The following is a 71545-nucleotide window of genomic DNA, read 5'->3' as shown; positions in this document are numbered from 1 at the left end:
AATATTTGTATATACTTCAGATATATATGAATATAAATCTAATATAATTACATGAAGCATACAAACACACCATGGTAGAGGAAAATTAATTAATGGCCCATTTATCCATAATTAATTAAAATATACATTTATTGATTACAATAAACAATTTTAAAGACAACAATTAGCAACAATTATACTTTACCCAATATCTTTCATACAAACCTTAGTCCAAAATTACAAAAATAAAATTAATAAAAAAAACCACACCCTAGATCTAGATCTACATGCACATAAAATATGCATAAAACTAACTAATTGTTCACTAAAATCAAGAAACATGGACCAAATAAGGGTATGATCTTGTTCCCCTCCCTAATTTACCCTAGTACATTTGAAACTTGGGTCTAATTTGCTTCATAAGTAGCTCAAGCACCGTAGAGAGAAAAAAACAAAACTTTAATTACTCACTAACCAACCATTAAAACTACAAAAAAGTGTGGAATAGCATTTTCTTACCTTCTACGACCTCTCCACCAAAGGATTTGAGATCAAAACCTTCCCCCCTAGTAAAGCAATTTTTGGGATGTGCCCAAAGCCTCCCCACCTTTCTTTCACGGGTTGGAGTGAGTGACCCGAGGAGGAAGAAGGTGTTGTAGTTGTTTTATATGTGGGTCATTTGTAGGGACGGCTGGTGATTGAGCCGCCCCTACAAATCGGAGTTATTTATACGGGGGCCATTTATAGGGGCGGCTGGTGATTGAGTCGCCCCTACAAATCGGAGCTATTTATACGGGGGCTATTTGTAGGGGCGGCTCAATCACCAACCGCCCCTACAAATAGAAACGCCGGGGGCGGCTGGTGAGTGAGCCGCCCCTACAAATCAGACCCATTTGTAGGGGCGGCTCGTATCACTAGCCGCCCCTGCTGTTCTATTTGTTGGGGCGGCTGGTGTCTGAGCACCCAAGCATGACACTGTAGGGACGGCTCTATCACCAGCCGCTCCTCTAAAAAATTCGACCCGTTGCTAAAAATCATTTTTTTCGTAGTGTGCCAGGGGCATCCGGGCATGGCCTTAACAGGAGAAAACAATGCTAATTACCCGGCAAACACTGAGCTCTGCAACTGCAAGTGCTACTAGTATTAGGGCCTGTTTAGATTCCAAAAAATTTTGCGTAGTATCCGTCACATCGAATCTTGCGGCACATGCATGGAATACTAAATGTAGACGAAAAAACTAATTGCACAGTTGGGTGAGAAATCGCGAGACGAAACTTTTGAACCTAATTAGTCCATAATTAGACACTAATTGTCAAATACAAACGAAAGTACTACAGTAGCCAAAATCCAAAAAAAAAAAATGGATCTAACCGTGGCCTTAGTGTGAGCACTGAGCACACTACAGCTAATCGATCTTTTTTATTCGTGGCGTGTGGAGGGGGAGATCCATGATCGAGCATGAGCTAGCTAGCTGGGGGCCGGGCTGGGCCGCTGGCCGGGGTGAAAAGACGAGAAGGCATCCGATTCCCATCGATCCGATCCGATCCGTTGGTTGGGGACTCGAGAAAGGAATGTCGGCCGGCCGCGGCCGGTCGGCAGGCACCACGCCTCCTACTGCCCTCACTCCCTGTCACGCTCACGTATCGTCCGGTCCGGTGTCAGTCCCCCCAACAGACAAAGACAGCGGGCGCGCGGCATCCCATGCCATGTCGTACAGCTTCAGATCAGCAGCGACGATCGAGCTCCACGCCGGCGACGCGCCCATGCATCTGTATTCACGCCCAAGGAATCCCTCATCTCTTTTGCTACTCCACATCTCACATCTACTACGCCCTTGTTTAGTTGGGTGAATTTGGATTTTGGGGCTACTGTAGCACGTTCGTTTTTATTTGACAAATAATGTTCAAACATGGACTAATTAGGCTCAAAACGTTCGTCTCGTAATTTCCCACCAAACTGTGCAATTAGTTTTTCTTTTCGTCTACATTTAATATTCCATGCACGGGCCGCAAACATTCGATGTGACAGGTACTGTAGCAACTTTTTGGAAGTTGGGCACCAACTAAACACGCGCTACATAGAAGTGCTGCTGCCCTGCTGGCTAGCAGTATGTATAGCTGATCAAGCTCGGAGACCAAAGAATTGTGCCCCTTCTTTTGAAGGATACGGCCGGTTTTTCTTTTTCCATTTTTTTAATTTTGCACCTCAACCACCATCCATGTCACCCGGCCCATGTTTGTTTCAAGGGATGCGCGCCACTGTAGCTTAGTAGTGCGGTGCAGTGATTAATACTGGACGTGTCCGATATTTGCAGGAGCAGTGCTGTTTTCTTTTGGGAGTTTGCTCGTTTGTGCTTTGATCTGTGTTCCGTTTGCTCTGTGGTGACCCGCTGTGTTCTGAGGGAGCATCCACCCTTCTCTAGGGTCGTGGTCATCAAGTCTTTCGTGTATGCTTTTTGAGGATTGATGTTGGGACAGTGGTCGAAGATTTCGAAAGAAATTTGAGGCTCCCATTCACCCCCCCCCCCTCTGGTCGCCGTTTCCGGTCCTTCAATTGGTATCAGAGCCGGTTAAGGATCATTCCACCTTAATCGGTCCGTGATCCACGAAGGCGACATGGAGCGTGGTTCTGGCAAACCACCGCACTTCGATGGGTCAAACTATCCTTATTGGAAGATCCGCATGTCTATGCATCTCCAGGGGATTGATTGGCTCGTCTGGGAAATTTGCGAGGATGCTACTTACGTTGTGCTCCCTACCGCGGCCCGTACCACCCAGGATCACAAGGATCAGCACAACGCAAATAGCAAAGCTCGCAGTGTGCTTTTCTCGAGTCTTTCGCTTTCTGAGTTCGAGCGTGTCTCCGATTGTACTACAGCTCGAGAGATCTGGGTGAGGCTTCAGAGCTATCACGAGGGGACCACACAGGTCAAGACCAGACTCTACGAGACGTACAAGCGCGAGTACGAGAACTTCTCTCAGCTTGATGGCGAGTCCATCGATGCCATGTTTTCCCGCTTTTAGACTATCGTCAACAAAATGAAAGCGAACAAGGCCAACCTACCTTATAGTGATCATGAGAGGGCGCTCAAGCTTCTCTATGCCCTTGATCGAAAGGTATGGGATGTGAAGGTGTCGGCGATCATCGAGTCCGCCAACTACGACACCCTCACTGTTGACGAGCTTTTCAGCAAGCTCAAGTCCACAGAGATCGACTACCAAACCCAAGCCAAGCTCAAGAATCCCTCTGCACCAACCATGGCTTTGGTCTCAGGTAGTGGTTCAAGTTCATTGACTAACCCTTCACAAGCTTCTTTCTCTTTGTCGTGCTTGATGTCAGTCACAGAGGAGCAGCTGGAGTCTCTTGGGGATGATGAGTTGGCACTCGTCATCAGTCGGTTCTCTCGGTTTCACAACAACCGTTTGAATCGCCGACGCGATGGTGGCCCGAAGGAGGGATGCTATGGATGTGGAGATCCGGACCACTTCGTCGCGCACTGCCCCAAGAAGAAGCCCTTCATCAACAAGTACGACTCCGGCAAGCGCAAGGATAAGCGCGACTACACCTCTGGCAAGCACAAGGCCAAGGGCAGTTTCGACAAGGAGGCGATCAAGAAGGCGTACCGCAGGAAGGCCAAAGCTCAAGAACGCGCCTTCCTCGCCTCCCTCAGCGACCTCGACGACGACTCCGACGATGATCACTCTTCTTGTCCCTCGACCGACGATGAGTCCGAGAAGAAGCGCGAGGACAAGCTCAACGGTCTCTGCTTTGTCGCCGGTGCAAACCGTGGTGGGTTTTGCACTATGGCGGTTGACGGTGGAGCAAAGCTCAAAAAGGACATCGACGTCAACGACGACGAAAACGAGGTACCACCCACACTTGACTCACTTATGCTTGAGCTTGATACTATGAATGATACATTAATGAGTCAAGATAAGTTGCTTAAGCGTGCTGCCCGCGAGAGAAAAGAGTTTAAGGACCAGCTAGAGGTTGCTTTGAAGGAGTTGGAGCTTGCCAAGAGTGGTGTAGTGGTGTTAGAGGAGGAGGAGTGCGATGAGTGCGCTATACACATGTCTAACCTCTCTGACTTGCAATCCAAGTATGCTGTTTTGCTTGATGAATGTGATGAGTTGAAGTCTCATTCTGGGTTGCTCGGTGCGTGCAAGTCCTGCTCAGGCTTGCAATCTGAGTTGGCAGAGAAGGTTGCCAAACTTGCTGAGTTTGAGAAGGCCAACTTAGATAGCATCACCACTACATGTGTTCGATGTGAAGCTTTGGTGTTGGAGCTTGAGTCCTGCAGGCACGACAAGATGGGAACCGAGGAAGAAAACACACAACTTCGGTCCATCTTGAGCTGGGTGTCGTGCAGTGAGCCCCAGTTGGGCATGATGGTGAGCCAGTTCAGGCGGGGAACTGACTCATCGGGAGTAGGCTTTGCTATAGGTGGGAAGGGTGAGCATGTCTATGGCAAGGTTGGTGAACATAGTGGTTTGAACCCAAGTGAGAAACCCACCAACACTCCCAAATTGATCAAGATCCCTCCACCAGAGTCTACCAAGCCTATGATCAAAGATGGTGTGTTTGAAGAACCACCAAAAGCTCCACCATCCAAGCAAGTTTGGGTTCCCAAACCGAACCACTTTCGGAACTCACTCGATACTCTACCCAACATCTCTAGTGCACCCCTTCCTAAAGCCAAAAAGCCTCAGAGAGTAAACCACATCCACAAGAGAGTGAGTCAACCACCATCCAAGAGAGAGGTGAGGTACCACTGTGACTATTGCCATAGAGATGGTCATTTGGCTGAGTTTTGCTTTAGGAGGAAGAGAGATGAGCGGCGTGAGTACGAGTTGAACAATCAGAACATGTACCGTCCTCCCCATGGCGTACATGTACCACCTGTTCAGAGGCACAGTGTTAGGCCTAGAGGTGCAATGCCTCAAGGTGCTAGGCCTCAGGTGGCGAGACCACGTGGTGGTCGTGCCCGGCGTGGCCCAAGTCATGATCTATATGACTCTGGACCTCGCGACGGTGGCTTTCAGTCCCACACTCCTAGCGGACCACGTTTTCCCCCACGTGGTGATCGCTTCTCTCCAATGGGACATGGCATGTATGGTGTTTTTCCTAACACTTTTCCAGGGCAAATGACTCAACACTGGTATTCTCCTCATTTCACTAACCCCAGTGTTGTGCCATTTGCTCACCCCCTGTCTTTCTATTGATGCAGAGCGGAGGCCTAGAGAACACGTGGCTTGTTGATTCCGGCTGTTCGCGCCACATGACCGGAAGTTCCAAATGGTTCTCCAGCCTCGACCCCATGCAATACAAGGAGTACATCACATTTGGGGACAATAGCAAAGGTAAGGTGCTGTCTCGTGGGACCATTCGGGTCAATGAGTCTTTTATCTTGAAGGACGTTGCTTTGGTTTCAAGCCTGCATTTTAATTTGCTCTCTGTTTCGCAACTCCTTCAAGATGGGTTTGAGGTGCGCTTTAAGACTGGACTTTCTCGTGTGCTCGATTCTCAGGGACATCTAGTGTGTCAGATCGTTCCTTTTGGCCGAGTTTTCAGAGCTGATTTCTCTCAGTCTTTCGGTTCTTCTCGCTGTTTGGTTGCCAGATCTTCTTCTGATTTGTGGAAGTGGCATAGGAGACTTGGTCACTTGAGCTTTGATCTCCTAGTGAGGTTGAGTTCTCTTGACATGATCCGAGGATTGCCCAAACTTAAGTTTGAGAAGGATCTGGTATGCCATCCCTGTCGCCACGGAAAGATGGTGGCTGCTTCCCATCCTCCAGTGACTCAGGTCATGACCACGAGACCTGGTGAGCTACTCCATATGGACACTGTTGGTCCGGCTCGGGTTCGGTCAGAGGGAGGGAAGTGGTACGTTCTAGTGATCGTGGATGATTTTTCTCGTTATTCTTGGGTGTTTTTCATGGAGGGCAAGGACGAAGCGTTTTCTCATGCTCGTGACTTGATCTTGAGGTTACAAACTGAGTTACCAAAGAATGCCATACGAGCTATCCGCAGTGACAATGGCACTGAGTTCAAAAACTCTCAGTTTGACACCTTTTGTGCTTCCTTGGGTCTTGAACATCAGTTTTCTTCGCCCTATGTCCCTCAGCAGAATGGTGTTGTTGAGCGCAAAAATCGGACTTTGGTTGAAATGGCCAGGACGATGCTCGATGAGCATAGGACTCCTAGGCGTTACTGGGCCGAAGCCATCAACACCGCCTGCCATGTTTCAAACCGCATTTTTCTTCGTGCTTTCTTAAAGAAGACATCCTACGAATTGCGGTTTGGGCGTCCACCCAAGGTGAGTCATTTTCGAGTCTTCGGTTGTAGGTGCTTCATTCTTAAGCAAGGTAATCTTGACAAGTTTGAATCTAGATCTTCGGACGGTATATTTCTCGGTTACGCTTCTCATTCACATGCGTACCGTGTGCTTAATCTTGAGACTAACCGTGTCGTGGAGACTTGTGAAGTCACCTTCGATGAAACCATGCCCTCTTCTATTTCGGTCTTTGAACGTGCAGGTGATGAAGAGATGGGTGATAGCATTTTTGTTGAGGATGACGATGACGTCGATTGGGATGATCCCAAGCCATCTCAACCGGCTGCCCCGATCGAGCCAGCTTCGACCACTTCGGCTCACGGCCCTGAGCCCTCCACCTCTACTTCATGGGGTCCGTGCGAGCCGCTTCCTCAATCGACTGAGGAGGCTCCAGCTGTGCATGAGGGGGAGGCGACTTCGTCTTTGGGTGCACCTCGACATATCCAGCGACGCCATCCTCCTCAGACCATGATCGGCGACATCGACGAAAGGGTAACGCGTTCCAAGTCTTATCATATTTCCCATTTCGCTCATTCTGCTTTCGTAGCTTCTTTTGAGCCTCGAGATATTGGACACGCACTATCTAATGCCGATTGGGTTAATGCTATGCACGAGGAGTTAGAGAACTTTGAGCGGAACCAAGTGTGGGTTTTAGTTCCACCTCCACCAGAGTGCCACCCCATAGGTACAAAGTGGGTTTACAAGAACAAGCAGAGTGAGGATGGGGTGGTGGTGAGAAACAAGGCGAGATTAGTGGCTCAGGGTTTTTGCCAAAAAGAGGGAATAGACTATGAAGAAACCTTTGCTCCTATTGCCCGTCTAGAAGCCATTAGGATTCTTTTAGCATATGCAGCTTCGAAAGGGTTCAAGCTGTATCAGATGGATGTAAAGAGTGCCTTCTTGAATGGGTACATAGAGGAAGAGGTTTATGTGAGGCAACCCCCTGGCTTTGAAAATCCAAAGTACCCCAACCATGTTTTTAAACTCCACAAAGCCTTGTATGGTTTGAAACAAGCCCCGAGAGCCTGGTATGAGCGTTTGAAAGCTTTCTTGCTTGATAAGGGTTTTAGGATGGGTTCCGTAGATAAGACTCTGTTCCTCCTCAAGCAAGGCACAGACATCCTTTTGGTTCAGATATACGTGGATGATATAATCTTTGGTGGCTCTTCTCATGCTCTTGTTGCCAAGTTTTCAGATACTATGAGCAGGGAATTTGAGATGAGCATGATGGGCGAATTGACTTTCTTCCTTGGGCTACAAATCAAGCAAACTCGTGAGGGGACGTTCGTGCACCAAGGCAAGTACACCAAGGACGTGCTCAAGAAATTTGATATGGGAGAGGCCAAGCCTCTTTCGACGCCCATGTCAACCACGACGGCCCTGGATGAGGACAAGGAGGGAGAAGCAGTGGACCAGAAGGAATACCGAAGCATGATCAGGGTCCCTGCTGTACCTAACGGCGACGAGACCGGACATCCAATTCGCAGTCTGCTTGTGCGCGCGTTTTCAGTCTTCTCCGCGCACGTCTCATCGTCAAGCCATCAAGCGGATCCTCAGGTACCTTCGTTTCACACCCGAGTTTGGTCTTTGGTTTTCAGCTTCCTCCTCCCTTTCTCTTTGTGGGTATTCTGATGCGGATTATGCTGGTTGTCGTGTTGAGAGGAAGTCCACTTCGGGGACTTGTCAGCTTCTTGGATCTTCTCTTGTGTCTTGGTCTTCTCGCAAGCAGTCTAGCGTTGCCCAATCCACCACAGAAGCTGAGTATGTTGCTGCTGCTGCTTGTTGTTCCCAGTTGCTTTGGATGATAGCTACTCTGAGAGACTTTGGGTTAGAGTTTAGGCGAGTGCCTTTGTATTGTGACAGCACCAGCGCCATAAGTGTAGCCAAAAACCCAGTCCTTCACTCAAAGACAAAGCACATAGAAGTTCGCTTTCACTTCTTGCGTGACCACTATGAGAAAGGTGATATTGATCTGCACCACATTAATACCCAAAACCAGCTCGCAGATATCTTCACCAAACCACTTGACCAAGCCCAGTTTGCTCGCTTGCGAGGGGAGCTTGGAGTTTGTTTCCCTTTTTAGAGGAGGGGAACTTTGGTTGTTGTATTCTAGTTTTGCTTTTCTTTGTAGTTTAGTCTTTGTTTTTGTTTTTATATCATACTTGCATATCATATCATCATGTATCATATTGCATCCTGAGCTTCATCCTTATAGTAGCTAGATTGACACTATGCTCTTGTTGGGGATGTTATGGATATACATGATGTGCTTTTGGCTTAGGCTCCTCTTGATCAATTGATGCATGTTATGAGCTAAGCTTATTTTCCAAACTGTGAACTTGATTAAAACTTGTTGAAACATGAAATGTGTTCACCACTACTTGTGGCACTAGCATGTGTAGAATGTGTTGAGATCTTTTTTCTTGCTTCATGTATATGCTTAGTTGCTACGGCTCATACTTTGAGTTACACACTTGCTTGAGAAACTTGAATTTGTGCTAAAACTTGAAAATCAAACTAAGTGAATTGAAAAGATCGGGATGGGTCTGTACTATCCTATGTCAGAGTATCGAGACAGCTCCAAATTGCACTTATTGGTGAACTTGAGCTCTGTAATGGATACCGAGATCATTGTCTTAAGCTTCTGATTGCTTTTGGCATAGGCTTGACATGGTCGCTAAGTCAGGTTTTGGTGGCACAGATAACCTCCCGCACACACTTGTCTGACAAACTTTGGTAATAAGCTGCATAACTCTGATAAATTTCAATTGGTGTCTAAAATTTGATCAAACCACAAGTTTGTCTCATGACATGATGTGTGAACTTTGTTTGGGGTAGTTCACTTTGCATACATGTGTAGCACAAGGTCGATCTCCTGTCTATTTTTGCTATGTGCTCCTTTGGTGGTGAACCCTCTTTTAAAATTGCTCAAACTTGATCAAAATTGCTTAAATGCCATATTTCGTCTCATTTGGTCACTTTGAGCATTTGCTAGCACTTGTATGTGTTGCTATATATACATGACAGCATCAACTAGAGCCTCTTTTCAATCTACTTACTATAATCTTGAAGCTTCTGCATTCGTGCATTTCTGCATTCATAGCATAATTTGAGGGGAAGATGCAATCTTTGGGCTCTAGCTTGATAAGTGCATGTGTCAACAAGGGGGAGAAGTTTCCACACTCACAATGTCACCTAAAGTTGAGCGATATGCATTCATTTGAGAGAGATTGCACTTGTTCAGGGGGAGTTGCATTTGAGGTGTTTTGCTAGATGTGTTGAGCTTTTGCCTCTTCTGGAGGGTCTAGCAGTTTTGCATTTGAGGTGTGTTGCTAGATGTGTTGAGCCTTTGCCTCTTCTGGAGGGTCTAGCAGTTTTTCGGTTTTTCGAGCTTTGCTAGTGGTGTTGAGCCCGTTGCCTCTTCTTGAGGGCTAGTTTTGTTTTACTTGGTTGCGTCGAGCCGTTGCCCATGTCTTTGGGGACCAAGTTTTGCTCACCTTCAAATGACCCAGTTTTTGGCTTTTCTTTGGCTTTTGGTCATTTGGGTGAGTTCTTTCTTTTCTCTTCTTCTTCTTTTTCTTTTGCTCAAGCTGTTCGTGTATTGGTGTTGACAATGCACTCATCAAGGGGGAGATTGCGAACACAAGGTTGACAAGTACCCTTGTGTGTTCGTTTTGTGATGAGTGATTGTCAATGTGATCCACGAAGTAGGTTGAGTGGTGACTAACCCTACCATGGCGAAAGCTATGTGTGCGACATGTCTTTTGGCTTGTGTTGTGCAGGTGTGGAGCTCGGATGTGGTGGTCGACGGACGAGGTGAAGGTCAAGGAGGACGTGCCGTGCCGACAGACCGGGAGCGGTGAAGGACGGACGTGAGGCTTGGACCGAGGGACCCAGAGGCCGGGTGACTAGCCATGGTGGCTGACACTTGGGACATCGACAAGTGCAAGAAGACATGGAGTGACGGTGTTGACCGGGTCAAGACGGCGGACGCGTGAGTCGAGCGAGGCTCAGGAGGACTTGTCGGGCCGGCCGATCGAGGACGGCAGGTGACACGCGTCGGATGGCGGGGGACGCGTATGGAGTACGCTACTCGCGGACGGTTTGATGGTTTGGGCCTCAAAACCATCGGATGGACGGTTTACGGGTTTGGGCCTCAAAACCCGGGCGGAGGTTCCGAGGAGGGACGGACGGCACGTGGCGGCATCGGGGAGTTCGCGTCGAGGCGAAGCTACCGGTGAGAAGGCGCGGTGGCCGTCGGATCAAGATTACACCGGGTTGGACAACAACGCCCTTGGGCTTAGCGGTTCAACTCATTTGTATCCAGGGGCAAAACTGGGAATGTGTAATAGCCCTGTTAAATAGGATGAGGGAGCCCCCATCTCCCTCACCTCCTCCAGTTTTCATTTTCTCCTTTAGGGTTTCTTCCTCTAGTTTGCTTCCATGTATGAGAGAGGTCCACAACTCAAATTGTGACTTGGTTTTGAAGGAATCGGTGGCCGTAACCACCGTATGTCCTCCGGGATTCATGATTTAGTTGTGTTCTTGATGTGATTTTGGTGTTCTTCACGAGCTCCTTTTGTCCCTTCTTGTTTCCCCTCTCGTTTCTTCGATTTGGGATGGTTTTGGTTCGTTCTTGTTGCCTTGGATCGATCAGTGACATGAGTAGAAGCTTTCCACCGAAGGAAATCCACTAATTCCTCACGAGATCGCAGATCCGGGCAATTTTAGTTCTTGACCTATTTCTTGGGGGTTTTCTTCAATTCCTTCGATTCACGGAGTTAGAGTTTGTCTCGGGCTATGATCTTTTAGAGGTTGCCTTTCTACTCGCTTGTGAACTCTTGTGCAAAATTTCAAGTCATTTGGAGTTGATTTGATCAAGTTATGGCTTGATTTAATTTTTCTCGAGAAACTGCTCGTTCATACCGGACGTGTCCGATATCATACCGGACGTGTCCGATATTTCTCACTTTGGAGTTTTGAGCTGAAATTTTGTGGAGACCTTCCCTTGGTGTCTAAAGAGCTATGGTTAAAATTTCATGATTTTTGGACACCGTTTGATCGGGGTTTTGGATTTTTCTCTTTTGGTCAGCTTGCTGCTGAAAATCCCGGACGTGTCCGATATCATACCGGACGTGTCCGGAAAATACCGGACGTGTCCGATATAATACCGGACGTGTCCGATATTTGCAGGAGCAGTGCTGTTTTCTTTTGGGAGTTTGCTCGTTTGGGCTTTGATCTGTGTTCCGTTTGCTCTGTGGTGACCCGCTGTGTTCTGAGGGAGCATCCACCCTTCTCTAGGGTCGTGGTCATCAAGTCTTTCGTGTATGCTTTTTGGGGATTGATGTTGGGACAGTGGTCGAAGATTTCGAAAGAAATTTGAGGCTCCCATTCACCCCCCCCTCTGGTCGCCGTTTCCGGTCCTTCACACACATCAGTGTGCAGTGCCAGATCAGTACCGTGTTCATCTCGTCACACATACGGCACAAACATAAGCAGGAGCTAGCAGTCACCTCCTGATCCGAACATGCATGCATGGATGGATCGCAAACGACGAGATCGTGCATATGCTGAGCACGCATGCTTGTGGTACAAGCAAGCAAGAAGATCGTTAGAATTCTTCTCTTCCGCTTCCCCAGCAATATCGCCTTGACGTCGATACCCACGGATGGATGTCCTCTCCTCTCCTCGCAGCAGGACGCACGCAAATGAATGCAAGTTAATTAAAGCTAGCAAGCGCGGGGACCGGGGGGGGGGGGGGGGGGGGGGGGGGGGGGGGGGGGGACGTACACCACTGTACACGAGACGACGCAACGTCGATGCGCTAACAAGCGCCGATCTGATGGATGCCCGCGCGGCGCGGTAGCCGACACCAACACGCCAAATTAACCTGACAGGCGACCGCACTCCAACCGCCGCGACGACGACCGGGACCGGCCGGTCGACGACAGAGACCGGGCCAGCCGTCGCCCATCGCCGCCGTCCGCACTCCCTCCTCAGCGCCGCGCCCGGTCTGGAGTCTGGACGAGCGCGCGCGGACGATAATAGGACCGGACGGGGGCTACATGCTATACACGACTGACTGACCGACCGATAGGTTAACCGTTGCGATCGTCGACGTCGTGTGGTCGTCCTCGATTGAAACCACCGACGCCGCGCGGTCGATGTCGCGAGCAGGTAGCCTTGGTTTGCTCCGCGGGAGACCGAGTCGCTGTCCTGCTTGATCTGCATAGCCGCTTGTTCAACGTACGAGGTACGACCCTGCTGTGCAGCTGCAGTCCTGCAGAGATATCATTATGTCCGTCCGCGCCTCCGCGATGATATATAGCCCGGCCGCCACGTACTAAACGTTTAAGTGGCTAACCTATCACAGCTGATTGCAGCATTAACACGGCACTGATAATGAACCATGCAGTTAAGAGATCGACTGGTCACTACTGCTAGCTCATTTCGCAGTCGCTTGAGAAGAGTCAGCCTAGCTTGCTAGCTAGCTGCCTTGGGTCGTCATCACGTAAGTAAGTATGCACGTTGCCTTGTGTCGATATGATCTTGCATGCGGTGGTTCGAGATGCGCGGTGTACAGTTAAGCTGAGCTACTACTACTGGTGTGGACCGTGGCCAAGCACGATGATATATGCCACCGAGCCGATCGAGCAGAGCCGGACGTCGCCGCCGCCTGCCACACCACACGCATCGCTGATTCAATCAGGCAGAACAGCAACCGGACGCCATTGAAATTGCAGTGACTACTGACTATATGCGCAGTGGCATCGATCATAGAAATTGTAGCCTTGCCTCTAGCTAGGACGACGGAGGTCGAGTGGACGACGAACGCAACACTGATGGGCTGACGACGTTTGGTGGTGCAATCATGCACGCACGTACGCACGCTGGCGCGCGAACGGGCTACCTACCGAGATGCCAGACAAATTAAGCAAGAAGGTCAACAATTTTCATCCGTAATTCCGCATTCGTCTGACTGTTCTTATAGCGCAGCATTCAACCGAGATGCCACTTTTGTTTGTGTTGGCTGCTGATTTTTTAAAAACTTTGCTAAATGCAGCTTGTTCTGTTGGAGACCTGAGCCTACGTCTACCTACCAAACCATCAGGACTTCCCCATTCTTCAGTATGCAGATGATACTCTCATCTTTCTGCATGGAGAAGTTGAGCAACTATTTTTTTTTTTTGAACTTGCTCAATCTGTTTGGTGAATCTACAGGTTTCAAAGTCAATTTTCACAAATCTTTTATGGTCCCAATCAATGTTCAAGAAGACAAAATTTCACCTCCTGGCTACCACTTTTGGTGCTCCAAGGGCTCCTTATACCTTTTACATATATGGGCCTTCCTTTGCGCTTGTGTTGTTGCTCTTGTAACTAGTTTACTTGTGTAGTTAACTAGTTGCTCTCCTAGCTTGTGTATCTAAGCAGCCTTGCTTAGTTTGTGTAACTAAGTAGTGGTAGGTCTCTAGTTTAGCTTGTGTGGCTTTGCAAGTTGAGTTGTGCTAGTGTAGTACTAGTGTTGCTTAGGCTTTGTGCGTTTTGCTCACTAGTATTTGTAGAAGCTCCCAGTGTGCTTAGTTGACTAGTTCCATAGATTTGTGTGACCTTGTTAATTAGAATTGTTTAGGTGAGATCACACTAGTTAGGCATCTTAGTTGCTTTAATTAGGATCTTTTGTAAGGTTTTTGTGGTAGACAGAGGGGTGTAGTCTTGGCTAGACCGAATAGTTTTAATTTCGCATTTGTTTTGGTTACCCAACGCGATTAATTTTTAGAAATGACTATTCATATGGCAGAACCGCCTAATGTAATGCCTCACAGGAGTGCTTGTCTTCTATTAGACACTAAGCACAAAGGGAGAACACTAAATTACTCGGTTCCATCGGACACACCCCAGGGGAGAACCCAAAAATCCACATTTTCGCCATCAGGATCACAAATGAGAGAGTAAAACTTACATCATTTAACAATTTCTTACATCACTTTTAATACAATATCAGAGTATAATATTTATTATTACAACAACGGAATGTAATCATATTGTCGGAGTTATGAATCATTCAATTCAACAGCGGAATATAAACATGTGAATAGAGTTATAGCGGAAATAAATATCTAAACATGACATGAGAAAGTATTGAAATATAAACTACGACAACAGATTATGAAACTTTCGTTTATAAAAGCATTTAGTGAGAGTTATAAATAAAGACTACGATCACAGCGTAAAGGAATCCTCGCTGAGCCCACCAGGAGGTATCCACACACAAGAGTCAGCTCTAGCATTCACCTGTCACCTGCAATAGGGGGAATAAAACCCTGAGTACTCAATTGTACTCAGCAAGACTTACCCGACAGGAGGAAAGAAAAGACTCCAAGGATATGCAAGGCTATCTGGCTTGTGGGTTTATTGCATTTGCAGGAAGCATTACTAAGCGTACGTCCTTATATTGGATCTTTATTAATAGCCGCATTGGTTCATTAACTAACCATTCTATGTAATCACTTGTGCTACTTTCAAGCAGGTGGTAAGCAATCAGAGTTTCTTTTTCCACTCCATCTTTCATCTTTCAGTTCTTACTACGATGCTAAACCGTAGACAAGCCGTACTGGATCGCCCGACGATTCGTGAATCAATGCCCCCAGCTGGGTACCCCGAAAACACACGCTCCGCTTGTACCCCAGGCACAAGCAGGACCAACCCATCACTCTCCTGTCCCAGGTGTCCAGGTCCCGTCCAAACTGGGACTCCAAGCCCCCACCCTGAGTCCCGGACTCAGTGCGGTGCAAGGACCTCCTCCACCAAAATAAAACCCTAACAGTCGGTCCGGAAAGAGCCGGATCCACGATAAGAGAGCAACAAGTCTTCCAAGCGCCCATACATAAGTATGTGCTCGGAATAATAAGTCTGTGACCTGCCTAGAGTCTTATGCAATGAACGGACCTTAATCGACCAGACAGGGAAAGTAGTGTAACCAAGCTATGCCCCGTGTCCACGGCGACACAACCTCTTACACCCACCAATACTCAAACCATATCTCTGCCTGGTCACCATTTTCCTTTCCACCATTTATATTTTTCCAAGTGATAATCATATAGTAACATATTTTCTATATCTTGCGAGTGACAGGCAATCACTCGACTTCTACCGGAGTCCTGTAGCATAGCATTCTATACGATCCTGTCATACTAGTAAGACTCATAGGATAAAGATATATCTGCAAGTGGATTTTATCTAACTCCTTAAAACTTAATGCACAAATATAATTTAAACTACAGAAAGTAGGGGTTATGCACCGAGGCTTGCCTGGGTAAGATATCTTAAAAGTTAGTATCTGCATCTTCAGATCATCTACCATCAACTGGATAAAAGCCTATTGCATCATCTCCTGGAGAGAATACCATTACACCATCTTTGGATTCCTAATCATCCTTCAATTGATCCGTTGATCCATCAGCGTACCTATATGATGCGCATTGATGCAAATGCATAGATGTAAATAATCCTGACAGCCGCAATGCTTAGAAATTCGACTACGCCTCACAAGCTAATCAGATAGCTCTAACGTTGGTCTACGTAGCCATGTTGTCGAATAAGCCATCATTTCCCAACAAACATTTCAGTCATATAAGCCAAGGTGTTTCTTTATTTTATTCTATCGATTTAATCCTTATTCGACATAGAGCATCATTAGCTACCTAGTAAACTGATTATTCGGGAGCTACAAAAATTACCACGAGTATCTAATATTGCTAAGAGCCTACTGTATAAATTTCAGATTCCACAACATTACCAATTTATCATGGAAATTCTTATAAGTTTATATTTTGCAATATCAAGCGCCATTAATTATATAGCTTCCAAGAATATTATCCAACTATATAAACAAATTATACTAACAGGTAGATCATGATTTTAGGGGCCTAACAAAACTGGTTTCATAATTTTTGGACTCCTATATCATTTTGTATTGATTTTACAAACTTGCCTTATACGCGAATTTAGAAATTGCTTTAGAAAAAAATAATTGGGCCAACGATCCACTACTCAGCCTAGCGGAAGAAGCACCCGGCCAGCCCAGGCGCAGTCCACGGGCGGCGGCCCAATGCGGGGCGGTTGGCCCAGCAGGGGCGCGGCCGGTGGCCCAGAGCGTGGTCAGCGGTAAGCAGCCCAGCGCAGGCAGCGGCCCAAGCGCACGCCAGCCCCACAGCCGGCCCAGCGCAGGGACAAGGCGCGTCACATACGCGAAATGGTCACTGAACTTCCCTTAATTTATGACAAGGTCCAACAACACTATTAACTTGAGTCTAGTATTTGCGTAAAGAACCCCGTATAAAATTCCAGCTTGGATTCTCACCCTTCCTTCCTCTTCCAACGCAGGGCACCGGCAGGGGAGCCACCGGCCGGCGGTGACAGAGGTGAAACAGCGTTGCGGGCACGGGCAGCGAGGACGCGACCGCGTTCGGCATGGGAGCGCAGGGCTCAGCGCGGGACGGCGCACCAGGCGCAGCGTGGAGCTCGCACGAAGGTGGGCCGACGTAGACGGCTCTGGGATGGCAACAACAGCGGCCATGGCGATGGGGCGCATCACCGGCATGGTCAGCAGACGGGGCCGCGTGGACGACGGCGAGTGGCGATGGCGCCTGGAGAACAGCTGCCACGGCGCGGGTGAAACAGCGTGACCACGAGCGCTTCTGGGGCTACGGCATGCCGGTCCAGAGCACGAACAATAGGGAGGGAAAAGAAGGGGCAGCGCCGAGGAGGTGCAGACGGGCCCACGCGGCCGATGCGCTCACGCACTGGAGAGACCGCGGCACCGGCAGTGCCTGGCCACGGCGGTGGACCGAGGCAGAAGGAGAAGGAGAGGGGACGTGCGGTTGCTTGCGCGAGGCAGCCGAGCGCGGAGGATGGCGAGGCAGCTCGGTCCAGTGCGGTCGTGGGCTTCATGCGCGTATGCGAGGGGAACCGGCGATAGCGGGGCACTGCGGTGGAGCGGCGTTGGCGTGAGCGCGTGCTGCGGCCAGGCGACGGTGGCTCGGCAGCCATGGTGGAAGCTCGTGCGAGGCCAGTAGAGGAGGGGAGGCGCCGGTGCTTCACGGGCCCAACGCGCGAGATGAGGAGGAACTGGAGCAGCGACTCCGGCGCGAGGCAAGGAAGGTCGTACATGCACACGGGAGGTAGCGGGGCTCGGGCGTGCCCATGGGAGGCGAGGCAGTGGCTGCTGTGGTGCGGCCACCGGGCAGAGGACGGCAGGCGCAGCCGAGGAGCTCCGCAGGGCTCGGCGCTCAAGAAGTACGCGGGCAGGTGCGGTAGGTGGATGACAGCTCGGCAATGCACTCGGAGACAGAGAGCAGACCGGGACAAGATGAGGCAGAGACGTGGGAAGTAGAAGGCGACGCGGGCCCAGTCAAATTGGTTGCTGCCTCGGCACAGACGCAGTCCGAACCAGCAAGGACCCACCGCAGAGGTAGGCGACAAGACCGAACGGGCAAACCTGAGTTGAGACCGGAGTTGAGGCGCCTCCTCCACGACAGTAGAAAAAAAGGAGCCGGAAGCAGCAAGGAGGGACACATCGTACACACACGCCAGAACACTGACTACTAAGTAAAAGCCAGCGCTACCGGACACATACTAGAAATTGCCGCACTGCAAATGAAAAGACAATTGAAAAGATGACACCTGCAGGGACTGTCGGCACAACAGCCAGCAGAGGAGGAAGTTGGCGGGAAGGATATATTACACGGTGAAGTTGGTTTCCTATATATATATAACAAATAAATGAACTGATCATGAGACGATCGATTAGAGAGCTAAGCATGTATGCACGTACGTCTGGAGCTAAGCAAGGTAGCTAGATCAACAAACGAGGCTAGAGAGGGAGAGACAGCAGGAACACAGCGCAGACCGAGAGGACTCAACTTGGTGGGACGCGAAGGCAGACAACGACGCTACGACAAAGACAATAACGCGACGAGACAACGGAGGCAGACTGCGATACAGCTCCGTGGGCGATATCTAGCAAGCCCGCGTACACGGCGATGTGGTCCGACAACACGACGTGGATGTGAACAGTGAATTATTTATAAAAATTGTTTTCACGCTTAATCACATAAACAAGCCATTCGCCCTTTTATTTGCTATCAGACATACATAAGTCAAATTTTAAAATCCGAGAAAAATCATTTTAGAAATTTTCTTAGGCCTAAATCTCGGTGCTAAACGAGCTCGTAACACCAGGGGTGTTACAATTCACCCCCTCTAGTCCGCCATATCCCTGCAGCTACTGTGAAAGATGTCTTTTCTAAGATGTTGCGTGATAAAGAGCCAATATTCTTTAGTTCAAGATATTTGGCTAAGTTAGAGAAAATGAGGAAGAAAATACCGTTGTATATATGTTGCAAGGTGAGCAAATTGGTAGCTGTCCTCAAGCTATTAGAGCTAAAATTTATTCATGGTTTGTCTGATAAGGCTTTGGAGACTTGTTATGTGCACTGAAGAAACCGATACCAAGCCCTAATGAGTTACCAGAGACAACATATGAGGTCAAGTAGATGATCTGGTCTCGAAGTTGAAAAAATTCATGTATGTACCAATGTCTACATATTGTACCGTGGATATGAATACAAAGATTTGGATGCGTGACTAAAGTGTGAAGCTCCGTTGCACAAGCATGCTATGGCAGACCATGACAATAGGACCAAAGGAGGCCTCATAAAGATTGCACGGTGTTTTGCTATATTTCCTCGTATGTAGAGGTTGTTTGTGAACGCAAAGTCAACCAAGCTAATGTGGGATGACATTCCCTAAGGGTGTATGAAAGATAAAATGCACAAGCACTCCGTTGATGGATCCGATTGGAAGACCTTTAATCACTACGGGAATCAGGAGGTTTGCCGAGTGCCAGAGACACTCGGCAAAGCCTAAAAAATCCTCGGCAAAGGGTTTGCCGAGTGTCGACACTCGGCAAATTTTAGTCGGCAAACAGACTTTGCCGAGTGTTTTTTGTCGGGCACTCGGCAAAGACTTCACCGAGTGCCGAAAAAACACTCGGCAAAATAAAAATACGAAAAAACCCAAAAATAATAGCAAAAAAACCCGAAATTTTTTTTCGGGGGAGGCCACCACTGGCCAGCGTGCACCCGCCGCCATCGAAGTCGCTGCATTTTTTGCGCAAAATCCACGGCTAACGCGGCCGGCGGGATTCGAACTCATGACCTCTCCCTAGTGTCTCTGCTGCTCTACCACTGCACTACACTATCACTTGTGTCTAGATTCCGTTATCTATCCTCATATATTATACTAAACCGAGAGTAAATTGCTTGTTTAAGGCCATAAACGAATTCAAATCAAAAAGTGGTCAACTACAAAGTTTCATAACTTTTCGAGATCTACAATTTTCATTTAGGAAGTTTTTTCATCCGAGGTTGTTTGAAAAATTCGAATTTCAAATTTGAGAGATTCAAATGTAGTTTTGCATGATAAGATGATTTCAAATCAAAAAGTTGTAAACTACATAGTTTCATAACTTTTGGAGATCTACAATTTTCATTTAGGAAGTTTTTCTATTCGAGGTCTTCTGAAAAATTCAAATTTTAAAATTTTCAAATTCAAACGTTGTTTTTGCATGACAAAATGATTTCAAATCAAAATGTTGCCAACTACAAAATTTCATAACTTCTCAAGATCTACAAAATTTATTTTCGTCATTTGTTCATCCGACATAGTGGTAGTAACATTGTTCATAAATCTTATATATCTCTCTTCTACTTTGATGAAACAATATGAGAGATATGAGAGATGTAGATTTTATGAACAACGTTATTGTCGCTTTGTCAAATGAAGAAATGACCAAAATAAACTTCGTAGATCTCGAGAAGTTATACAACTTTGTAGTTGAAAAGTTTTTCATTTGAATTCATTTAGGGCCTCAAAAATTAATTCGAAAAACTGATTTGCCGAGGGCAAAAAAAATACACATAGCAAAATGCCTCTTTGCCGAGCGCCAAAACAAATGCACTGTGCCAATACTGTTCATGAATTCTCAGTTCATACAAGTTTAACTGAGATTCTACAATTTGTTCCTACCGACATAGTTCCGGTAGTATAAGTTCATTGTAACATTGTTCACAATCTTATTATATCTCTCAAATTCAATCACGCTTTTGCTGACTTCAATCAAATGTGCCAAACTACAAATATAACTCTCAGATATAAGTTAGTTCATTTGTTCATCCGACATAGTTGGTAAACATGTTCACAAATCGTATATTTCCCTTCTCTTCATGAAACTAATAGAAGATATGAGAGATGAGATTTATCCGTTATGTCCTTTGTCAATGAAGAAATGACCAAAATAAACTTTGTAGATACTTGAGAAGTTATACAACTTTGTAGTTGAAAAGTTTTTCATTTGAATTCATTTAGGGCCTCAAAAATTGATTCGAAAAACTGATTTGCCGAGGGCCAAAAAAGTGCACACGGCAAAATGCCTCTTTGCCGAGTGCCACAACAAAGGCACCCGGCAAACTCCATCTTTGCCGAGTGCCAGAAAAAAGGCACTCGGCAAAGACGCATTTTGCCGTGTGCCGAAAAAAAACACTCGGCAAAATACATCTTTGCCGAGTGCCAGGAAAAAGGCACTCGGTAAAGACGAATTTTGTCGAGTGTTTTTTTTTGTCGAGTGTATTTTATTTGGCACTCGGCAAAGACCGTCTTTGCCGAGTGTCCGATAAAATACACTCGGCAAAGCCTCCGGCACTCGGCAAAGTACCGGTTTCCGATAGTGAATACTATGTTCGAGAAGAATTTTACTACGATGTAAGGAACATAACGTTCGGGATGGCTAGATGGATACAGATTTGATGAATCCGTTTGACATGGTTAGCAACAATCATATTGTGAATTTTGACCTTCCACGTATTAAAGACTTGATTGTGGCTATGTATATGATACTTGATCTCTGTATTCATGTGCACGTAGTGGAACACACGAGTGGCATACTCCCAAGGTTTGTTACTGGGTGGATTAGTTTAACCCGGGCTAGTCTGTGGCGATCATATGATTTGCTTAATTAACTGGGCAAATTCCTGGCAAACATCTTAACTAATATATGATTTTATGAAAGCAATTTTTCAAAACGAATTTATATATATACATATGTTTTCGATTTTGTAAAGTAAATATTGTAGAAGTCATTTGTAATCAACATTTTTTAAAAGTTTGATTTGACTTATCGTTCAAAAACGTAGAGGGAGTATTCACCCAACGTATTTTCCTAAGAATTATATTAATAGCAAGCCTATATTGAGGCCCCGTTTAGATCAAAAAAAATTTGGATTTTGGCTACTGTAGCACTTTCGTTTGTATTTGGTAATTAGTGTCTAATTATAGACTAATTAGGTTCAAAAGTTTCGCCTCGCGATTTCTCACCCAACTGTGCAATTAGTTTTTTTTCGTCTACATTTAGTACTCCATACATGTGCCGCAAGATTCGATGTGATGGGTACTATAAAAAAAAAATTTTGCAACTAAACGGGGCTGAGCATGCACGGACAACCTTGCGGAGCACGATGGTTGTTCCTGTGAACCAAGCAAGTACTCAGCCTAGCTACATGATACATGCATCGGAATAATCAGTCGGTGTGGTCACCACCGCCTCGCCGGCACACCGCCGCAGATACAACTAACAGCCGTAACGGTACGTCCCAGTTCTCCGACCCAGCCCAGCCCACCACGTGCAAATGCAAGCAATTTCATCGCATACGACAGTCCAATACTGAACGCCGCAGACGGATGGCCGGCCGGGCCCCGTCGACCTCTCCGCCCGCGATGACAACGACAGATCGGTCCATGACCATGCGGGCGCGCGCTATGCATGCAGACGATGCAGGTAGGTAGGATCGCAGGTAGCAGCTAGCGTCGTCAGATCGCGCCTATATACCTACGCCATTCACGACGCGCGTCCGGTCTGGGGTCCACCACGTGGCGGCGGCGAGCCACCGACCCAACCGTCCTGGCAGCAGGGAGGGGCCTCGCCTCTTCGTCTCCGGGGTCCGGGCTATCGGTCGGTCGGTGGACGAGGGGAGCTCCAGGCCCAGGCAGAGGCAGGCCTGACCTACTGGTACGGCGCCGGTCTCAGACTCAGTGCCAGGTCGGAAGCAGAGTGGCCGGGCCGGCTCGAAATTAAGAAGAGAAGCAGGTCGGACAGGCTAGCATCGCAGCATGCAGGCACCTCACCTTCACCGCATTGGCAGGCCAGCTGCTGCTGTTCTGCAGCGGCAGCGAAGAAGAAGAAGAGCTGTAGGTTGACCCAGGCCCAGGCGCCCCGCTAGCTAGGCGCTGGCGGCCGCCGCCTGCTGGTCCCGTTGGCCGGTCGCGGCCGGCCGTACGACGCCGGCCGGTTTTACCACGCGGTTACCGCGCCAATTCCTAGTTCCTACTTGTCCTAGCCACTAGATCATGTAGCCAGACTGATTGCTACTAGAATCCAAGGCCGCCTAGGGTTTTTCTTCCTGACATCATCGCAGGGTTATTATCAACCTATTTGCTTGATTGTATCGGTTATGATATATTGTTTTTCTCTCATAATAAAATAGTAATAAAATAGTATCAATCGGTTTATAAGCCATATAAATGATCGAGCGATCAGCGTATGGTCATGGTTCTGTTCCTCCGCGAGTGCGACTGTGCGCCTGTGTCGCGGTGTCGCTAGCTCGCCAGTCGCCATAGGCTACAGTTGGTCGTTTGGATTGTAGTACTGAAGGCATACAGGTCAACTCGGTTGGTTGGAAATCTGATCACTGATCAGGGAGGTCGTATCATGTACGTACGTGCTTCTCTGTCTGCATCACTGTCACTCTATAGCAGAGAGTTTTGGACTGGTTTCAGCACCAACTGTAAGTCGGTAATCTTGTCTCCGATATTAATGGAATGGAACTTGCTGACGTACTCCCCGCCATTCTATCAGAGGGAAATTTGGACTGTTTTCAACGTAGCCCCCACAGGTCACTACCGGATTCAGCGTCTTTGTCGAGTGCCTCAGACATTCAGCAAAGGCCGATATACACTCGGCAAAGTCTTACACTCGATAAAGGGCGCTCGGTAAACAGTTTATCGACAAACACCTTTTTGCCGAGTGCACTTTATCGGGCACTCGGCAAAGCCTTTGCCGAGTGCTAATCTGACACTCAGCAAAGAAAAGTCACCGTGACGGCGAGTGCCACCGTGACGGCGGCTTTGCCGAGTGTCAAGGTCAAGCACTCGGCAAAGGTCGCCACTTTGCCGAGCGCCGTTGACTCAGACACTCGGCAAAGGTGGCCGCTGTGCCGAGTGCCACCGGCAAGACACTCGGCAAACAGGCCACCTTTGCCGAGTGCCTTGCCCGTGGCACTCGGCAAACATGTGATGTTTGTCGAGTGCAATGGCATTTGCACTCGACAAAGCATGTTCCCGGGTAGTCACTTTGTCGAGTATCATGACCATTGCAATCGGCAAAGTGACTGAAAACAGCCTTTTTATTTGTTTTTTACATCCCATCCAAACAAACAGCAGATATATATAACAAACATCACCAACATCACATATATATCATCAACAGCACATATATATCACCAACACCACATATATATATCACAAACGTCACATATATATCACAAACGTCACATGTCTCACAATATAACACAAATAAGTTCACAAGTAATCCAAGTGCTCCATCATCTACAACCACAATTGCAAATAGAAGTACCATTAATAACCACAAGTATCATCATCAAGATGGTCAATGAGACTGATTTGGTGAAGGATTCGCTGAAGCATGATGATCGTTCGATGTCGCTGATTGATTCTGCACAAAGGAGAAGAGATTGCATGTGTGAGACAAGATAAATATATACCATACATGAATAAAATTTTTATACTCTACTAGGTTTGATCGTAAGCATGAACATACAAACTAAAACATTTATACTCACAGGAGTAGAATAGTGAGGAGGTGGAGGTGGAGGTGGAGCGAATAGCGAAGGTGGCGGAACTACACCCGTAGCGGCGCCAAGACTTTGCATGTACTGAAGAATGTCCGCCATCCTCCGCTGCTCGGCCTCCCACTCGGCCTCCACCCTCTCCATCTTCGCCTGCATCTGCTCCTGTATCCTCCTCTCTTGTTCCAGCTGGGCCTACAATATATTCACCCTAATGTTACAATAATGCAAAGGAAAGGTATGAAAAAAACAATGAACGACGAATAAACCAGGAATAACCTCGAGTGCCTCCACCTGGTGGTGTGAAGTGTCCTGCCGAGGTCGTATGGCCGGGCTCGTGCTCGTGCTTCTTGCTCGAATCTGGGAGAGACTGGGAGTAGCGGCCGAGTCAATTGCGCCGTCGCCAATCCAGTACCGCCCATGCTTCTTGCCTCCTCCCACCCTCATGACTGACTTCTCCATCAAGGTCCTCAGTGCTCGGATCGTACTCTGGCCCACGGACCTCCGTTGCCATCAATGTGTACTGACTGAGACAGTTATGGACGGTCGCATTGTTGTACGCCTCAGGCCCATCCTCCGGGTTGTAGTCGATGTCGGACGTCGCCTTGCCCTTGTGGGCCATAGCAAATGCCTTGAAGATGGAGCAAGGCTGGCCACCATGTGACGCCGACTGCGAGAAAAACAGCAAGATAATTAGAAATCATGTAGAATTGAGCGTTAGAATAAATAAATGAATTCACGTACCCATGTTCCTGCGTATCCGCTGAGGATGCTGCTGCCTTGATGGTGTGCTACACCTGGCATCATCAAACGCCGCTCCCCGCACAAGTTGTGCGTCTCCTCCCACTCGCGTGAGCACCACTTGTCCAGCATCTATACCCAGCACTAGGGATGCGCGGTGCACCAATAAGGAATCATCTACAGGCCATCAAGTACATGACATATCAGAAGATGAAATTAAGCCTACTTAATCTCAAAAGGAATCAGCATTAATATTCTGTATTTACCTGCAGGTACTGGTCCCAGGTCAGTGTCATGGTTCTTGCGTCCCTTTAGGTGACCTTCGTTCCAAGGACAGTCCTGTGGTAAGTTACGACGGCCTAGATGCGCGCCTCGTAATGCATGTCCACGACTAGTTTTTTGCAGCATTTGGTAGCCACCGCATCCGCCCTAGCCTCATGTCCGTCCTGGCATCTAAAGAAATCCTACATATAAACATGATGTATCCATTCATTATTTCAAGAATGTCCAATGAATGCGATGTATTGAGCAATGTAGTGCAAGGGAGACTTACCTACAGCTCTTGCTTCACCTGCTCCATCTTATTGTTGAATACCCTATGGTCCCAATTTGCAGCATCGGGGGCGGTGGCGTAGTGGTCAAATGAGTAGGCTGGCCCCATCACTCCAGCGTACTCAACCTAGCCAGGGACGTGCTCCTTGCACAAAAGACTGAGGATGCCATTGACTTGGCGTGTGTGAGCACCTCCACTCACCACAATCGTCCAGTTCCTGCCCAAGTGATTAATAAAAATTATTAGTTTCTATTTTGATTTTCAACATATCATATAAAGTAATGATAACATCTAAAGTTACTTACTTTTCCCCCTCAGGGTCGAATCAGCGGGCATCTCTCATGAGGTATCGGTCGCTGAGGAAGGCTCACGGGACCTCGCAAGTAGACGCTCGATGAACTAGAGGAAGCGAAACCCCCTGCTGTATCATCGTCCTCCAGCGCGTCCTCCAGCGCCTCCTCCTGCGCCTCCTCGGCGTCCTCCTAGGGCACCTGCTCCTCTTCCTCCTCATGCGATGAGGCGGCAGGCGATGGCTCCCTCCTGCGGCTGCTCCTCCTCCTACTCTCCCTCAGTGTAGCGGTCGTTGTCCTTCTGTACAAGGACGCTAGCTTCCTCATCCCACCGCCCACCATCTTTGTTCAATCATCTGCAATTAAAAAGAGTAAACCAATAAGCATAGATAAACAAGAAGTACTTAGAAAGAGATGCAAAAATAAACAAAACTTAATTACAAAATAACATAGTATTACATGTATTAGAAATAATCTTCATGATCGGGATTAGCTGGATCATAAGTCTCATCATCACTATCAATCATGTCGAAATAATCAACACTATCTGAATGAGCAATGTTGCCATTGCCATTGTCTAAATGTAATCGCTCAAGCATTTGTAAGTCCTTCACATTTTGCACCTCATCTCCAGCATCCTCTTCAATAACCATTTCAATGTCTACTTCCATTCCGATCGCTTTGGTTAAGTCTATCTCAAACCTCTCTTCTAGTCCCTCTTCTTGAAAGAATTCTCTGTCATATGTGTTTGGGTCTAAGTTGTAATCCTCATCGTTTGGGACGGGCACTTTACCATATGGAGATACCCTGTGCACAATATCCCAACCCTTAAGATGCCTTTTGGTTTGACACACATATGGGAGATAATAAACTTTCGTGGCCTGTTGGGCCATAATATAGACATCGTCTCCTAGTAAGACGGAATCATGTCGAATTTTGACTAGCCCAAGATTAGAATATGTCCGTCTCGTTACTTCAAGATCAAACCAATGGCATTTGAATATGACAGGATTAAAAGGTTTGGAACCATAAAACTTGAGTTCGTATATTTCTTCAATTCTTCCATAATACTCGACCTCATCAATGTCAGGCGTAAAAACTCTAGAACTTGTGGTTCTTTGATTGGGTCAACTCTGCTCGTAGCTTGTTGTGCGAAAGTGATATCCATTCATGGCATAACCAAAAAATGACCTAACCCTATAGGCAAAGCCATCGGCAACCTGTCTTAACTCGGCACGCATAGACGCATCCCTCTGTCTCTGCAAGCTCAAGCAGGATACATCATTATATTATTCGCACATACGAGTAACTTGGAATGTCAAACTAAGTACAAGCTAAATTGGATGGTACCTTCCGTTTGAACCAAGAAATGAAATTGGACATTCCATTTCCCTCACCCTGTCTAAGAAGGGTATCTAGCTGCTGCGGGGTAGGATCCCTTGATTGATACCAGAATTCATGAAGAAATTCCCTGTACCAACAAGAAACAAGGGGGTTGGATGCAGAATAGCGACGACATATTTAACAAGTTCGTTGAGAACTTACTGCATGTACGGCGCCACTTCATCAAGGTTGGTCAACACGTATAGCATGATATGGCGCCACTCTTCATGATTCAAGGTCTTGGGGGTTGATGCACTTGTGCTTCCGAGTTGCCCTCGGAAAAGGCTGAGGTTCGATTCATTTTCGCCAGCATTGTAACGAGGGGGTGGATTATGCACGCTAGGGAGGTTGTCACCATAGTATGTTGTTGTGAAGTTCGCCACCTCCTCCAGAATATATGCCTCTACAATGGAAGCCTTGATTTTGCATTTATTTCTACTATTTCTTTCGAAGAACCTTTAGACATCTCTCGATTAGATAGCACCAACGGCCCTACAAGGCCCCCCCCTTCGTGCCTCATACGGGAGGTGCAAAATCAAATGCTGCATCGGATTGAAGAAGTAGGGTGGAAAGATCTTCTCTAACTTATAGAGCAACACATGTGCCATTCTTTCCAAGTCAGCAATCACGGTCCGAGATAACTCCTTGGCACAAAGATGGCTGAAAGAAATAGCTCAACTCTGCTAGCACTAGCCAGACATGCTCAGGGACATAGCCTCAAACCATTATCGGAAGAAGCCGCTCAATCCATATGTAGTAGTCATGACTCTTCATCCCTAAGACTCACATAGTAGATAAGTTCACTTCCCTCCTCAGATTAGCTGCATATCCATCAGGGAATATTAACGTTTGGATCTATTCTAGTACTTCCCTCTTTTGGGGCTTGCTCAAGACAAAATCAGCCTTAGGCCTTCTCCATGTCTTGCCGTGACTAGGAGGCTTCATATGTTGGTTTGGTCTATCGCATAACATTGTCAGATCAACTCTAGCCTTAACGTTGTCCTTTGACTTGTCAGGAATGTCCATGATTGTTGCCCAAAGTGCCTTGGCGACATTCTTTTCAGTGTGCATTCCATCAATGTGTGTGGAAGGAGAAGCTCATCAAAATAGGGGAGCCGAGTCAAGCCCGACTTATGAGTCCACATATGTTGCTCACCATATCCCACAAAACCACCTTCTAGATTGACCATGAGACCATCTATCTGTTCATGAACCGCGGCACCAGTCATTATCAGTGGTGCAGGGTCTGTCACTATGACACCTTTCGTGAAGTTCTTGATGTCTCATCTGAATGCATGGTCAAGAGGGAGGAATTGTCAATGTTTGTCGAACAATGAATACTTGCCACCCTTCTGCAACCAAATGAACCTCAGACCTTCCTTGCATACTGGGCATGGGAACTTCCCGTGAACACACAAGGCGTAGAATATCCCATACGCCAGGAAGTCATGCAGGGAGTAGTGATACCAAACATGCATTTTGAAGTTTTTCTTTGTAGCTCGGTCGTATGTCCATACCCCTTCCTCCCAAGCATGGACCAATTCATCAATCACAGGCTCCATGAACACACCCATATTATTCCTTGGGTGTCCAGGAATTATCAACAACAAGAATACGTTCTGTCGTTGAAAGCATATGTCGGGGAGAGATTGAGGGGGATAACGAACATGGGCCAACATATGTATGGGGCAGCCATCATCCCATAAGGATTGAACCCATCTGTTGCCAGTGCAAGACGTACATTATGAGCCTCTTTAGCTTTCTCATGATGAATGCCATCAAAGTGGGTCCATGCTTCACCATCAGATGCATGTACCATCCTGTCAGGATTGTATCATTTGCCATTTTTATGTCATGTCATCTGTTTAGCGGATTCCTCGGTCATGTATAGTCGTTGGATCCTCGATATGAACAGAAGGTTCTGTAGGATTGTCACGGGAATGTCAAGCTGCCTCTTCTGGCCATCACCAGAATCTACCTCTAGGAACCTAGAGGATTTACACTTTGGACAGTACTTTGCTTCCATGTATTCTTTTCTAAATAGGATGTACCCCTTTGGGCAAGCATGTATCTGCTTATATGACATGTTAAGTGCACAAAGGAGTTTCTGTGACTCGTGCATGCTCTTTGGTAGAAGGTGCCCTCTGGAAGTAGGCTGCCAATAACTGTCAACATACCATCGAAGGCGTCTCGACTTAGGCTATACTAGGACTTTAACGCCATTATATGTCCAATGACATCCAGTTGAGAAACCTTTGTCTGGCCGTGAAGGGGGTTTTGTGCCATAGCAAACATGTCATAGAACGCCTTTGTGGTTGCCTCTGGCTCCTCCTCCGTATGTCCTTCAGCGAATTGTGCCTCATGATAGTCATTTAACATGTCTGCTACCCCGGCATCAGCATCATAATCCTCGACACGTGGTCTCACCACCTCCTCTCTCATACGATCGGCTTCACCATGGTAGACCCACCGGGTATAGTCTGTCGTAAATCCATTCTTCCAAAGATGTTCCCCATGACCTTCATTTGTCTTTTCCTGTTTGCACATTTGCTGCAGAGACAACAAATTTTACTCGCTCCTTTAGCAGCCACGCCAAATGCCCATTCCAAGAAAGCATTGGTCTTGTCGATTCATTCATTGGTGACCTGACCCTGACTTGCGTGGCCAGTGTACATCCACTCACGGTCCTCCATCCTCTAATATATATAGCGGCGAGTAATATAAACATCAATTGCATCTACATGACATTCCTACTATCTAATAGATGAGGATAGGTCCTAATCCCACCCGCAGATCCATAGATGAGGTTTGTTTCTATGCTCTACTCCTACCCGAGATAGAATTTTGGCAACACCTCCCCGCTATTCTCCAAATACACGTCCTACCAGGGGAGAGTGTGTATCTGGAGAACAATAGGGAGATGATGCCGAAACTCTATCTCGGATCAGAGCAGACCATGGAAACTAACCCCACCTACGCATCCGCGGGCTATCCAAAAAACGTGGACAATTTGAAACATATACAGTTTTAGATATGGAAATATCTACATATTTCCAACCGTATCACTTTCGAATGGGAGATGCCTAACTAGGTTACGTGATCTACGACCATGATACGGAAAGAGGGGTTATACCTAGGGTGGCGGTGGAGTTAGGCTAGCGGGGCCATGGTGGGTCGGTGCAGTGGCGAGGCAACACAGTGTAGGCAGACCTGCAACAGCGAGGAAGGTGATCGGGGTCGCCGAGGTACTCTGGCTCCACTCCGATGGGAAGAAACATAAAACTATCAATACAAAATTTCGACAGCACCTCCCCTGCACGGTGAGGTTTCCAAAACCTGCAAGAAAACCAACGGCACGATGGTCGACATGCACATATATATGAACGGCACGATGGCCGACATGCACAAGATTATATCCAACAACATATATATAACAATGTCACAACCACTACTACGACTCCTACGACTACCACCACTGCTACTGTACCACTACTACTACCGCAACTACTAGTAATACTACTACTACGATGACGGTAGGGCATACCTAGTGGGCGTCGTAGGGCGGTGGTGGTGAAGGGGCCTAGGGCGCCGGTGGACAAGGCGACGGCTGGGGAAGCAGCCGGGGATGTGGCAACAGGTGGCCAGAGCGCCCCCTCCTCCTCCTCCTCCTTCTTCCTCCTTCCTCCTTCTTCCTCCTCCTACTTCTCTTCCTCCTTCTTTCTCCTTCCTCCTCTCCTCCTTTCCTCCTCCTCTCTTTCTCCTCCTCCTCCGGCAGCGCGGCGTGGGGGGCGGCGCTGGCGCAGGCACGGGTGGGGGGCGGTGGCGGCGGTGCCTATGTGCGTGTGTGCGGTGTGTGTGGGCCAGGCTAGGCCGGTGGGGTTAAATCCCCCCTTTGCCGAGTGCCCCTGATCTGGCACTCGGCAAAGTATTTTTTTTTATTTTTTTTTATTCTTTGCCGAGTGCCACCCGGACTGGCACTCGGCAAAGAGGGGTTTTTAAAAAAAAAATTCCCTTTGTCGAGTGTCTTTTCCTGACACTCAGCAAAGCGCTGATTTGCCGAGTGTCGTTTTTTGACACTCGGCAAACCATATTTTTTTTTCACTTTTGACCTCCAAACTTTTTCTGTAGGGTCCTCATACAATACCTGGTACTCCATGTTCCAATGTGGCACATTTCTCAGACTTTTTCTATATTTCTTTAATTTATTTTATTTAATTGAATTTTCTTGGATAATTCAAATTATAACTGCTAGTCATTCGAATAATGAAATAAATGAATGGAAAAATTCTATAAAAAGCAAACAAGATCATATGTCACAACTTGCACGAAACCTTCTCACTTTTTTATCACAGCCTCCACATATGATATCATGATATCTCGACAAGTTTCAAGATTTTTAGTCTTTGTTTGCTTTTATAGAATTTAAAAACAACTCGATCGCAAGTTTGTGGTCATGTTTCATGAACAAGATGTTCAAAATTGGTGGTATGTTCTTGGATACGGCCTCACATTATACTAAATAACATGAATATCATTTTTCCATTCATTTTTTTCATTATTCAAATGACTAGCAATTATAATTTGAATTATCCAAGAAAATTCAATTAAATGAAATAAATATAGAAAAGTCCTGAGAAATGTGCCACATTAGAACATGGAGTACCAGGTATTGTATGAGGATTGCAGAAAAAGTTTGGAGGTCAAAAGTGAAAAAATATGGTTTGCCGAGTGTCAAAAAATGACACTCGGCAAATTAGTGCTTTACCGAGTGTCAGGAGAAGACACTCGGCAAAGAGTTAACGGCGGCTGCCAGTTGTTAACGGCGACAGCCCTTTGTTGAGTGTTCTGGTTTGTCAAGTGCTCGGCACTCGGCAAACTACCTCTTTGCCGAGTGCCAGTTGTTTGCCAAGTGCTTTCTCTCTGGCACTCGACAAATAACCTTTTTGTCGAGCGTCTGATAAAAAACACTCGACAAAGTATGGGACACTTGACAAAGAAGCCAAGCACTCGGCAAACTACCTCTTTGCTGAGTGCCAGTTGTTTGCCAAGTGCTTTCTCTCTGGCACTCGACAAATAACCTTTTTGTCAAGCGTCCGATAAAAAACACTCGACAAAGTAGGGGACACTTGGCAAAGAAGCCGGCTCCGATAGTGGGTCATCTCGGCAATGCAATCAGACCAGGCTAGCTAGCAGTGGTGGTCCATTACATTATTCCACGTTTTACCACCACTCTATCATTGTTCATCTAACATAGTAGAGCCAATTCATTTAATTCATTTAGAATGAAACCAAAGCCACTTCATAGCGCGTAACAAGACACTATCGGATTGTACCATGAGTAGAGACCGAAGCCAAAACAAGTCATACCAAAGAGGGTCTTGGTATCATCACAGGTGAGGTGCTAGTGAAAGCTCTAGTTTGGTTTTGGTGAATTGATAAAACCCTAAGTGCTAACCTAGTTTATCAAGTGATCATGAGATAGGTAGCACACTCCAAGTAGTGAAGCAAATGAAGATCATAACATGATGATGATGCTATGATGATGATCAAGTGCTTGGACTTGGAAAGAAGAAAGAGAAAAACAAAAAGCTCAAGGCAAAGGTATAAACCATATGAGCTATTTTGTTTTGGTGATCAAGACACTTAGAGAGTGTGATCACATTTAGGATTGATAGCCGTACTATCAAGAGAGGTGAAACAAGTATCAGAATGCGGTTATCAAAGTGCCACTAGATGCTCTAACTCATTGCATATGCATTTAGGATCTAGTGGAGTGCTAACACCCTTAAAATGTTTGTGAAAATATGCTAACACATGTGCACAAGGTCATACACTTGGTGGTTGGCATACTTGATCAAGGGTGGTGAAGTTTGGGAGCAAGGGTAAGAAACTCCACCGGTGCCCTAGATAGAAAAGACGGGGGTCACTAGGAGTGACCGGACGCTGGCCACAGTTGGACCGGCGCGTCCGGTCAGATGTATCAGCAAAGATGCTAGCGTCAGTCAAATGACCAGATGCTGGGTCGCTCTACGACCAGACACTGGCAGGGTGCATCCGGTCAGTGCTGACGTACGCTGACGTGAGGCGCACAGAGGAGATGATAAGTGACCGGACGCTGGGTGAGTCCAATCGTGAAAATTCACATTTGGAACCTTACTGGAAACGACCGGACGCTGAGGTCCAGCGTCCGGTCACTTTCTAACTGACGCGTCCGGTCAACTGATGACCGTTGAAATCTGACGAACAGTATTTGAAGTAGGGGACACATGGCGTGAATCACATGACCAGACGCTGAGGGCCAGCGTCCGGTCACCCCGCGCTGTACCTAGTGAAGGGGTACAACGGCTCTATTTTATGGGGGCTTCTATTTAAGCCCCATGGCCGGCTCAAGCTCACACTCTTGGCCATTTTGCATTGACATAGCAACCTTGTGAGCTTAGCCAAAGCCCTCCCACTCACCTCCATCATTAATTCATCATCTTTGTGAGATTGAGAGAGAATCCAAGTGCATTGCTTGAGTGTTTGCATCTAGAGGCACTTGGTGTTCATGTTTCGCTGCGGGTTTCGCTTGTTACTCTTGGTGGTTGCCGCCACCTAGATGGCTTGGAGCAATGAGGATCGTTGAGCGAAGGGTGATGATTGTCTCTGGCTCCGATTGTGGTGATTGTGAGGGGTTCTTGATCTTTCCCCAGTGGAGAGCCAAAAGGTACTCTAGTGGATTGCTCGTGGCTTGTGTGATCCGCATCTTGTGTTGGTTATGCGGCACCCTATTGAGGGTTTGGCGTGTGAAGCCAATTAGCGCGTGAACCTCCAAGTGAGTGAATCGCCACAACGAGGACTAGCTTACTGGCAAGCAAGTGAACCTCGGTAAAAATCATTATGTTCATCATTGATTCTGAGGTAATTGGTCTTCATTATTATTCATCCTTGTGATTATTTGGTTCCTTCATCTACATGGCGGTATAACCTTCTTTATTACTCTCTTTATATTACCACAAACTAGTTGTCAAGCTCTTTAGTGTAGCTAGTTGTGAGAGCTTGTTTGCTTGGTTGGTGTGGCTCTTTAGTTAGCCTTTGAGAGCACACTAACATAGAGTAGTGTCATAGCTATTGTGTGAATAGATACTATCTAAACTAGAATTGTGGTAGGTGGCTTGCATTTTGAGTAGGCTAGCGCAACACTTGCTTCGTCTCATAATTGTCTAACTACTTTGTTAAGTGTTGTTATAGAAATTTTATTAGGCTATTCACCCCCCTCTAGCCATTAGGACCTTTCAATTGGTATCAAAGCCGAGGTCACCGTGATTTGAGGCTTAACAACCTTCGGTGTAAAAATGGCTCAAATCAACAACACCAAGAAGCCACCCCAATTGGATGGCATAAATTATCCTTATTAGAAGTCAAAGATGACCACACACATCAAGTCAATCAATAGAAAGGCGTGGAAGGTGGTAGAAACTAAAATTGAAATTGAAGATCCGGAGAATCCCACCATGGCCGAAGAAGTGCTTCTCCAAAACAATGACATTGCTCTAAGTGCTATTCATGATGCAATTAATGAGAGAACATTTGAGCAAATCAAGAATATTGAGATGCTCATGAGGCATGGAAGAAGTTGGAAGAATCATTTGAGGGCACTTAAGCCGTGAAGGGTGCAAAAGCTTACATTCTCAAGGAGAAGTTTGCAAGCTTCAAGATGAAGGAGGATGAGAGTATGCCAGAGATGTTTCATAGGCTTTAAGTGCTTGTCAATGATCTCAAAGCACTTGGAGAAGAGGTGAAGGACAAGGACTTCTCCCATAAGTTCTTGATATGCTTGCCTTCAAGATTTGGCACATTGGTCACTATTCTAGTAAGGAGTGGTTTGGACACCATGACACCAAACCAAGTGTTGGGAGACATCATGACCGATGATACATATAGAGATGAAGATGAGAAGGAAGAAAAGAAGGAGAAGAAGGATGAGAAGAAGAAGAGTGTGGCATTCAAGGCCACATCATCCAAGGGCAAAGCTAAGTAAGAAACATCTAGTGAAGAAGATGATTCATGGGATGATGATGATGAGAAGATGGCTCTCTTTGTCAAGAGATTTGGCAAGTTCATGGTGAAGAAGGGCTACCATGCCAGAAGAAAAAAGTCTTCATCCAAGAACAAAGAAGAGTCAAGAAGGTGCTTCAAGTGTAGAAGCAAAGATCATCTTGTTGCTCAATGCCCATACAATAGTGACAATGATGATGACAACAAGAAGAACAAGAAAAAGGACAAGAAGGAAAAGAAAGAGAAGAAGGACAAGATGGCATTCAAGAAGAAGAAGGGTGGTTTATATGTAGTCACTTGGGATAGTGATGCTTCCTCAAGTGATGATGATGATGATAGTGATAATAACAAGACCACCAAGAAGAAGGTTCTTGCAAGCATTGCTATCAATGAGAAGCCTTCTCTCTTTGAATCTTCATCATGCTTCATGGCTAAGGCCACTAAGGTACAAACTAGTGATGATGAAAGCGATAAAGAACATGATGATGAAAATGAAAATGATAGTGATAGTGATAGTGATAATGATGAACCTACTAAGGATGAATTATTTGACATGCTAGAAGATGCTAAGAAACACTTTGACATTAAGAGAAGGGAATGCAAGAGCTTGAATAAGGAGGTAAAAGCCCTTAAGCAAGCCCTTGATGAGCTCAAGGCAACTCATGAGAGGCTAGAGGAAGCCCATGAGAAGCTTGGCAAGGCTCACAAAAAGCTTGAAAAGGCTCATTCCACTTTGCTTAATGAACAAGATAAAAAGAAGCATGTTGAAACTTATGATGTAGGTTTAACTTATGATTTAATTGATGCATCACTATCTATACCTATCATTGTTGCTCCTACTAATCCTTCTTGTAGCACTTCCACTTCTACCTCATCTAGTAGTGATGGTCTCACTTGTGATGCCTCACTAGTGGTTGAGAATGAGAACCTCAAGAAGGAGGTCACTAAGCTCACTCACACCTTAGCTAAGGCTTATGGTGGTGAGGACCGCTTGCTTATGTGCTTAGGTAGCCAAAGAGCTTCTCTCTACAAAGAGGGATTGTGCTATACCTCCAAGAAAGGCAAAGTGGCATTTGCTCCTCACAAGACTAGTTTTGTGAAGAACAATGGTCGGTTTTGTACTAGTTGCATGCAAGTGGGTCATAAGGAGCATGAATGCAAAAATAAAAGCAAAAATGCTAATGTATCCTTCATAAAGCTTGATTCATGCTATATGCTTACTAAGGGTACAAATGGTGTGAAGGCTAAGTTCATTGGTAAACTATGGATGGGCTCAAAGAAGAAAGCCATTTGGGTACCAAAGAGCTTAGTGACTAACCTTTAAGGACCCAAGCAAGTTTGGGTACCTAAAAAGAATTGATCTTCTTTTGTAGGTTAATTACAAAGCCAGAGGAAGGCATTGGGTTCTTGATAGTGGGTGCACTCAACATATGACCGGTGATGCAAGAATGTTCAACTCAATCAACACCAATGGCAATGATGGTTATGATAGTATCACATTTGGTGACAATGGCAAAGGCAAGGTCAAAGGGCTTGGTAAGATTGCAATATCCAATGACATGAGCATATCCAATGTGTTGCTAGTAGAGAGCTTGAACTTCAATTTGCTATCTGTGGCATAATTGTGTGATCTTGGATTCAAATGCATATTTGGGGTAGATGATGTAGAGATCATAAGTGTAGATGGCTCTAACTTGATCTTCAAAGGCTTTAGATATGAGAAATCTATACTTGGTTGATTTCAATGCTAGTGAAGCTAGATTATCTACATGCTTGTTCACTAAGTTTAGCATGGGTTGGTTATGGCATAGAAGGTTTGGTCATATTGGAATGAAACAATTGAATAAATTGATTAAGCATGACTTAGTTAAAGGTTTGAAAGATGTTGTGTTTGAAAAGGATAAGCTTTGTAGCTCTTGTCAAGCCGGCAAACAAGTTGGAAACACCCATCCTAAGAAAAGCATTTGAGTTATTGCACATGGATTTGTTTGGGCCAACACAATACACTAGTATCGGTGGAAACAAATATGGCTTTGTAATAGTGGATGACTACACTAGATACACATGGGTATTCTTTCTAGTGGACAAAAGTGATGTATTTGCAATATTCAAATCATTTGTCAAGGGCATTCACAATGAGTTTGAAACAACCATCAAGAGAGTTAGAAGTGACAATGGTAGTGAATTCAAGAACACTAGAATTGATTAGTTATGTGATGAATTTGGAATTAGACATCAATTCTCGGCCAAGTACACTCCACAATCAAATAGCCTTATTGAGAGAAAGAATATAACACTCATTGATATGGCAAGGTCTATCCTTAGTGAGTACAATGTGTGTCAATCTTTTTGGGCCGAAGCTATCAACATGGCTTGCTATTGTAGCAACCGCCTCTATTGTCACCCATTGAAAGAGAAGACACCATATGAGCTCTTGAATGGTAGAAAGCTCAACATTGCATATTTTTGGGTCTTTGGTTGCAAATGCTATATCTTGAAGAAAGGCACTAGATTGGGCAAGTTTGACAAGAAATGTGATGAATGATTCCTATTTGGTTATTCCACTACAAGCAAAGCATATAGAGTTTGGAATTTGGATAGTGATACTCTTGAGGAAGTTCATGATGTTGAATTTGATGAAACCAAGGGTTCATAGGTAGAGAATAAGAACTTGGAAGATGTTAGAGGCATTCAACTTTCAAATGCCATGAAGAACATGGATATTGGTAAATTGAAGCCTATGCAAGTGAATGATGATGAAGATGATCAAGTGCAAGTACTCTCTAACTCAAATGTGCAAGATGATACAAATCAAGTTTGTACAAGTGGATCTCATGATAATGAACAAGATCAAGTGGCTAGTACATCATCTCAACCCAATGATCAAGCAAGTGCAAACAATCAAGTTCAAATCCTCCAACCAATCAATGTTGCAAAAAATCATCCATTGAACACTATCATTGGTGATATTTCAAGAGGTACAAACAAGATCAAGATTAACATCATTTTGTGAACACTTCTCATTTGTGTCATCCATTGAACCAAATAAGATATATGAAGCATTGAAGGATGTTGATTGGGTAAATGCTATGCATGAAGAGTTGAATAAATTCACAAGAAATCAAGTATGAGAGTTAGTAGAAAGACCAAAGGGACACAATGTGATTGGAACTAAATGGGTCTTTAGAAACAAGCAAGATCAAGATGGGATAGTAGTAAGGAACAAAGCAAGATTAGTAGCACAAGGCTATACACAAGTTGAAGGTCTTGACTTTAGAGAAACATATGCCCCGGTTGCTAGATTTGAAGCAATAAGAATCTTGCTAGCCTATGCTTGTGCCCACAACATCAAGCTCTATCAAATGGATGTTAAGAGTGTATTTCTCAATGGCTACATCAATGAAGAAGTATATATTGAGCAACCTCCCGGTTTTGAAGATGATAAGAAACCCAACCATGTATACAAGTTGAAGAAAATATTGTATGGCTTGAAGCAAGCACCTAGAGCATGGTATGAGAGATTGAGGGATTTCCTACTCTAAAGGGTTCACAATGGGCAAGGTTGACACCACTCTTTTTATCAAGAAGATTGGAAAAGACTTGTTTGTGTTATAAATCTATGTTGATGATATTATATTTGGATCAACCAATCAAGACTTTTGTGATGAGTTTGGAAAGACGATGGCTAATGAGTTTGAGATATCCATGATTGGAGAGTTGAGTTACTTCCTTGGTCTTCAAATCAAGCAATTGAAGAATGGTACATTTGTGAGTCAAGGCAAGTACATTAAGGACATGATTAAGAAGTTTGGCATGAGTGATAGCAAAGTCATTAGCACACCAATGGGAACCAATGGCAACTTGGATAGTGATGCAAGTGGAAATATGGTGGATCAAAAGTTGTATCAGTCTATGATTGGAAGCCTACTCTATGTAACCGCATCAAGGCCGGATGTCATGTTTAGTGTATGCATGTGTGCAAGATTTCAAGCCTCACCAAGAGAAAGTCATTTGAAGGCTACAAAGAGGATATTGAGGTACTTGAAGCATACACCAAATGTTGGTTTGTGGTATCGCAAAGGAGCAAAGTTTGAGCTAGTTGGTTACTCTGACTTAGATTATTTGGGATGCAAGGTTAAAAGAAAGAGCACCTCGGGCACATGTCAATTGTTAAGAAGATCACTTGTTTCATGGTCATCAAAGAAGCAAAATAGTGTTGCATTATCAACCGCCAAAGCTGAATACATATTTGTCGATAGTTGTTGTGCACAAGTACTTTGGATGAAGGCCACTTTGAGTGACTTTGGAATCAAGTTCAAGAAAGTGCCATTGCTATGTGATAATGAGAGTGCAATCAAGCTAACCAACAATCCGGTATAACATGCAAGAACAAAGCACATTGATGTCCGTCATCATTTCATAAGAGATCACTAACAAAAAAGGGGACATTTGCATTGAGAGTATAGGCACCGAAGATCAACTTGCCGACATATTCACCAAGCCATTGGATAAGAAAAGGTTTTGCAAGCTAAGGAATGAGTTGAACATATTGGATTTCTCAAATATGTGTTGATGCACCCCCCCACTTATATGACATGCCTCGCCTTTGAGCTATTCAAGGTAAAAGTTGTTTGGCATGACATACATTCTTGCTAAAGGACATGTTTAGTGCATCTAGTCATATTTTCAATCTTATTAGGACCTTCAAATGGTTCAATTTTATTAGGCTCATTCATGAAAATCAAATAAATTTGATGTTCATATGGTATCACTATTGCTTCTATGCTTATTTTGATCTAGTGGTAGCATATGACATGTTTATGGGCTTGTAAACCTAGTGTTTGATCTAGAAAATGAGCTCTAAGTGTTTAACTCAACATGGTACAAAATAACCCTTATTTAGAGGTGTGAAGAAGCTTGTCCTTGGATCAAACCGAGTTAAATATCTTTGGCAAATGATCTAGATTGGACCAAATTTGGGAATATGATCCTCACCCCATTGATTGACATTGATAAATCTCAACCTATCTATAATTTAAGTCTTTGTGGTCATTGATGACAAAGGGGGAGAGAAACAAAGATATAAGTAATAGGGGGAGAGTTTGACATAGGGGGAGAGATATGACAAAGAAAAGGGATCAATTAAAATTTTGAGCACACTAGTTGGGGGAGCAAGCTCATGAACTTGTATGGTGCATTTGAATGTGCATTTCATATGTTTGCTTGTATGGCATAAGTTCTAAATTTAAAATATCCATGCTTGTGTGATGTATGCTAGTTGTAAGATTGAATGATGAAATGAAATCACTAGATAACTTTCATTTTCAAAGTGTTGTTTCTAAGTGGTATCAAGCTAACCATGATGCTAAGGATGGTATAATGGTGCACTCCGATTGGTATCACGCTTCAAAGGTCCATCTTTTATACCTTAGCATCATTTGGTAGACATTGACTCCTATATTTCCTATCCAAGCATATGTGTAAGCTACAATCCAAACTCTTAGCACATATGTAGGGGGAGCAATTGCTACCATTTGGGGTTCATGAAACTTGTCCATATCTTTTTACATGGTAAATATGCTTGGGCAAGCAACATGGATTCAATTGAATTTTAATTCATATCTTTGTATAAAGGTTGTCATCAATTACCAAAAAGGGAGAGATTGAAAGCTCTAGTTTGGTTTTGGTGAATTAATGAAACCCTAAGTGCTAACCTAGTTTATCAAGTGATCATGAGATAGGTAGCACACTCCAAGTAGTGAAGCAAATGAAGATCATAACATGATAATGATGCCATGATGATGATCAAGTGCTTGGACTTGGAAAGAAGAAAGAGAAAAACAAAAAGCTTAAGGCAAAGGTATAAACCCTAGGAGCTATTTTGTTTTGGTGATCAAGACACTTAGAGAGTGTGATCACATTTAGGATTGATAGCCGTACTATCAAGAGGGGTGAAACTCGTATCGGAATACGGTTATCAAAGTGCCACTAGATGCTCTAACTCATTGCATATGCATTTAGGATCTAGTGGAGTGCTAACACCCTTGAAAATGTTTGTGAAAATATGCTAACACATGTGCACAAGGTGATACACTTGGTGGTTGGCACATTTGATCAAGGGTGGTGAAGTTTGGGAGTAAGGGTAAGAAACTCCACCGGCGAAGTATCCGCTTGTAGAGTGCGGACAGTCCGACGGTGCCATCGGCACCCTAGACAGAAAAGACGGAGGTCACTGGGAGTGACCGGACGCTGGCCATAGTTGGACTGACGCGTCCGGTCAGATGTATCAGCGAAGACACTGGCGTCGGTCAAACGACCGGACGCTGGGTCGCTCTACGACCGGACGCTGGCAGGGTGCGTCCGGTCAGTGCTGACATACGCTGACGTGAGGCGCACAGAGGAGATGATAAGTGACCGAACGCTGGGTGAGTCTGGTTGTGAAAATTCGCGTTTGGAACCTTACTGGAAACGACCGGACGCTGAGGTCCAGCGTCCGGTCACTTTCTAACTGACGCGTCCGGTCAACTGATGACCGTTGAAATTTGACAAATAGTATTTGAAGCAGGGGACACGTGGCGTGAATCATGTGACCGGACGCTGAGGGCCAGTGTCCGGTCGATCGGACCAGAGCGTCCGATCACCCTGCGCTGTACCCAGTGAAGGGGTACAACGGCTCTATTTCATGGGGGCTTCTATTTAAGCCCCATGGCCGTCTCAAGCTCACACTCTTAGCCATTTTGCATTGACATAGCAACCTTGTGAGCTTAGCCAAAGCCCTCCCACTCATCTCCATCATTAATTCATCATCTTTGTGAGATTGGGAGAGAATCCAAGTGCATTGCTTGAGTGTTTGCATCTAGAGGCACTTGGTGTTTGTGTTTCGCTGTGGGTTTCGCTTGTTACTCTTGGTGGTTGCCGCCACCTAGATGGCTTGGAGCAGCGAGGATCATTGAGCGGAGGGTGGTGATTGTCTCCGGCTCCGATCGTGGTGATTGTGAGGGGTTCTTGATCTTTCCTCGGCGGAGAGCCAAAAGGTACTCTAGTGGATTGCTCGTGGCTTATGTGATCCTCATCTTGTGTTGGTTGTGCGGCACCCTATTGAGGGTTTGGCGTGTGAAGCCAATTAGCGCGTGAACCTCCAAGTGAGTGAATCGCCACAACGAGGACTAGCTTGCCAGCAAGCAAGTGAACATCGGTAAAAATCATTGTGTTCATCATTAATTCTGAGGTGATTGGTCTTCATTGTTATTCATCCTTGTGATTGTTTGGTTCCTTCATCTACACGGCGGTATAACATTCTTTATCACTCTCTTTACATTACCGCAAACTAGTTGTCAAGCTCTTTAGTGTAGCTAGTTGTGAGAGCTTGTTTGTTTGGTTGGTATGGCTCTTTAGTTAGCCTTTGAGAGCACACTAACATAGAGTAGTGTCATAGCTATTGTGTGAATAGATACTATCTAAACTAGAATTGTGGTAGGTGGCTTGCATTTTGAGTAGGCTAGCGCAACACTTGCTTCGCCTCATAATTGTCTAACTACTTTGTTAAGTGTTGTTGTAAAAATTTTATTAGGCTATTCACCCCCCTCTAGCCATTAGGACCTTTCAGCTAGTCATCTTTATATTCTACTCCCTCTATCCCAATTATAAAGGGGTGTTTGGTTATTTAGTCGCTCCTAAAATTCATGTCACATCGAATGTTTAGATACTAATAAGGAGCATTAAATATAGATTAATTATAAAACCAATTACATAGATGGATGCTAATTTGTGAGATGAATTTTTTAATCCTAATTAATCCGTCATTAGCACATGTTTACTGTAGCACAACGTTGTCAAATCATGGACTAATTAGGCTTAAAAGATTCGCCTCGCAAATTAGTTGCAAGTTATGCAATTAGTTTCGTAATTAGTTTATATTTAATACTCCATGCATATGTCCAAACATTCGATGTGATAGAAATTTTAGGAACTCCTGTAGAAACCAAACAGGCCCTAAGTCATTTCAATTTTTTTGGAGAGTCACAGCATTTCAAGTTTGATCAAATTTATATAATAAAATAATAGCATTTATGATACCAAATAAGTATCATTAGATTCTTCATTAATTATATTTTAATAGTAATATACCTATTTGATGTCATAAATCTTTGTAACTCCTTTTATAATTTTGGTCAAATTTAAGATGTTTTGACTCTTCAAAAAAGTTAGAATGACTTATAATTTAGAATGGAGGCAGTAGGATTGAAAGTCTACGTAGTATTTTTGCAAGATGTGTCTAGTGTTCATGATAAGTGGGTCCACCAAAATATAACTAGTAGGGATGTGGCATTAAAAATTAGTGAGTCATCGTGACGTGGGTTTCTAAACCTTCAAATGAGTTTGTCTGCGAGATAGGTCACATTGTCAATCTTATTAAGTAGTCATCACACACAAAATTAAGTAGTCAACATGAGATGGAATTTCTTGTTCACAAAAAAAAAGATGGAATTTCTACTTGTTTGCTTAACAAAGGAGCTGAGCAGTTGCAAATACAGAGCAAAATAAAGCTAAGCGGAGTTTATTTTTCCCTTCTTCTGCATCTATCCCACGATTCCATATTCGGTAGGGGTTGGGACTTGGGACTAGCTAGATCAGCCCGGACCCAAGCCACTACAATAGACTAGCTTGCGTGGATCTAGGGACACGTTAATTTGAACTGCTATAGCACCACCACCAATTTGGCAAAAAGAAAAGAGAGTGGCCCTATTTTCGCCAACGATTTAGCGAGAAAAAAAGAGACCTAGCGTGGGCAAGTAGTTAGGCCGCGCGAGCCAAAGTTTACAAACAAGGGGCAAACAGTGTTGGCCTCACCCACACTTTGGCGTGGCTTGCATAGGCCGGTGCCCGATCACGTTACAGCCCGTCCTCCGCCCTAGTCTTGTCGCTAACTTGCATGTTAGCTCGGTCCATTGCAAAATTTCCACGATCTGACTAGACTGAGGTCCCGGTGATTGCTACTACGATCACGACTGCACATTATGCACGAAGGAAAAAAGAAAGAAACGAGAAGAATTTGAGAGCCATCTAGGCGTTCCCGGGAAGTCCTGCCACACGATTGACAGAGATGCTGTACCGCGAAGTTTCGAGTTTCGACTGGCCGAGTAGACAACCAAGCATCATCATCCTAGACCTACATAGAAAGAAAAAACTACTCTATAGGCAACAGAAGTCTGCACGTAATTCAAACCCTTTCTTCCTGGCCTCTCTTTGGTCACCCCCGCGCCGGAGGCCTCCCCACTGAGACGGCCGGTAGCCCTCATGTGGCCTAGTCCAACGAGCCCACGACTCCACCCATGACCCACCACACACGCGCAACAGGCCGCGCAACCACAGGCTTAACGAACGGCCGGGAGATGGCCGATGAACCACGAAAACACCACGGTCACCCAGTCCAACACACACGGACAACCGGATACAAGACGAGCGCACACGCCGCGGGACGGAAGCCTGTTCGCAGCCGTCGCTTTGCATGCCCGCATAGGCCACGGCGCCACGCTTTGTCATTCCCAGCCTCCCAGGGAGGAGCGAACGGGCCGGATCGCGGGTAGGAGGAACTATCAGGGACGCGATCTCTTCTACTCCTACAAGAGAAGCGACTGCACGAGAGAGAGAGAGAGAAGGCTTCATCATCAATAAACTTACCGATGCGATGTGACAGGTCCTTTCAGTTCCTACTAGCCTAGACGGAGTTACAACTTACAACATGGGGGATCACAGGCACCAGCGGTGCCCGGAAACGGACGGGGAGCTGGACGTTTCGGCTTGTCAAGCTCATTGCATGGGGATTAACCGACGACGCAGCTCAGGACGAGCACAGGGAGGCCTTCTGCTTCGCCAGCATCTGGTTCAACTTGCCGACGAGCTGCCGGTTGCTGCACATGCACTCCCGGAAAGACGCCAGCAGGCTCTGGAGCGCGGCCACGTCGCTGTCGTTCGAGGGCGGGTTCAGCAGCGTCGAGAAGAGCTTCTGCCACAGATCAACGTTCCAGTACCTGCGATCCAAGTATCCAACCACATTGGGACGACGGACCAGTTGCTTGCTCAGTTGCTTCACACTAACCCCAGGCACGCACGACTGCAGGAGTCAAAGAGGAAGAGATCGCAGTGCACCTTTTAAACGGCAGTTTAGGTCGGTATTCGTAGCCTCCACCAATCCTGGGCACCTTCTCGACGCTCATGCATGCCCCGTGTAGCATCATGTGCACAACGACGCAGAGGCTGTATGTGTCGACCTACAGGCAGAAGAGACCAGAGCACTGTATCAGAATCAGACGGCGGCATTTAGACTCCTAGAGTAACTGATGAAAGTACAGGCTCCTGACCTGATAAGTCCAGTTTCTATGTTCTTGCATCTCGATGCATCTGAATCCTGAGGTTCCACAGTCCCCGTGGAATTCCGTGGGGGAGGGGAAAAGATTCAGATCAATGCCACGGCCCCAGTCAACAAGGCAGAGCCCCTGAAATGCAGATTCCATAAGCCTCATAAAAGCGGGCTGCGATACCTCTGACGTGTTAGGACGGATATGCTGACCTGATTCTTCTCATCTCTTTTTTCACTTCGGAAAGTGTCCTCTGTGATATCTCCACTTTACATACCAAGAGAAGGATGACACTGATTAGTGAGCAACTAGATATATCAAAATAAAACGAGCTGACAAAGGTAACATGTTGAGCGAGAGCATGGGTAGGAAAGTCAAAGAACAGGCTATAATGCTAGATAGTACTGTTGTGCTTACTTTTTCAAGAGCTTCTATAAATGGACACATTAGAAATATTTTCTTATGAGTTACCTTGGGTAAAAGGGGTCAAAATCATGCTTACAAATAGAAAGCCTGCTTTAACTACTTATTAGTTTGCTATTATTGTCAAAAATCTTATTTATCAAAAGAACGAGAGACCAGAACATCAACACTCAGCAGAAAAACCAGAATAAGAGCATCAAAATGGGGATTCCCATTACTACTCGGAGGTAATGCAGGAACAGTAAATCAGTACGTTTCTGCACCCACCAGGCCACCAATCCAACACTTATGGGTTACGGCCAGCCAATGGAACGATTATGAAGTTCATGCTTTCTTCATGGACAAAGTCCTGCATCTGATCTACTTGTAGTTGTAAGTATTTCATATGTATGTGGAACTCATAAATTAATGTCATCCTAAGAAACAAGACAAAAAGATACGGCCTTTGCAAACATGGATGGCAATAATGATTACAGGTTCTATATCTGAGATTTGCGATCTGAACTCTTAATAGCAGATAAAAGATGGCATGGTTATTACTGAGTAAACAGATACTGCTGAACAGAGGCATAAAGTGGTAACAGTAATGGTAGATGGTATAACTACCTCGGGTAGCAAACAAGGATGTTGTCAGGTTTGAAATCACCATGGATTATGCCAACACTATGCAGTGTTTCCAGCATGTTCAGCATCTCTATGGTATAATACATGCATAGAACTTCATCCATGTACCGACCGACAACTAAGTGAGAATTTATGACATCCTGCAGAAGGCTTGAGTTATATCTCATCACATCTTCAACATCGATTGGTTGTAGTTACATATTCATTAAATAGATAACCAACAAACAAAAATAGTTTTGTGGATTTTTTTATGCATATAATGTAATTAATACCAGAAGAGTTCCGTACGGCAGGTAATCACAAACCAACACACTGACATCAGAGAAGATATGCATTTCATGCGCGTAGCCAAAGCTTGGTCTCTGGAAGTAAAACAATGTATATTGTTAAATATCATTATGATTTATGAAAGAATGTTGAGGCTGCTCTTAACATAAATTATGTACCTCGATATCAGATATACGCAGATCAAGTTGGCGATACATGTAAAATTCCAAAGCAAATGAGGGATTCTGAATCTGCATACAAAGAGCAGTGTTTAAAACTAGACCAAACTATGAAAGGTGAGTTTATGGAGACAATGGAAACAAGGTTCACCTTCAAAGCAACCATTTCTTCTGTATTACCATCAACAGTGGCTTTGTATACTTTAGCAAAAGCACCAGTGCCGGTAGATCCTTTGATCTGATACTTTCTACCACCTTGACACAAAAAGGAATTGTAGTTGCATTTTGTAACAACACAAATAAACTTTATTGAAACAAAGAAGAGGATACATTTGTTAATTAATGTACTCATTGTAACTTGTGAGCATTAAACATTCAAGTAGTCAAATTAGGAACATGATTCAGAATGTATGGCAACATTGTGCAAAGACTGAGAAACAAAATAATTACAGTTATACCTAACTCAATGACCTTGTTTCTTAAAACATTCAGCGAAGAAGTCAAGGGCACCTTTCCATAGTACACCTTGTTACTCTTATGATAGCCCTGTTAAGGATTGTGCAACCATGATGAGTCTCATGCAGCACATCAGAGAACATACATGCTACTAGTGAACTTACAGGAAATGTCCTCAATTCACCATTAATTGTCTCCAGTAAAGTGTTCCTAGTAGAAGCAGACCACGGATCTACCACAGAAGGTTCATTCTTCTGTTGTTTTGATGGTTTGGGCTGAAGGCAAGAACAAACAAAATAGAGCAAAGGATGTATATTAATCCACTTGGATGACAGGTATTAGGCAACCATATGCATGGAAATAATACTTTGAAACAATGGGCAATGATGAAAACTTTTAACAGAGCATGTTTGAAATAAAAAAAATGAATAATATTTTGAATAAATACTTAACAGGCTTATGGGTTCTATAATTTTTTACTGCTAAGTCTAAAAGGTAAAGGTCGCATGTCCCATTTTTCTTTGTTTATACTCCATAACAGTGCTTGGTTTTCTAAAGCTATACAAATTCTCTGTAACAGTGCTTGGTTTTCTAAAGCTATACAAATTCTCTGCCCTAGCATATACCAAAACTTCTCCGGTAAACACTGGTAGATTCACAATAGAACATATGAAAAGTTTTTTTTCCTCTTGAACAACGCAGGAGAACTGCGTGTCATTTCATTAAGAAAGAGGGGACCTTACAAAATGTACGGGGAAAAACGGGGGAGGCATCAAGAGGTCTCCCTCTATAAAAACCCAACACACACAACCTGTCTTACTAGCCTTTGAACTACAGAGACAACTGCGACCTTCAGAACCTGCCTAGACCCTAAAGGTCAGGGGAGAGCGACCTTATGAGAAGCTCCTGGAGGACCGTAGCACCAGCCGTGCACCACAAACTGCCCTCCTCAGCCACAAAGTATAAGAGGGTCTGAACATCTGGGCGAGCTCCATCAAAAACACAAGTGTTCATGTGCTTCCAGAGCTCCCAAGCAACAGGGATGATCAGGGTATTAAGTCCTTTGTGCATCTCTTTTGGAACACTTCTTAGGGCCTGATTGGGTGGCTTCCCAGCCGAGCCTGGCTCACTCTAGGCATGCAGGCCCATGGCAACCATGCTGGAGACGTGCAACACAGAGCTCTTCCAAGCAATCAGGATCCCTCCATGCGTGCAACTTGCCAGCAGGGCCCCAAACTTATCATAATCAGAGCCAAAAACAAGGAAAAAAGCTCCTGACTTCTAGATGCAACCTTGGTTACTTTGGTTTCCTGGAGGCAAACCACATCAGCCTTGGCGGAGAGGATAACACCCCGAACTGAATTAAACCGCGCTTTATTATTAAGACCACAGGCGTTCCAAACTAGAGTTGCAGAAGGATTCATGAGTAATATATTTTGAACGGCCACCAAACAGGCCCAATCAGAAAACCGCCAAGATTTCCACGTAGCGGACCTCTTCACCCTCACCAGCCTTCCACCCAAAGATGGCCACCAAGCCAGTGAGGTGTGCATCAGAAAGGGGATTATCAAACAACTTGCTGTAATTGTCTTGAGCTGACTGGTTATCTTCTCCTCCACAGTAGAGAGGCCCAAGCTACGAATCACTCTTGTCTGCGCATCAGAGATCACCGGCCCTGGAGAGCATGGACCAGTGCGGCCACATGTCTGCTTCGGTGGGGGAGTGATCCTGAGGAAGGCGCCTTAGACCATCTCTTTTGGATGACAGTTTGGGGAATGAGCTTCACTACGGCTTTGTTACCTTATCCAGAAGCTTGTCCCGCGTAGTCGGCGACAGTGTCATGATGATTGGATCCGACGCAGCCGTCGTGGGTGTCGGCATACAGGGGCGACGCCGTTGCCGGGAGTACACCCTCAGGGGACGGGGCGACACTACCGGAGGGGCAACAGGGGTAGCAGAAGGCGAACAGCATGAATCAAAGAAAAGTGAAGCCTGAATGCAATCCCAATTATGAAAACCCAGAATCAAATATATTTCTACCTCAAAACGTGATAACCAGTCTAAGCAACGAGAGGTGTGTTATTTTTCATATAGTCTTAGTTTACTGCAGGCCATGGGAATGGAAACAACAAACTTCCAACTAATTAACATGGATCAAAGTGAAAACACTTTTTTTTCTAATGCATAAGTTTTTTGGTGAACATAATGCATAAGTTAATGTAACAAGTATGAAGCAAACATCAATGCACACATTAGCCTCAACACCCATATTTAAATCTCAAGCGACAGGCAATACATAAACAGAACAATGAAAGGAAACTAATCAAAAGTACAGGAATGTGCATCAAGGCACTGTGTGCAAACACAAGCATTTCACCACACAAGAAATAGAAAAAAAATCCTTAGTTTGATATAAAGGAATCCAAAAATAAATGCGGTTGGCTCACATGTATGAGCTAATGCATTTGTGATTGGGACTACAATTCATTACCTAAACTGTGTAATGCGATTATCAAAGAATCTTAATGTAGATCAAGCTAACTAAAAATGAACTGCCACATTTATGAAGCCTACAAAACAACCCGATCAGCTTCAGCTTCTTTGTAGACTTAATATTAGAAGTATAAAGCTCTAAGCTACCCTCAACAGGAACAGAACATTTCTACAGTTTCACATTAAATGATAAGTACTTAACAGCCTTTTCTTCTTAATATAAAGATGCGCAGCTCTCCTGTGTGTTCGGGAAAAAAAAGTAGTTAACATACTATACATTATCTCTTCCCTGCAATACAAGGTTTGCATGAACCCTGCATAGAAATTAATGCAAGGTTTACACAGTAGTAAGCTAATCCATTTACTGGTCACAAAAATGCATCAATAGACTTGGGAAGTAAAGTATGGACATGATTTTAAATATAGAATGTAAAATCTTCAGGTTTAACAGCAGTTCAAAATATGTTTGCTGGAGAGCACTGAGAACTCTAGTGGCAATACATAACAACCAGCCTAATGGCCATAGATCAAATGGCACAGGTCAATCATGAGAACCTCATATGAAGGTAGCAATTAATTACGAAGTCCATGACCTATTTGACAAACACAGAAGTGTAATGCTCAGCATACCCGTGAGCTATTTCTGTGGTCAGCATACTCATGGATACAAACAAATACTGAGAGGTTTGATAAATACAAAAGTGAGGTGCTCAACATGAAGGCTGGAAACAACTAAATCACAGCATGTGGTTACGCTACCTGTGCTTCTGCATCTGCTTCTTCTATAATATTCTCCAAATGTTTCAGAAACGTCAAGTGCATCTTCTTCAAATGATCAAGGGGCTCCGCCTTCCTAGTTAAGCCACAGAACATAATTTAACATCACATGGACCTGTGAATATCAGGTTGTATCTGCTTAAAAAGAGGTGAATTTCAAGCGGAAAATATTTTCCACACACACTAACCTGGAAATACCGATTCCGTACACCTTATCAGCCTCACCCACTTTCCCATGAGCAATTAGATACTGTGCATACGAGTCATAGAGTAGCGCATGCTCCAGAAACATTCTTTTCTCCTCCAGTTGGTTGTAAACACTGGGGAAGTCCTCAGCTGCATCTGCCTAAAAAGCAAGAATCACAAAAGACCCCAAAAAAGATAAGCAAAATAATAAACAGCAACCTAGGAGGAATGAGATCAGAAATGATGTATAAAATCAATCAGGTTACATAGAGGATCCAGATCTTGAGGAGCCGTGGATCAGTGGAGTATTGGTAGTCATCCCCATATTTTGAAATGCATTCGATCAAGTAATGCTTGAGCCGGTCTAAGGCTGCCATGTCATACTGAGGGCCTGTCCCGAGCTCATCCACGGCCCTGCTGATAGACCTGAATACAAACCCAGAAACCAATATTAGCAACCCAAGCACAGCTCACACAAATACGTACATGGATTTTCTAGAAGAGGAAAATCAGACCTATATGCAGCCTAATTGAGACCGAAATCAAGGTCCCACACATTGCAGCCTCAAAAGCATTTGAGTTCGGAGTCGACATATACTAGTGAAATCAAGGTCCCACACATTGCAGCCTCACAAGCATTTGAATTCGGAATCGACATATACTAGTGCATCCTAGTTCAATCCCACAAGGGTACTGGTAGGCGTCAGTAACCAGAGCTGCATCGCCGAGGTAGAGCCGCGCAAGCTAAACTAAACGCCCAAATTGCACATGCTTACATTCAACCAAACGGCGGAACTTTCATATACACAAGCACACGCACGGACGCACCCGTGCACTAAGCGAGCTCCCACACGGATTCGCACACACTTAAGCGAATCCAAGTAACGGAGGCAAATCTCGAGGTCGATTCGGGAGTACCTAAGGTACGGGAGGATGGGGTCCGAGGGCGGCGAGGCCACCTCCCGCGAAAACCTAGGCGACTTCCGGAGCGGGCTAGAGGCGGCCCCCGGCGCCGCGCCCGGCGTGCGTTCCAGGACCACCATGCCCAGATACGGAGAGCCTCTGGGACGAACCCTGCGGCGATCGCCGGCCGCGAGACGGCGACGAGCAGCTCTACAATTAGCTCTCGGGTGTGTGACAGTGTGAGCCGGGGACGGCACTGGAGATGGTTGACAGCCTGGCAAGAAGGGGAATTTTGAAAAAAATCGCCCTGGCCGTTGCTGGCTTGCTGCGGCGCGGACCTAAGTCGGATCTCGTGGGGCCACTCGTCAGGAGTAATGGGTTTTCTCCTACTGATCGTTAGCACGGGCTGGGCTTTCATGGGCCGGGAGTGGCGTGTCTGTAATACTAGAAGCGACTATACTTGGCCATCGGGCCGGCCCGGCTCGGCACGGGCCAGGCACGGCCCGGAGGATGTCGGGCCGGCACGGCACGCGTGCCTCCCGTGCCGGGCCGAACCAGGCGCCGGGCCTGGCCAACGGCCCAGGCACGGCCTGTTGGGCCATTTTTCGGGTCGGGCCAGCCTGAAAAGCCAGAGCGTCTTAGCATGTCGTGCCGGCCCAGCGGCCCGACGAGAGGGGAACAGAGGCGTCGTCGTCGCCTCCAGGCCGGGCGCGGGTGGCGAAGGGGCGGCCCTGGCTGAGAGAGGTGGGAGGCGGTGGCAACGCTCGACGCCGGATCCGACGAGAAGAGAAGGATATGGAGAGGAAGTTCTGGTCGGAGTAGCGGACGAGGCAGGAGCCGTAGAAGACAGTGGGGAAGCAGGCCCTACAGGAGGAGGAGGAGTCGGCGTCGCCGCGATAGAGCGCGAGCCCGTAGACGGTGTCGGGGACCTCGTCGATGGTGGCCGTTGCGAACGCCTCCTCGAACGAGCAGACAAAGAGAGGGGGAAGGGGAGGAAGCGTGAGCGAGCAGCCGGAGATCGTGGCATCGGGGCGGAGCTCGTGGCTGGATCTGGCGTCGGGGCGGAGCTTGGGGCCAGCACGCTCGTTCCCGCGGCAGCTGAGGCGGGACTGCGGGAGGCGATGGCGGCACTCGACGTTGGATCCCATGAGAAGAGAAGGGGATTGAGGGGATTCGACGAGCCGCGGGGAAGACGGCGCGCGAACACGAGGTTGCGCGGCTACTGTGGCGCGAGCAGCCATATAGAGGGGGGGGGAGGAAGCGCGAGCAGCTGGGCCACGGACGGCGCAGTAGAGTCACCGGAGTAGCCCGCGTGGCTCCCGCGCCGCCGCTGCTGGATGAGAGCGCTGGGAGGCTCAGAGGCTGGGGGAAGAGTGGAGGGAGTTAGGGTTCGGGGGTGGGATGGGGCTGCGGCGCTACGCGGGGGAGAGCCGTCGCGGCCGCGGCGTGCGGGTGCGGCTCCGCTTATATATGAGGAGGGGGGAGGCCAACTGGGCCACGGGGATGGTGGGTCGGACAACTGGGCCGTGGGGAGTCGGTGGAGGAGTGAGGAGGGGGAGGGGGTGGCCAGGCCGCTGCCGAGCCGGCTGACTCAGGGCGGATCGTGCCGTGCCAGCCCACGGGCCTGAGCAACAGCCCAGGCATGGCCTGCCGCCTTGGGCCGGGCCAGCCCAGACCCGTATGTCATCGGGCCGTGCCGTGCTCGTGTCGGGCTTAAAAAAGCGGACTTCGTACTGTGCCATCGTGTCGTGGCCTGCATGGCCAACTATAGACGCGACGAACGATGGACGTCCGTGATTGTTTGTAACGGCAGCGTGTTGGTGCCGGTGCCGCAGTCCGTCTGGGGCGACGGCGCCACGGCCCACGGCGGCTTGCAGCTTGTGCGCGTGTGTCCGGGCGAGAGTGTGAGGGAGAGAGGAGCTGGGAAGGGATGGAGGCGCTGAGGAAGCAGGCGAGCAAGTTCAAGGAGCAGGTCGCCAAGCAGCAGCAGGTTCCGGATCCCGCTCCCGAACGCCCGATTCTTCATTCCGCCTCTCGGTTCTGTGCTCCCGCCGTTGCGCGTAGAAAATGGGCGTGATTTCGCGGTGTTTGGTTGCTCAATGTGTCGCGAGGCTGCCGCCAGGATGTGGCTGACAGATTGCTTTCGATTTAGGGGTCTCGCGGTTCTCGTGTAGCTGGATCTCGGGGTTCGAACGCGAATTTGCATTTCTTGTACCACGTGGATCTGCGAGCCATGGGGGATCGGAGCTTTGGGGCCAAGAGCTGGTTTTTTAGGATGCACGAGACCTTTTTGTGTCCTGTTGTATCTTGCTAATTTGGAATGTGAATTGTTCATTAGTCATTATAGCTCTAGTGTGAAGCGGACGTTGCAGCTTGCAGTTCATTGATTCCATGGCTGCGAAAAAGATAGTTGGGATAAGGTTTTGTGTTTGTAGCAGAGGCATTGAATTGCACTTCTAGTGGCAGCGGTGGCATAGTATTAACCCATACTTGTGGCACAGTACGGGTCCATACCTGATGGAAGCGCTGTAAGGAAAAATTGGTTGATTATGTATTATGTATTTATATATATTGGTTGAAGTGTACAACTCACTGTTATGGCTCCCCCGATCAGGTATATGTGAGACATGTTCCTTCTACAAGTTAGCATTTGGTATCTCACTCTGTTTTGGATCCTGTGTAGTATTCTATTGTACTTGGACAATTGCGTCCTGCAATAATGTGTTCTAACTACTCTATTGTTACTTGTTATCTGTCTGTAATTACTTCCATGATGATCTTTTATGGAGAAGCTGTTATGCCAGCATGCAGATATGGAATTGACTAGTTACGTTTTTTTTGCATTCTTTTTTTTTTTGCGACTTCATTATTTTGCATTCTTGTAGTTTCCTTTTCAATCCTTGTTTTTTTTTAATTACAAGAAGCCAAGTAATGTACATGCTCCTGGTATATTGTTGTTGCCTAAAGGCATGCATGTAAAACTTAAGCATTCTGACAAAGCGGGTATTCTACAGCTTGATTACATTTTGTTTACTCTCGAGTTCTTCTGTATGCATCGCACAATGGAGGCAGCTACTATCATGCCACAAATTGAGATGCTGAGAGCTTTAAAATGATATCAGTTATAGCCTTGTAGGCAGCTACTGTTTTGAAACTACAGATTTGTGGTTGCAATGTCCACTAGTGCTTTGAAGTCAATCCTCTCCTTGCTTACATTTGTGATTTTAAATTTTTCAGGCTGTTATAAAGCAGTTCAGTACTACTGGTTATGAGCGGTCAGATTCTGTTGTAATTGATGAGGTTGAACTACAGAGACATCAACAGCTTGAGAAATTGTATACTTCTACTCGTTCTGGAAGGGTAAGAAGGGGAGAATTATAGATGGCCTTTTGACCTATATATTGATGCGAACACCTGGCCAAAAACTGATGTTGCATTTGCATTGTTCAATATGCATCAAACATAGTCTTTGTATATTCAGTGCACTAGTAAGTATTTTTTTTCAAAGGAAGTGAAGATTTCATGATTGCAGTATACCCTTTACTGAGTTTCATGATGGCAGTCGTTACATTTCTGTTATGTATCCATTCTAACAGGATTTCCAGAAGGACATAGTTAGAGCAGCTGAAGGTTGGGTGTCTATTGGAAACAAACATATTGAAGTGGGTATGTACTTATGTGGCTCATGTGAGTTATCCTTGGTTAATTCTGTCAGGTTGGGATTTCTTCACAACAAAAGAAAGCTACATTGTTATTTTGTCTTATTTACATTTTCTCACATAGTAGAGCCATTGGTTAGGGTTAGAAATAGGATATCTACCCTCCAAAACTTAGTGTAGTATGATGCTTTGAGCTAAAATAGTCATTTGTGACTGCAGCTATCTAGGATGATAAATTCATATGCCCTCCATCTTGAGAAGGAATCACTACTATTTTCAATGGTTATCACCACTATATTTTCTAGAGGTTATTTTAGCTTAGTTGAAAAACTCGTGAATTTCAAATAGGGTTTAATCAGTTTATTTCTTTCTTTCTTTTGCAGCGCATGCTGTTACACTTGTATGCAAGTCTCCCAATTCAATATCTATGAAATAGTTTGTTAAACTGCTGCATCTATTCTTTCTTTTGGCCATAGGAACAAAATTTTCTGAGGACTGCTATAGATATGGAGGCGAAAATAATGCAAGCGACGAAGCCCTTGGAAAAGCAGCATCACTATATGGAGGTGCTTTGAGAAATATTGAGAAAGAGTATGAGGATTTCAACAGAATTTTATCTTCTCAGGTAAATGCTGACTGATTTCTTTGAGTTAGTTTCCCACATGAGGCCTGTTTAGTTGGAGATCACTTGTGGGAATTTATGTGTAAGGGCGTTTGAAGGCTCTTGGTTGGTTGTCTGGTTGGCGGGCAGAAAATATAGGTGTTATGGGGAATGCATATTTCAGGGTACAGTTACCATTCATGGAGTGAGTTGCTGATTGGAATGGATTTGAATAACTTTTTGAGGCAGATGAATGTATCTCATGCTGGAATGTAGGGTCCCTTACGGGCAAGTTAAGAGAGTTAGTGGACACAGCGGTTAGGAGGCGTGTAAATATCTTATGCGTCCAAGAGACTAAATGGAAGGGCAGAAGGCGAAGGAGGTGGACAATACCGGCTTCAAGCTCTGGTACACAGGGACAACTTCAAATAAAAATGGAGTAGGAGTTTTGATTGATAAGAGCCTCAAGGATGGTGTGGTGGAGGTGAGAAGGCAAGGGGATAGGATCATCTTAGTTAAACTTGTCATTAGTGATATGGTCTTAAACGTAATTAGTGTGTATGCCCCCTAAGTAGGCCATGATGAGAGTGCTAAGCGGCTTTTCTGGGAAGACTTAGACCGCTTGGTTAGAGCTGTCCCTAGTAGCGAGAAGCTCTTTATAAGAGGTGATCTTAATGGCCATGTAGGTACATCAAGTGCAGGTTTCGAGGTGGTTCATGGGGGTTCGAATATGGTAGTAGGAATCAGGAGGGAGAGGAAGTCTTAGATTTTGCTATAACTTTTGATCTGATGATAGCTAACACTTTCTTTCGTAAGAGACAGTCCCATTTAGTGACCTTTAATAGCGATTAGTACTTTAGTCAAATCGACTTTGTCCTTACAAGGAGGGATAAACGAACATGCGTGGACTGTAAGGTGATACCTGGAGAATGTGTGGTCACTCAACACAAGTTGGTGGTGGCTGACTTCCACTTTCTGGTGCAAGCTCATGGGAACAAACAAGTTAGGGTTGCTAGAATGAAGTGGTGGAAATTAGAAGGGGAGGCATCAAAGGTCTTTAAGGACAAGGTCATTAAAGAGGGTCCTTAGAAGGATGAAGGCGATGCAAACAGCATGTGGGAGAAGGTGGCAACACGCGTTCGGAAGATTGCTTCAGAGGTGCTTGGAGTGACCAAAGGGAGCGGATGCGAGTACACTTGGTGGTGGAATGAAGATGTGCAAAAGGCTATTAAGGAAAAGAAGGAGTGCTATAAACGCTTGTATCATGACAGGTGTGCAGACAACATAGAGAAGTACAAGGTGGCAAAGAAGACTGCAAAATGAGCGGTGAGTGAGGCAAAGGGGCGGGCCTATGAGGACCTTTACCAACGTTTGAGTACGACGCAGATATCAATAAACTAATTTGGTTTCATGCCCGGAAGGTCAACCACAAAAGCAATCTTCTTAATAAGACAAGTTATGGAGCAGTTTAGAGAACAGAAGAAGGACCTCCACATGGTTTTCATTGACTTTGAGAAGGCTTATGACAAGATACCAAGAAATGTTATGTGGTAGGCTTTGGACAAACATAAAGTCCCATCAAAGTACAAGGACATGTACAACAATGTTATGACTAGTGTTCGAACAAACGATGGTAACACATATTACTTCTCGATTAAAATTGGATTTCATCAAGGGTCAGCCTTAAGCCCGTATCTCTTTGCCTTGGTAATGGATGAGGTTATCAGGAACATACAAGGGGGTATCCCTTTGGTGCATGTTATTCGCTGATGATGTATTGTTAGTGGACGAAAGCCAGGCGGGAGTAAATAGGAAACTAGAGTTTTGGCGGCAGACCCTTGAGTCTAAAGGTTTTAGGTTGAGCAGAACTAAAACCGAATATATAAGATGCGACTTTGGTGGAGCTGCACAGGAGGAGGGAGATGTGAGTTTGGAAGGTCAAGTAGTGCCAAGAAGGATACATTTCGATATCTGGGATCGATGCTACAGAGGGATGGAGATATTGATGCGGACGTTAGCCATAGAATCAAAGCAGGGTGGATCAAGTGGCGACAAGCTTCTAACATTCTCTGTGACAAGAGGGTACCACAAAAGCTAAAAGGCAAGTTTTATAGAACGGCGATTAGACCAGATATGTTGTATGGAGCAGAATGTAGGCATACAAAGATTCGACATGTTCAACAACTGAGTGTTGCAGAAATGCGTATGTTGCGATGGATTTGTGGTCACACAAAAATGGACCGAGTTCGGAATGATGATATACATGGTCGCCTAGGGGTAGCACCAATTGAAGAAAAGCTTGTCCAACATTGGTTGAGGTGGTTTGGCCATGTCCAAAGGAGACCTCCAGAGGCACCAGTGCATTATGGAGTCCTAAGCCAAGCTAATAATATGAGAGGTAGTGGAAGACTAAAATTGACATGGGGGAGGCAATAAAAAGAGATTTGAAAGCTTGTGATATACCTAGAGATCTATGTTTGAATATGAGTGCTTGGAAAGCAGCTATTGAAGTGGCTGAACCGTGACTTGGGGTTCTTGTTGGGTTTCAACTCTAGCCTACCCCAACTTGCTTGGGACTGAAAGACTATGTTGTTGTTGTTGTTGAATGTATCTCAGGCATTTAAAATGACTTATTTTTAGCATGGCTTTACTTCCTCAATTCTAGAAGATATCATTGGTGGATGTGAATTTGTATTGAATGTTTCCATTGGCAACTGGAGAGTGTGGTGACACCCTAGAATATCCAAGGTGTTGGAAGCCTTTTTGTTTGAGTAAAATTTTTCACAAGTCCATCTTAGTCCCCATGAAAACCAAAATGTTGCAAGTCTCCTTAGCGGTAACTTTCTGATACTAATAATCCAAGTTACCAAGCATATCATTCTGTTTCTGCTTTTCCTTTTACTTCCCGATTCATATGATATCAGTAGCTTGTGTATGGTATATTGGAATTGATCGCCATACGCATAATTTCTGTTTATTCGCTTAGAACAGCCTTTTTAAGTGCAAGTTTGAGTCCAAGCCTTCTGAAATACATTATATATGCCGTTCTGATAGAAATAAGTACACATGTATGTGTGAGGTATTTGGCTATCATTTAGATACATTTTAAGTTCCTTACATTTGTTGACATTTCAGACTATAGACCCATTGAGGTCAATGGCTATGGGTGCACCCCTGGAAGATGCTCGTGGTCTTGCACAGCGCTATAGCCGGATGAGACATGAAGCTGAGATCCTTGTATGTACTGGTGGCTTAATCCTTCGCTGCAAGTGAGCAAATTCCACAAATTCCAATTGCTGCTACTTCCATTTACCCTGATCCTTCTTGTTTGTTCAATAGTCAGCTGAAATTGCTAGAAGAAAGGCACGGGTAAGAGAAGCTCCAATTCTTGAGCACACTACAAAGCTTCAGCAGCCAGAAGCTAAAATGATAGAGCACAAAGCAAGTATGGCTGTGTTAGGAAAGGAAGCAGCCGCTGCGCTTGCGGCTGTTGAATCTCAGCAACAACGAGTGACCCTTCAGCGGCTGGTTGGTGTGGTGAGATTGCTTACTTATAATCTGTGGCTATTCTGTTTGCATTGTTTGTTACATTCATTTATTTCTTGTCCTTGGCAATTTGTCTCATTGAAGGTAGAAGCAGAAAAGTTATTCCATCTGAGATTAGCTGCTATCCTTGATGATGTTGAAGTGGAGGTAGGGTTTTCACTTTTCACTTTGATTGCTATGGGAAGTTGTGAAAATTCTCTTGCGTTGCTTTTTTTTTTACGATTTCTTCTTTGTAGATGTCCTCTGAGAAGCAAAGGAGAGAATCTGCACCACCTATTATATCTTCGCATAAGCGTGCTGAGAAAGCCCAGTACTTCCTTGCTGAGGTGAAACTGAGTAACTGGCAGTAAAAAGCAAGTATACATCATATTTTCCATTTATATGTACAGTATCAATCTTTTTGGTGCTGCAGGCAATGCATAATTTCCATGGAACCACAGAGAAGGAACTGAGCTTAATTGTTGGCGATTATGTTGTCGTTCGTCAGGTCAGTGTGCTCTTAACAGTTTCAGCTGTGGAAGTAAATGTAGTACCCACTGGCTAACCTGGCTTAAGAACTGTTAACGTGATCATAAGAAACCATTGGTCAAAGACGACCAGTTAGTATATGGACACTTGTCCTCCTGCAGTGAGTGCAAACTGCACAGTGGCTGCCTACAGGCTTGTAGGATGAATTGGTCGCTGAAAAGAACCATACTATGGTGGAAGGAATATAAAGAATGAATTAGCCTGTCCAACCAAAAACACTACCCACTAACTGTCAATACTATTTCACTGTATGATTGCATCCTTATTCTTTCTGTGCCTGCACCAGATTGCTCCCAACGGCTGGGCGGAAGGAGAATGCCGAGGGAAGGCCGGTTGGTTTCCAGCCGCCTATGTTGAGAGGCGTGAAAATATCCCCCCGAATAAAGTTTTCCCGCAAGCATAAGATCACAAGGGGTCATCTGTTTCCACTGCAGAGTTTGCGGGTTCCAAATAGCATTCCCTGCCACAGATACGCAGTTTGGTGCGACCTGACCCTGGCATTGAGGAGTTGTAAGCCTGTATGTAACTTCCGACCGGTTTGATGCTTCGGTTCTTGTGGTGGTCTAGACTTAGAACAAGATATGGCGGCACGTGCTGTGCCTGCACGCCCATTGAAGATGTAGCTTCGCATGTGTAATCCTTCTTTTGCGGTAGCATAGGTCTACCCTTTCTCTGCTACTGACGAGTGTAAACTGTAGTGATTCTTGCTTGATTTTGTTAGTGTGTATCAGTTGTTCTGTACAATATGTTTTTTGAATGATACCATTCGGACATCAGCTTTGACCCGTCGAAGTTGTGTTTCCACCTCTTTCAGCCACGGTAATCTTCTGAAGGCCCGTGGTATGGTTCGGTATTGGAAATCGTTGGATGGACACACAGTGTATGACATTTTTTGTGATATGACTCTGATCAGAGGAATTCAATCCTTGGAATCGGCTTATCATCAGCTTACTTCTTGAAATCAGCTTATCAGCTTTATCACGTTAAAATGTCGTACATGTATATCATGTTAAAATCTCCACTTCAATGCATGTGCCAGCTCAGCGGGCATCACAATATCACTTGAGATACTCAACTTACATAGACCAAATCACGTAACTAGTTCAACGTTTTTTTATTAATAATTATCTGTAAACATCACATTCACAACTGCACATCACATCACGTGTCCGATAGAAAACATTCAATATATTCACGCTTGATTGATTCGATAAATATATGTTCCCTTGCACAGGCCGATAGAAGCTAAAGTAAAGCAAATCTGTGCGCAATTCATCTGCCTGTGCCCTATCTGTTCAACATCTGATCCACCACAACGTTCATAGTTTCATACGGTCATAGCCAAAGCTATGTGTACACTTCGGTGAAAGGCCTGACAAATTAGCAGTACTTATCTACGCCCGGACGCCCTTTGCAAGTCATAGGCACCCCAAGAACCATGCGCTGCACTAGTTCCATACTGGGAACCAGAATCAGTGGCAGCATTTGCCTGCAATAGAGAAGTAGCTTCGAATGAGGACGAAGGGATGTGAGGACTGGTTCTGCAGATGATAAAGTACAAGCCAGATGACATACTTGATTAATGCCATATCCAGAGTTAAAAGGATTTGGAGCATAATTGGCCTTGGGGTTCCCATAGCTTCCAATATAACCTGCAGGAGACAAATCAGCTTCACCTAGTAATCATCGACGCCTATTATGCCAGATTATAAATCAGCTTCACCTACTATGCCAGATTACTAATCAACTTCACCTATTATGCCAGATCACTAATCAGCTAACACAGCATCACATTTAACAGGCTGGTAGTTTCTCATCAATATGATCTATGGATAGGTTAGGTTTTACGTGGTGGATAGGTTAGGGTTTATGCGGTGGACACGATAGGTTTTAGCATACAGATTTTTCACATCTCAAATTCACAATCGCTCTGTCAGCATTCTTTTGTAGCAGACCTCTTCTCACCTAATTCACAATCGCTCTGTCAGCATTCTCACCTAATTATCTTAACACTTGGCTAGTTTTGTTGTCAAGGTCATCTCACCTAATTGATCACATAAGTAGCAGATATTTGGAACAGAAGCGATATAATAAAAAAAATAACCTCCTGCTCAGATCATACCTTGATTGCCTGCAGACACAACGGCCCGTGACCTCTTCTCCGCGTTAGCAACCTCAGCTCGAAGTTTCTCCACCTCAGAAGCCACTGAAATCAATTTTTTCTGCATCTCCTGTCCCTGCTCATAACTCTCTGCATATCCTTTCTTCTCAAGCTCAATACCAGATCTGCATAGTAGCTCATAATAAATACCATACAGTTGAATAAAAGCAAAGGTATTCGTTGCAAATTCGCCTTTCTCTCTATTACTCAACAGAAAATCAAAATTCCATTAAATCCCTTTTTGAACATATCATTCCAGTTTGGAGTGAAGTATGTTTTGACTGGGTTGACCAGGTGAAAGGGAAGGGAACAATGGCAATGTTTACTCATATTGCTGATTGGGAAGAGGTAAGGCAAAGCAGGGAAGAGCAGATAAAAAATTAATAATGATTTTTTTTCTTCTTGAATACGCGAGAGCTGCACATCATTGCATCATTAATAACGAGTTTGTATGCATGTTGAAAATCCTTAAACCTTCTATATTCAAAAAAGAGTAGGTCAAATATTTTAATAGAATGTACCTCAACTGTTGTGTTTCATGTTTGATCTCCTGGATCTCAGCTTTTAATGCAGACACCTTCTGCAAGTCTTCTGCCGACCGGGCCAAATCCTGTGTTAATCCCTGAACTTGGCCCATGAGTTCCTGCCTCGCTGTACCCAGGTTTTGAATGTCCATACGAACTTGTGCAAGCTCTGCTCTCATTTCATGTACTGCCCGGAGCTCTGCTTCCATCTTCATTGACCTCTCATAAACCTATTAAAATTATTTTGGATATTACAACCAAAAGAACCATAAATTAATTATATTTGATACGAACAGAAATATCTTATTGAACTAAGTCAGGCGGGTTCCGAGATACATGAATTTACATAATATAACATGCATGTATTTGAAAATATCGGCTGAAAAATGGGGCCTTACCTCAAGATATAAAACATAAAATCCAACTTATTCCTGCTATGCAGTTTCAAACCTACAACTAATGCAAAACTATGCAATTTCATGGAAAATGCACATAAATACAAGTGTAACTAATTAAAAATATAGCATAATTGAACTTGGGTTGGTTTTGCAAGAAAAATACAGTTAATTTTGTGGCTTCAAACAAAATAGTGGATTAACACGATGTTGGTAAAAAGAGAGAAAAACAAGCATGCATGTGTTACCGTATTCTAAGAAAAAAAAGTGCGGAACAAAATATTTCTTCTAGAAATATCAACAGTGTGAATATAGAGCTTGAGAAGCTCCTATGAACAAAGAATCACATAGGAACTCTGGATCTCTAGGAAGGTGGAGGCAGTGTATTGTAGAAATCTAACAGATTGCTTAGGATAAGTGTATGGGCTGTACGACACACAGATAATTTGGAATCTGGAACATGTTAAAATTTTGAGCACGGCACAAACAGCAAACATGAAGGACAATGACCTACATAATACAAACACATAAGCATATATTGTGCAGCATCTAGCTTGTTTAATGTATCTGCCTTCTCTGCCGTGCTTTCATCTTCTCTCCATCTTTACCCATTATTTACATGCAAGAAGACGATGAGATCAAAGGATGTGAGGTTCCAATCTAATGCAAGCTGACAAACTTTCCACAATTGTGACAATGGCATGGACATGGACATGAAGATAAATATAAATCCAGGGTTCTAATTCTGTGGCTTGTCCCCTCCACTATTCCAGAAGCAGACACCTAGCCTGACAGTGCCAAGGCACTAGGAAGCCTCCTGTCTAGCACCCAAGCACAGCCTAGATCCCTCCTTGCCTTGGCAGACACCAAACCCACTTAGGCGACCATGGCCTATTAAACTATGATATGAGGCAAACTTCCCTCTTTTTCAATTTATATGAACACAAGTGCAGGTGCTAGTATCTAATTCAGGTGCCAATGTCTGATTCAGCAGATTTTTGGGGGGCACAGGAAAAAACACTTGGAATCGAAAACAGTATCGGAATCTGACCGGGTGTGTGTGTGTTTAGCTCGCGAAAAAAGGGACATGCGTCCAGGTAAACTTCTATATCTCGTCTCATTTTTTTTCCAATTGCTGGTGCTATGCAAGCCAAAAACAAAAAACAAAAAAAATGGCACACATACACATTGTGATCATTTGTGTGAATTTTGTGGCCGAGGTTTCCAAATACAGTGCAGGAGTGTCATAAATCTAAACAAAGAAGAAAACTGATTAATGGCAATACAAGTTAAAAGTTCACATCGCCGGTACCAAATAGATCAAAATATACACTGCAGTCAAGTTTAGCCCGAAATTTGCAAGACTGGGAGAAAATTAGGTTTGTATAGACACCAAACAAACATAGAGACTCCAGGGATCTGCATAGCTTCAGTTGCTCCTTCAATTTGAGCAAGCTGCTTCCTGATAAGTACCCAAATTTGCAACGCATACAAAAGAAGAAACATTCAGCCCGTTGAAGCTCGTGAGGGAGAGCGTCCGCACCTCGCGAAGGCGTAGGTCGCTCTCCTCCTGAGCAGAGGTGAGCGCGTGCGCGGTGCGGCCGAGCTCGTGCCGCGTGGCAGCGACCTCTTGCACGAGCGCCACGTGCGTCGCGGCCAGCCGCTGGTTCTGCGCGAGTAGCGCATGCGCCTCGTCGATCTCGGCGCCAAGCCGCTCCTCCAGCGCCGCCACCACATGCGGCTGGGGTGGCAGGGGGCCACCGGCACCGCCGTGGCCGTGGCCCACGAAATGGCGGAGATGCGGCGGCGGCGGCGGCTCCTGGAAGCTGTCGAGGTGGCCGGGCGGCAGGCGGGACGGGTCGCGGAAGTCGTCTAGGTGGTGGTGTGGGGGGAGGCGCGGCGGGTCGCGGAAGTCGTCGAGGGGGTGGTGGGGCGGGAGGTGGGGGTGAAGCGGGTGGTGAAGCGGGGGAGGCGGATGGTTGCCGCCGCCGCCGCCGCGGGGGTAGGGAGGGGGCAGCGGGTTGCGGTGGCGGCCGGCCATGGGGAATCGCCGGAACCCTACCGATGGCGTGATGAGGATGAAAAAATTGCAAAAATGACACTGGATGAGGATAGACTGCTTAGGACTTTTTTTTTCGGAATTTTGAAATTCCATTAACCGATGGGCCTCCAGTCCTACAATACAGCAAGCTACCGTATTAAGCCCCCTTTGAATTGCAGAAAAAATATAGGAAAAATGTAGGATTCACATTCCTATGGATTAAATCATTTGGTCATAGGAATTGCATGTAGGAAAACGTAGGAAACTTTCCTTTGTGTTTGATTTGATTTCATAGGAAATCCATAGGAAAAAAAATATCCACTCAGACCTCATGTTTTGGTTTCCTACGTTTCTCTTGTAGTTCATCCAAACACCTGTTTTTACAAACTTCCCGTTCTTCCTCTCTTTTGCATATGCATTCCTATCTCGTTTCTTTGTTTTTCTTATTCCTACATTTTTTTCAATCCTACATTCCAAATGGGGTCTTCGTCTATTAACTTTAGGGACAATGGTTAATGGTTAATAGAGAGCATTAGTCTATTAACTTCGGGATGGTTATAATAGAGAAATATTGCAAAATTGCTAGATACAGGTGCCTTGGCTTCATGTATGAGGCCATCCATCGCAGTCACTACACGCCGAATTCCCATCTCATGCGTACGTAGCTTTCAAAAAAAAGCCATTGTTTTTGTCCGAAATGCGTCCGTCACATTTGAAATTTGATAAGGGCTTCCCAATGCATCACGTTGGACTCGCCATGTCACAAGAGATGGTGGTTCCACAGGGTGACATAGGACCCTGCAGAAGAACCAGCAGCCTCGTCTGACAAAAAGTAGAGGCAGCTACTAGGGAGTACGTTCCGGAGAAAAAGTGCTCAAACATGACGTTGCTTTCCTCTCAAAAGCAGAGCATGAGAACAAAAAATGAGAGCACAGAACGTGTTTTGTGTGACTGTGAACATGACAGGCGAGTCGTGGGATGAGCTGCTTGCGTTGAGAGACTGTTGCCCTCAATTTATCTACTCCTACATGGATGGTAACTTTTTGTCGAGGCATACAACTACTGCTGCTCGCGTTGGTGCTGCCCTAATCCGCCCCCACCAGCTTTCACCACGTCCCCCATACTATCTCTGATCATGAATCCCCATCTTCCTTTCTATCCCCTGTAGTCATAGCTCGTGTTTTTCAGCACTATTTCAATAGTATTTTTCAGCAAAAAAACAGTATTTTTCTCTCACGACAAATCAACATCAACAGCTAAATTTCAACAAAACAAAGCCATAGTCTCCATCTGAGTTTAGCTTCAGCACGTCTGACTCCAGCATTTTTCAATGATATGGTTGGTCTTCTGTTTTGTTAACTGACGCCTTTCAAATCTCTACTATATAAAGAAGGAAGTGTGTCAGGTTCATAAACCCGGGGTCCGTCATGGATCGGCTTTCCAACAAAGGCTCGGCCCAGCAGGCAACGTTGCAAACAGCACTCAACTCATGGGCCGGCCCAAGTTCCTAAACAACAGGCCAGAAGGGCGATCCAATCACCGACCAGAAGGCCTGGCCGAGGAGGAACGGCGCCCGCCTCTCCGACCCGAGCGCTTGCTTCGGTCTCCAGCCCGCCTCCGGATGGCCTCTCTGACCGGAAGGCCTGGCCGACACCGCTTCCGACTCCGACCCGCATCTCCGACCAGGGATGCACCGAACCCCTGCTCACTGCTCTTCTCCAACTAGCGCAGTCAGTGCCGACCGGGGACGCCCGCTCGGTAAGGACCAGGGAACGGACGAAGAAAGTAAGGCAGGGCACATAAGTCAAACCGCAATATCAGGGACCGTACCTTATGCACCTGCCAGGCAGTACCCTGCGATCCTCCTGACATGACAGAACTCAAACAGTGTTATAGGCGCTGACTTTTTCCCTATAGTGTTGTGGGCGCCATTAACTCTCATACCAGACAAATACGGTAGGGCTCCCCCCACATGCCTCTGGGCATCGACAGTGTTGTGGGCGCCGATATTTACCGTACCGGGGGAACATGGTAAAACCCTTTGCATGCCTCTGGATATCAACAGTGTGGCAGACGCCGACGTCTACCATACCCGAAGAAGACAATACAACCTTCCACGTGTATCTGACGTTCAACAGTATTGTAGGCGTCTACCATCATCCTGTACCCGTCGGTGTGGGCAACAAGACTTAGTAGCATACGTACTCTCTCCTTCTCACTTATAAGGCCATCCTCTTATTCTATAAAAGGGGATGCGCTCTCTCCCAACATATAGATTCATTCAGATCGATCAAGTTCACTTAGCACATAGCGGAGCTCCCGTCACTCTCGGCCCCTCTGACCAGAGTCCGATCGAACCTCTTATACCCCTCATCTTTCTCTTTCTCGTTTGCAACCCCACTGCAAACTTCGAGCACCTGGGCTCAGGAATAAATTCACCGACTGACTCGAACTGGATGTAGGGCACGTTGCCTGAACCAGTATAAAACCTATGTCATTGAGTGTTAGGCCACCTCCGATCACAATGTACAATAAAACTATAAATATTTATGTGTTGGTCACTTTTTGCACCGACAGTTGACGCCGTCCATGGGGAAGACGTTGTACGTTCACACTTTTTGGTCATCGGATGGCCCATTTTTCCGCCACCCTCGCCATGGCGGGCTCAAGCGATATGACTCACTTTGGCTCACTGGAGTTTCCTGCACTCCTACCTATTGGGATGTGGGTTCCACCCGTCTTTGAGCTATCTTAGGCCTTCCTCTTCGGAAACCTGAACTTTGTCGTCGACCGACTCAGCGTACTTCACCTCCATGAGGAGGCACTCGTTCTGGTGCTCATCATAGGAGCGACCTCCATCGGCTCCGGGATGCACGATGACTTCAACGATGAGGATTCTACGCTTCATTCTGAGCAAACTCTCTACTCAAACCCCGCTGTGAGTAATGTACATACTATTATTTACTCTCTATTTACTATCTCCCGCCAATTATCTAGAGGGACCGTATTGTCTGCACCATAAACACCATATGACTGGTTCCCCTACGGCCTCACATCTCCTATGGACGCGTGTGCTCGGGGGCTTCGAAGGATGCTAGCACCGTCCCTTCTCACATCCAAATTCATGGGAATAGCGAGCTATGCGCCCACCACTCTCCACGAACTCCTAGATGACAAGGTTGAGAGCGACGGCTCCAGCATCGGTGATGTGGCACCTAGCCGCTGTCCGTCTTAGGAGTATGCTATGGCCGACGCTCCGAGGCAGCCGCCGGTGGTTATGGAGTCTGTGCAGACTCACACCCCTCCGGACCCACGTGTGGGGGCCCTCATGCTCGCGTAAGGGCACGCCAAGGAGCTACGACAACGGCGATAGAACTAGCCGCCACCTACGCCGGCGCGCTCGGTACAGCATGTTGCACCCCATGCGCATGACCCGGCTAGCGGCGCTCGGGGTCACGCCCGCTAGGTCCAGCGTGACATCATAAACGAGGGGAATGACCCCCCACAGTTCGCTCGGGCTAGCCAGAACATCACCATTGCGGCAATGCTTCTACGCAGTGTTCCTGAGCCCGTCGACCCCCAGGAGCAGGCGGTCTACCAAAACCTCCGGGCACTGGTAGAAGCCGCTGCTGTTCAACAGGTGGAAAGCTCTGCATCGTGACTCCAACACGCGCCCTCTCTCCCCACGGGGGAAGTGGGGACGCACTAGATGGATCGCTCCATCCGCTCACCGCTATAGCCACCAAGTGTGGTTCAGGAGGCAGCGGCTGCGCCATGATCTGACCTGGCACCTGCTTCACACCGACCACCGATACGTGAGTGGCTCGGTTCGCACCAAGACGCTTGCAGCAGCATCAGCAACCGACATCAGGCCCGGCATGATGATGACGTCCACTGGACGATGGTGAGGGTAGGTGACACTGGTCCTAGCTAAACCATCGAGGGGAGCGGTGAAACACGCTCTAGGCATGGTCGCCGACCAAACGGCCAGAGTCCCAGCCCTGAGGGCCTAGGACCACGGACTTTTGGCCAACGTATCCGGAGAGCGCTGTTCCCACAACGCTTCTGACCGCCCACCAACATAGCCAAGTACACCAGGGAGATAAACCCTAGTATTTGGCTTGAAGATTTCTGGCTCGCCTGCCGAGCCGGAGGGGTGGATGATGACCTTTTCATCATTCAATATCTCCCCATCTGCATAGGGGAACATGTTCAGGCATGGCTCGAATTCCTCCTGCATGACAACATCCGTGACTGGGTGGACCTCAAGAGGATCTTCGCTGGAAATTTCTAGGGGACGTATGTCTGCCCTAGTAACTCCTAGGACCTCAAGAGCTGCCAGTAGGAGCCCAGCGAGTCCTTACAGGATTACATCCGCAGATTCTCCCAACGATGCAACTCCCTCCCTAATGTTGTCGACGTGGACATCATCAGCGCATTCCTCTCTAGGACGACCAGCGAGTCCCTAATCCACAAGCTTAGCTACCTGAAGCCCCATACCACCCATGACTTGCTTGACGTCACCACTAACCATGCCTCCAGCGAGGAGGCGATCGAAGCGGTCTTCCATGGAGGTCGGGACAAAGGCAAGGTCAAGCACGTGGACCAAGATGAGGGCCCTTCCACACAAAGGGGCAAGAAGAACAAAAAGGACCAGCGCCGACTGGACAACACTACGTTGGTCGCCACAACTGACCACATGAGCAAGCAGCCCCAACAGGGCCTGCCTAATCACTTCAACAAACTCATGGATAGCCCATGCACCAACCATGCCTACCCTGTCAAACACCTCTACAAGGACTGCAAGCTCCTCAAATGTTTCCTCCAATAGGCCGATAGGCCGAAGGAAGGAGACGGCAAAGAGGCAGCAGCCAAAAAAGGAGGTGCGGCGGGCAAAGACGAAGATGGCTTCCCTGACCCTGAGGAATGCATCATGATCTTCAGTGGATCCGACGCCATCTAGAACAAATGCTAGCACAAGGTGCGCTATAGGGAGGCATGCGCCGCCGAGACGACCGTCCCCTCCTTCCTCAGCTGGTCAAAATTTTTGATCACCTTTGATTAGAGGGACCATCCCTCCCATGTCGTGAGACCAGGACGCTACCCACTCATCGTTGACCCCATTGTCTAGAAGAAGCGCCTCACCAAGGTGCTGATGGATGGAGGCAGCGGCCTCAACATCCTCTACGTCGACACCCTCAACACCATGCGCATCCCCCGATTGGAACTCCGCCTAGTAGGCTCCCCTTCCACGGGGTGATCCTAGGATCGTAGGCATACCACTCAGGTAGATCGATTTGCCTGTCATGTTTGGCAACCGAGCCAACTTTCGCTCGGAGGTCCTCACCTTCAAAGTGGTGGACTTTCCAGGGTCCTACCATGCCATCTTGGGGCGGCCATGCTACACCAAATTCATGGCAATCCCCAACTACACCTACCTTAAGCTGAAGATGCCAGGACCGAACATCGTCATCATCGTGAGCAGCGCCTTCTCGCATGCCTTCAAGTGCAACAGTGAGCATTTCGAGCTCACCACCGTGGTCATCAACTCATCCGAGCTCCCATGGCTTGGGGAGTCATCAACCCTAGCAGTCCTAGACTACAATAAACCAACCTCCTCGACAGACTTTCACCCACTCGAGGAAACCAAGGTGGCAGCGATCAACCCCATTGACCCAACCAAGATGGTGCGGATCGGGACCTAGCTCTCGGCCAAATAGGAATACGAGCTCATCAACTTCCTACACGCCAATCATGACATCTTCACATGGTAGCCTTCTTACATGCTGAGCATACTATGGGAGGTCATCGAGCATGCACTGCGCCTCATCCTAGGCTTGAAGCCCACCAAGCAGCGCCTGTGTCGCTTCAACAATGAGAGGCACAGGGCCATAGACAAAGAGATCACCAAACTCCTGGCAGCCGAATTCATCAGAGAGGTATTCCACTCTGACTGTCTAGCTAATCCTATTCTTATTAAAAAGAAGACCAGAAAATAGAGAATGTGCATTGATTACACTGGCCTCAACAAAGCGTGTCCAAAGGATCACTTTCCTTTACCGCGCATAGACCTGATAGTTGACTCCACCTCGGGTGCGAGATCCTCTTGTTTCTGGATGCCTACTCGGG

At 45.9% G+C, this 71545-nt stretch overlaps 3 protein-coding genes across 4 annotated transcripts; 1 reads left to right on the top strand and 2 right to left on the bottom strand.

Annotated features, from left to right (window-relative positions):
• Nucleotides 1-44944: 44944 nt before the first annotated feature.
• Nucleotides 44945-52273, bottom strand: LOC136552410 (mitotic checkpoint serine/threonine-protein kinase BUB1-like). Of its 2 annotated transcripts, XM_066543971.1 has the most exons (15): nucleotides 51977-52273; nucleotides 51325-51484; nucleotides 51061-51218; nucleotides 50855-50948; nucleotides 49403-49594; nucleotides 47767-47877; nucleotides 47605-47692; nucleotides 47298-47401; nucleotides 47147-47218; nucleotides 46973-47062; nucleotides 46683-46840; nucleotides 45866-45920; nucleotides 45657-45791; nucleotides 45445-45566; nucleotides 44945-45326 (listed from the first exon to the last, which is right to left on the bottom strand). In XM_066543971.1, exons 1-15 carry the CDS (start codon nucleotides 52099-52101, stop codon nucleotides 45137-45139), a joined length of 1854 nt encoding a protein of 617 aa, XP_066400068.1. In that variant the 5' UTR covers nucleotides 52102-52273; the 3' UTR covers nucleotides 44945-45136. The 2 variants fall into 2 exon arrangements, with proteins under 2 accessions (XP_066400068.1, XP_066400069.1); XM_066543972.1 differs by lacking the exon at nucleotides 49403-49594 and having other exon boundaries at nucleotides 51977-52272.
• Nucleotides 52274-53753: 1480 nt separating this feature from the next.
• On the top strand, nucleotides 53754-61068 carry LOC136550200 (SH3 domain-containing protein 3-like). The gene is made up of 10 exons (XM_066541688.1): nucleotides 53754-53951; nucleotides 55199-55321; nucleotides 55558-55627; nucleotides 56097-56245; nucleotides 59357-59458; nucleotides 59561-59758; nucleotides 59852-59914; nucleotides 60004-60093; nucleotides 60180-60254; nucleotides 60582-61068. Exons 1-10 carry the CDS (start codon nucleotides 53892-53894, stop codon nucleotides 60696-60698), a joined length of 1047 nt encoding a protein of 348 aa, XP_066397785.1. The 5' UTR covers nucleotides 53754-53891; the 3' UTR covers nucleotides 60699-61068.
• A 326-nt stretch (nucleotides 61069-61394) lies between these two features.
• Nucleotides 61395-65454, bottom strand: LOC136550199 (protein FLX-like 1). Its single transcript, XM_066541687.1, has 5 exons — nucleotides 64919-65454; nucleotides 62978-63210; nucleotides 62418-62581; nucleotides 61871-61947; nucleotides 61395-61784 (listed from the first exon to the last, which is right to left on the bottom strand). The coding sequence occupies exons 1-5, from the start codon at nucleotides 65414-65416 to the stop codon at nucleotides 61686-61688; spliced, it is 1071 nt and encodes a 356-aa protein (XP_066397784.1). The 5' UTR covers nucleotides 65417-65454; the 3' UTR covers nucleotides 61395-61685.
• Nucleotides 65455-71545: the final 6091 nt, after the last annotated feature.

This window comes from Miscanthus floridulus, chromosome 4 (genome assembly GCF_019320115.1).
Source record: "Miscanthus floridulus cultivar M001 chromosome 4, ASM1932011v1, whole genome shotgun sequence".
Taxonomy (NCBI): Eukaryota; Viridiplantae; Streptophyta; class Magnoliopsida; order Poales; family Poaceae; genus Miscanthus; species Miscanthus floridulus.
The sequence above is the reverse complement of the archived record's forward strand: the minus strand, read 5'-3'. Positions and strand labels throughout refer to the sequence as shown.

Coding starts and splice junctions, on each gene's coding strand:
- LOC136550200 (XM_066541688.1), top strand. CDS start 53,892: ATGGAGGCGCTGAGGAAGCAGGCGAGCAAGTTCAAGGAGCAGGTCGCC. Junction 56,246..59,356: donor ACAGAATTTTATCTTCTCAG/GTAAATGCTGAC, acceptor TTGACATTTCAG/ACTATAGACCCATTGAGGTC. Junction 59,759..59,851: donor TTCAGCGGCTGGTTGGTGTG/GTGAGATTGCTT, acceptor GTCTCATTGAAG/GTAGAAGCAGAAAAGTTATT.
- LOC136552410 (XM_066543971.1), bottom strand. CDS start 52,101: ATGGTGGTCCTGGAACGCACGCCGGGCGCGGCGCCGGGGGCCGCCTCT. Junction 49,595..50,854: donor AAGCAGATGCAGAAGCACAG/GTAGCGTAACCA, acceptor GATTGCATTCAG/GCTTCACTTTTCTTTGATTC. Junction 47,219..47,297: donor AAGAAATGGTTGCTTTGAAG/GTGAACCTTGTT, acceptor CTTTGTATGCAG/ATTCAGAATCCCTCATTTGC.
- LOC136550199 (XM_066541687.1), bottom strand. CDS start 65,416: ATGGCCGGCCGCCACCGCAACCCGCTGCCCCCTCCCTACCCCCGCGGC. Junction 63,211..64,918: donor GCGACCTACGCCTTCGCGAG/GTGCGGACGCTC, acceptor TAATTTTAATAG/GTTTATGAGAGGTCAATGAA. Junction 62,582..62,977: donor CATGAAACACAACAGTTGAG/GTACATTCTATT, acceptor GCTACTATGCAG/ATCTGGTATTGAGCTTGAGA.